The 71,909-nt window shown below is 48.1% G+C and overlaps 2 protein-coding genes across 9 annotated transcripts in view; both read right to left on the reverse strand.

The window, feature by feature from the left end:
- Nucleotides 1-10,714: 10,714 nt before the first annotated feature.
- c1qtnf12 (C1q and TNF related 12) lies at nucleotides 10,715-60,377 on the reverse strand. 6 transcript variants are annotated; one of them, XR_004416570.1, is made up of 10 exons: nucleotides 59,651-60,377; nucleotides 47,993-48,133; nucleotides 44,200-44,316; nucleotides 41,443-41,554; nucleotides 38,217-38,386; nucleotides 34,207-34,315; nucleotides 30,180-30,270; nucleotides 29,483-29,561; nucleotides 26,381-26,723; nucleotides 10,715-10,728 (listed from the first exon to the last, which is right to left on the reverse strand). XR_004416570.1 is itself a non-coding variant. In XM_033048299.1 (9 exons), exons 1-9 carry the CDS (start codon nucleotides 59,777-59,779, stop codon nucleotides 26,625-26,627), a joined length of 1,041 nt encoding a protein of 346 aa, XP_032904190.1. In that variant the 5' UTR covers nucleotides 59,780-60,377; the 3' UTR covers nucleotides 25,519-26,624. The 6 variants fall into 6 exon arrangements, 5 of the variants coding, with proteins under 5 accessions (XP_032904190.1, XP_032904189.1, XP_032904192.1 ...); XM_033048299.1 differs by lacking the exon at nucleotides 10,715-10,728 and having other exon boundaries at nucleotides 25,519-26,723; nucleotides 44,206-44,316; XM_033048298.1 differs by lacking the exon at nucleotides 10,715-10,728 and having other exon boundaries at nucleotides 25,519-26,723.
- Nucleotides 60,378-70,718: 10,341 nt separating this feature from the next.
- lactbl1 (lactamase beta like 1) overlaps nucleotides 70,719-71,909 on the reverse strand; it is a 12,778-nt gene continuing 11,587 nt past the window's right edge. For all 3 annotated transcript variants that reach the window (XM_033048081.1, XM_033048083.1, XM_033048082.1), the window contains one exon: nucleotides 70,719-71,778. In XM_033048081.1, coding sequence (XP_032903972.1) covers nucleotides 70,803-71,778 — 976 coding nt within the window. In that variant the 3' untranslated portion in view covers nucleotides 70,719-70,802. The remainder of the gene's footprint in view (nucleotides 71,779-71,909) is intronic.

The raw sequence follows: 71,909 nt of genomic DNA on the forward strand, positions 1-71,909 counted from the left end.
TACCAATAAAAGACACAAGATGCTGGAGTAACTCAATGGACTATAGACAATAGGTGCAGGAGAAGGCCATTCGGCCCTTCGAGCCAGCACCGCCATTCAATGTGATCATGGCTGATCATCCACAATCAACTCAGCGGGCCAGGCAGCATCTCTGGAGAGCATGGACTGAAACAGATATCACAATGAAACTCCAGTGGTTGCCGATCTAATGGTTCTTTCTATTGTCCTGTGTACCAGAGGCACAATAGACAATAGACAATAGACAATAGGTGCAGGAGGAGGCCATTCGGCCCTTCGAGCCAGCACCGCCATTCAATGTGATCATGGCAGAGTCTGAAGAAGGGTTTCGGCCCGAAACGTCGCCTATTTCCTTCACACCATAGATGCTGCTGCACCCGCTGAGTTTCTCCAGCAATTTTGTGTGCCATCCCCAATCAGTACCCCGTTCCTGCCTTCTCCCCATATCCCCTGACTCCGTTATTTTTAAGAGCCCTTTCTAGCTCTCTCTTGAAAGCATCCAGAGAACCTGCCTCCACCGCCCTCTGAGGCAGAGAATTCCACAGACTCACCACTCTCTGTGAGAAAAAGTGTTTCCTCGTCTCCGTTCTAAATGGCTTACTCCTTATTCTGAAAACAGTGAGATACAATTGCTACATATAGATCGGAGAGGTTATTGCGATGCATTAAGACAGTCCCTGGTTTTTTATTGTGTATTGTGTGTTCTTTATCATTGTACCGCTGCTGGTAAATTCATTTCACTTGCACTTTATGTGCAACGTGACGAATAAAACGGTATTGTATTGCTAAGTACCCCACGTGTGTCAACAGCCCACTGAGGCCACCTGCAGTAGACGCCACATTTTGGTGCCGTGTTACGCGGCCCAGGCTACAGCTGGCCATAAATGCCCGTGGCAGCCATCACCGCATCCGGATCACCAGCGAACCACCCTTGCCTCCTCTCCAGGCCTCCAGCCTTCGTGTCTCCAGAGGCCGACATTGACGGCACGGAAGGTTAGATCCCCCCCCCCTCCTCCACCCGGTTCACATAGAACATAGAAACATAGAAAATAGGTGCAGGAGGAGGCCATTCGGCCCTTCGAGCCAGCACCGCCATTCATTGTGATCATGGCTGATCGTCCCCAGTCAATAACCCGTGCCTGCCTTCTCCCCATATCCCTTGATTCCACTAGCCCCTAGAGCTCTATCTAACTCTCTCTTAAATCCATCCAGTGACTTGGCCTCCACTGCCCTCTGTGGCAGGGAATTCCACAAATTCACAACTCTCTGGGTGAAAAAGTTTTTTCTCACCTCCGTCTTAAATGGCCTCCCTTCACAACGCTAGTTCTCAACACTAGGTTCCTCCCACACTCCAAAGACGTACAGGATTGTGTGGGTTAACTGGCTTTGGTAAAACTGTAGGTTGTCCTCAGTGTGTGTGTGTGTGGGGTGGTGTTCGTGTGCGGGGATCGCTGGTCGGCGTGGAATCGGAGAGCCGAAAGACCTGTTTCTCAAAACTAAACTAAACTTTGTCCAGGTATTTTTTTAAACGTGATGAAGGTTTCTGTTCACACCTGTCTGTCGACAGTGTGTTTCAGACAAAGTCTTGCTAAGGATGTTTAATTAATTCCTCTCTCATCACTCCACTATTCCCATCAACCTAAGACCTGGGTCAGAAAAATCAGTCCTTCCTTTTCACCCTGCTTAAGCCTCTCACTTCTCTTCTTCTTGCGAATGAAACACAAATAGACAATAGACAATAGGTGCAGGAGTAGGCCATTCGACCCTTCGAGCCAGCACCGCCGTTCAATGTGATCATGGCTGATCATCCCCAATCAGTACCCCGTTCCTGCCTTTTCCCCATATCGCCTGACTCCGCTATCTTTAAGAGCCCTATCTAGCTCTCTCTTGAAAGCATCCAGAGAACCCGCCTCCACCGCCCTCTGAGGCAGAGAATTCCACAGACTCACCACTCTCTGTGAGAAAAAGTGTTTCCTCGTCTCTGTTCTAAATGGTTTACTCCTTATTCTTAAACTATAAACCAAAAGAATAGTTAGGTCTCAAGCCGGGTGTTGAGCAACCAGGTTGTTGTCTCTGCGTCAATGTCTGCCAGGCCCTGACATAGCTCCATGTGGTGGGTGGTAGAGCGGGCACCCAGAGATGACATGGTTGGCTGTCTGTTGTTCTGCTCCGCATTCACAGGCTGGGCTCTGGAGGAGGGAGCCCCCATCTCCACACGCTGGCATCGAAACGCCCAACTCCAGGGCCAAGCCTGTTGAGCTTCACCCACGCTCCTCTGGGGAGGTCAGACCCTGCCTCTCACGATGTTACACCATTATATTCCCCCTCAACGCTCACTGTGATCAGTGTCCTATTGAAAGGTTAAATAACGCATTCTATCAGTTGTGATCATGCCTGCAACGGCCAGGGTCAAATTAAAATGGAAAAGGCACAAGGAACTGTAGTTGCTGGAACCTCTAGTAAAACACCGAGTGCTGGAGGAACTCAGCGGGTCAAGCGGCATCTGCGGAGGGAATGGACAGGAAACGTTTCAGGTCAAGTTCAAGTTCATGTCAAGTGAGTTTATTGTCATGTGTCCCTGATAGGACAATGAAATTCTTGCTTTGCTTCAGCACAACAGAACATAGTAGGCATTGACTACAAAACAGATCAGTGTGTCCATATACCGTAATATAAATATATACAGTATATGATAAAGTGCAAATTACAGATAATTGGTTATTAATAATCAATTATTAATTGATTAAGGTTCGGGATTGATTGGAAACATAGAAACATAGAAAATAGGTGCAGGAGTAGAGGCCATTCGGCCCTTCGAGCCTGCACCGCCATTCAATATGATCATGGCTAATCATCCAACTCAGTATACTGTACCTGCCTTCTCTCCATACCCCCTGATCCCTTTCGCCACAAGGGCCACATCTAACTCCCTCTTAAATATAGCCAATGAACTGGCCTCAACTACCTTCTGTGGCAGAGAATTCCAGAGATTCACCACTCTCTGTGTGAGGGGGGGAGAAACGTCACCCATTCCTTCTCTCCGGAGATGCTGCCTGTCCCCTGCTGAGTTACTCCAGCTTTTTGTGTCTATCTTCGGTTTAAACCAGCACCTGCGGTTCCGTTCCACACGAGTGATGGGTGGATACGGGGGAGGGGGAGGGGGTGACAGAGACTGGGCGTGTAAAGGAGACAAAGAGGTAAGGAGAGAAGACTGAAACGTTTTCAACAATGACTCTCTCGACGACTCCATGAAATTCAAACTCTGGCTTGTGTTGGATTTGAACTCGTCGGTGAACTAGTTGCATGCTGTCTTTCAGAGTACGACCAAAAATGCTTTTAACTCCCTTTCTTAACTTTATTGCTGTCCTGTAAAAAGCAAATAGTTTATTCATTCCACCACGTTTAATGCAATTTTACATTTCAGTCCAAATAGGGACATTAAAGAACAGCAAAGAGTTCTTTCAGAAGGAACTGCAGATGCTGGAAAATCGAAGGTAGACAAAAGTACTGGAGAAACTCAGCGGGTGCAGCAGCATCTATGGAGCGAAGGAAATAGGCAACGTTTCGGGCCGAAACCCAAAGGAAATAGGCAACGTTTCGGGTCGAAACCCAAAGGGTTTCGTCCCGAAACGTTGCCTATTTCCTTTGCTCCATAGATGCTGCTGCACCCGCTGAGTTTCTCCAGCACTTTTGCCTACCAGAAAATAGCAGTGTTAGCTGTGAGGAGGATGCTCGGAGGCTGCAAGGTGACTTGGATAGGTTGGGTGAGTGGATGCATTTGCACACCCAGCAACGTCAGCTGCAGCAGAGTTGGGGACAGTCTGGCCCCCCCACCACCCCAGCACCCCCCAGCGGCATCCCCATCCCCCACCGACCATGCACCCCCCCCCCCCCCCACCACCGACAAGGTCCTGTTTCTGAGCTGTATCTTTAACCTGAACTAAACAGAGAGTGGTGAGTCTGTGGAATGTTCTGCCTCAGAGGGCGGTGGAGGCAGGTTCTCTGGATGCTTTCAAGAGAGGGCTAGATAGGGCTCTTAAAAATAGCGGGGTCAGGGGATATGGGGAGAAGGCAGGAACGGGGTACTGATTGGGGATGATCAGCCATGATCACATTGCATGGCGGTGCTGGCTCGAAGGGCCGAATGGCCTACTCCTGCACCCATTGTCTATTGTCTATTGTCTAAACTAAATTGCAGATGTTGATTTACAAAAAAGAAAGACAAAGTGCTGGAGTAACTCAGCGGGTCAGGCTGCGTCTCTGGAGAATGTGGACAAGTGACGTTTCGGGTTGGGACCCTTCGTCAGAAGTATGGTAATCCTGCCCACATCGGTCGGGGACATCGAGTGAACGAGGCAGGTGGGCATGTCGCCATTTCTCAGGGGCGGCCAAAGGAATGAGTCTGAAGAAAGGTCTCAGCCTGAAACATGTCCTCTAGAGATGCTGCTGCCTGACCCGCCGAGTTACTCCAGCACTTTGTGCTAATTCACCTTTTGTCACCTCTCACATCAATCGTCTCTTAAGGCCGTTATGGACAGACGTGCAGTTTGGAATTTAGCCAACATATCGTTAACTGTGGCGGAGTGTTTTATTTGGCCCTGGGTTTTTACTGCGTCTGCATCATCAAACAGGACATTGTCTTTCAGTGTGGCACCGATATTGACAGCATAGCTGGCCGGGGTCAGGGTATTTGTGTGGGGGGGGGGGGGGGGGGGGGGGGGGGGTCAGGCAGACAGCTTCCCATCTCTATAATCCCAGCTGAGTGCGGACCTTCCTAATTGAGCTGCAACTATTTTTGCTGCAAGCATCAATCAGTGATTTGTCTGCACAGACATGTTGGCTGCCTGGGACAGTCTGGGATGACTATCAACGGGTGCATCAGACATCGGAGACAGTAGTCTACGCTGCACTTTCTCCGAATGGCAAAACAGCCTTCCATCCGTCGTCACCTGGGCAGCAGACTGGTGGGAGATTTCACGTTCGAAATTGCCAAAATATAATGACAAAGGCTCGAAATGTTCCCGAGTATCACGTTCCACGCTCGTTCACCGAGTGTGTAATTTTACAGGAGCCATCATCGCATAGTCTCGTCTGGAGGACCACTCTCTCCTTCCCACATCCTAAGAGCGCCAAGTGTCAGAACGTTGGAAGTAACTTGGAAACGGTCCCAGCGTTTTCACGAGGAACTTACTGCTCGTTTCTTGGGATTTACGATCGACAGAAACAGTAGATGCTGGAAAATTAATTCATAGCTTTAATAGGCAGCGCGGTGGTGCAGCAGGCAAGAGCTGCTGACTCACAGCGCCGGAGACCCGGGTTCAATCCTGACCTCGGCTGCTGTCTGTGTGGAGTCTGCACGTTCTTCCCGTGTGTTTCCTCCGGGTGCTCCGGTTTCCTCCCACGTCCCAAAGACGTGCGGGTTTGTAGGTCAATAGGCCATCTGTAAATTGCCCCCCCCCCCCTTAGTGTGTAGGGAGTGGATGGGAAAGTGGGATAACATGAAACCAGTGTGAGCGGGCGATCGCTGGTCAGTGGCGACTCATTGGGCCGAAGGGCCTGTTTCCACGTCGTATCTGTCAGTCAACCACTTATTTTGCTGGTCTGCACTCTGGCATGGTATTCCAGCCACTCTGGTTAAGCCATGGAGCAAAAGAGGTCCTTCTGCAGTTGTACAGAGCCCTAGTGAGACCACACCTGGAGTATTGTGTGCAGTTGTGGTCCCCTAATTCCCGGGATGGTGGGACTGTCATATGCTGAGAGAATGGAGCAGCTGGGCTTGTACACTCTGGAGTTTAGAAGGATGAGAGGGTATCTCATTGTAACATATAAGATTGTTAAGGGTTTGGACACACTAGAGGCAGGAAACATGTTCCCGATGTTGGGGGAGTCCAGAACCAGGGGCCACAGTTTAAGAATACGGAGTAAGCCATTTAGAACGGACACTTTTTCTCACAGAGAGTGGTGTGTCTGTGGAATTCTTTGCCTCAGAGGGCGGTGGAGGTAGGTTCTCTGGATGCTTTCAAGAGAGAGCTAGATAGGGCTCTTAAAGATAGCGGAGTCAGGGGATATGGGAAGAAGGCAGGAACGGGGTACTGATTGGGGATGATCAGCCATGATCACATTGAATGGCGGTGCTGGCTCGAAGGGCCGAATGGCCTACTCCTGCACCTGTTGTCTATTGTCTATTGAAACAACACATTTTGTGCTTCGATGCTCTTGTAGAGAGAGCGGAGCTGAGCAGACAGACCGACTAACGTTGAAGCTTCTCCCTGGACTGTGTTGGGGAGGTCAGGATTGAACCTGGGTCTCCGGCGCTGTGAGCCAGCAGCACTACCCGTTGCACCACTGTGCCGCCTATTAAAACCATTAATCAATCTTACAAAGATAGACACAAAAAGCTGGAGTAACTCAGCGGGACCGGCAGCATCCCTGGAGAGAAGGAATGGCTGACGTTTTTGGGTTGAGACCCTTCTTCGGACTTTTCCAATCAATTTTCCAGCATCCACTGTGTGTCCAAAATCCTGAGAACTAAACCGTGCGGGACTGAGCTCCTGGCCGGGTCACCCATGGAGGGCGACCCTACGGGGAGGTTCCCGGCGAGACCTCAGTGGTGGAACTTGCGGAGGATGGGGTCTCGCTGGTGGGGGGTGGAGATCACAGTGGCTGGGAAGGTTGCATCACAGCTTGGGTTCGAACAGCTCTTCCCAAGACCTCAAGAAACTGCAGAGTTGTGGACGCAGCCTAGTCCATCACACGACACAGACCAGACTCCCCACCATTGGCTCCATCTACACTTCACGCTGCCTCGGGAAAGCACCCGACATCACCCTCCGACTAAAGACATTTCTCCTCATCTCCTTCCCAAAAGCAGCCGACATCATCATAGTCTTCTTAATAATAATAATAAATTTATTTTATTTATTTTATTTTATGGGCGCCTTTCAAGAGTCTCAAGGACACCTTACAAAAATTGAGCATGTAGAGGAAAAACATGTAAGGGGAATGAAATAAATAGTAGAGACATGACTAGTACAAAAAGTAAAGACAGAATTCAATACCAAACACAGTATGAGGCAATTAATGCACAGATGAAAAGGGACGGGGACGTGGGGCTAAGGATAGGCAGAGGTGAAGAGATGGGTCTTGAGGCGGGACTGGAAGATGGTGAGGGACACGGAATTGCGGATCAGTTGGGGGAGGGAGTTCCAGAGCCTGGGAGCTGCCCTGGAGAAGGCTCTGTCCCCAAAACTGCGGAGGTTGGACTTGTGGATGGAGAGGAGACCGGCTGATGTGGATCTGAGGGACCGTGAGGGTTGGTAGGGGGAGAGGAGGTCAGTGAGATATGGGGGGGCCAGATGGTGGAGGGCTTTGTAGGTGAGGACCAGGATTTTGTAGGTGATCCGGTGGGAGATGGGAAGATGGGAAGATTCTTGCACCTCAGTCCTTCCTTCTTCTCAGATGGGCACAAAATGCAGAAGCTTGAAAGCGCGCCCCACCAGACTCAGGAACAGCTTCTTCCCCTCTGTTATCAGGCTTCTGTATGGTCCTTCCATGAGCTAGGCCCGATTCACCTCCCCCCCCCATTGAGGACATTGGACATTGTCTATGGAACTCCAATACTGAGCACTATATCCTGCACTCTGTATCTTCCCCTTTGCTCCACCCATTGTACTTGAGTTCGGTTTGATCATATTGATGTATCGGGTTATCTAATCTGATTGGAAAGCAGGTAAAACAAAGCTTGTCAAACCTGCACGTCTTTGGAGTGTGGGAGGAAACCGGAGAACCCGGAGAAAACCCACGCACGTCTGCACGTTCTCCCCGAGGGTTTTCTCCGAGAGCTTCGGTTTCCGACAGTGACATCACAGAAACGTGTCGTTCAAGGAACGGTGCACGGGCTCTGGAGGCGAAGAAGTTGAGGATGATGAGAGTTGCGGCCTATTGTCCAGCATTGAAGTGAGGGAGTGTGCAGGAAATAACTGCTGACTTACTCCAGCTTTTGGTGCCAGTCTGAGGTGAGGGAGGGAGGCCTTCACTTTAAGCGGGGCACTATGGGTAGGCAATGAAAGAAAGGTCATAAGGTCATAAGGGATAGGAGTAGAATTAGGCCATTTGGCCCATCAAGTCTACTCCGCCATTCAATCATGGCTGATCTATCTCTTCCTCCCAACCCCATTCTCCTGCCTTCTCCCCATAACCTCTGACACCCGTACTAATCAAGAATCTATCTATCTCTGCCTTAAAAATATCCACTGACTTGGCCTCTACAGCATTCTGTGGCAAAGAATTCTACTGATTCACTACCCTCCGACTAAATAAATTTCTCCTCATCTCCTTCCCAAAAGAACGTCCTTTAATTCCGAGGCTATGACCTCCAGTCCTCGACTCTCCCACTAGTGGAACCACCCTCTCCAAATCCACTCTATCCAGGCCTTTCACTATTCTGTATGTTTCAAGGTCTCATTCTTCTCAACTCCAGCCAGTGCGGGTCCCGTGCCGACAAACGCTCATCGTAGGTTAACCCGCTCATTCCTGGGAAGGCAGGGATAAATGGGCCTCATTTATGCAATTAGACACTAAATCCAAGAGCTACAGGCATAAGATATGCGAGGCCCCCCAAGAAGCATTAATAGTCGCAGTGAATAATTGCTTCATCGTTTATCATGTGTGGACGTGCACTGGAGGCGATAACATCTTAAACTAAGTGTTCAGTAATGAGTCACACTTGGCAGGTGACGAGAGGGGGAGTGAGGGGGGTGGGGGGCGTGGAGCGAGGGGGGAGGGGGGAGGAAGAGGAGCAGGGGCGGCAGTCTCTCTTATTTAAATCAACCCGTTGTAAGAGTCAAAAGACAGGGCCATGGAATGTTTAGGGAATTCGAGAATATTCAAGAAATGTAATTCTGGGAAAAGAAGTGGAGAGAGATTGAGTGGTCGTTTAGTAGGGTCAATATTAGACAGACAATAGACAATAGCTGCAGGAGTAGGCCATTCGGCCCTTCAAGCTAGCACTGCCATTCAATGTGATCATGGCTGATCATCCACAATCATTGTCCCAGAAGAAGGGTTTCGGCCCGAAACATCGCCTATTTCCTTCGCTCCATAGATGCTGCCTCAACCGCTGAGTTTCTTCAGCATTTTTGTCTACCTTCGATTTTCCAGCATCTGCAGTTCCTTCTTACCCAAATAGTTGTGATGTTTCATTGGAGCAGAATTAGGCCGTTCGGCCCATCCAGTCTACTCCACCATTCAATCTATCGCTCCCTCCTAACCCCATTCTCCTGTCTTGTCCCCGTAACTCCTGACACCCGAACTAATCAAGAATCTAGCTATCTCTGGCTTACAAATATCCCATGAAGGATATTTCGAGGACGTTCTCCTGAATTTCGGTCACTTCCAGAGTATTCCCTGGGAAGTTTACCAATCTTCTGTCCAAACACCGAGTGCTGGAGTAACTCGGCGGGTCAGGCGGACATCTCTGGAGGGATATCGGGACAGGCGATTTGAAACGTCAGCCATCCTTCCCCTCCACTGAGTGGCTGAGTAGACTGTGGTGCAGCGGCAGAGTTGTTGCGTAGGACATCAGGAGGATAGAATAGAATAGAATAGAATGCCTTTTATTGCCATTCAAACAGACAAGGTTTGAACGTAATTTCATTCCTGCTGTCATGACCTTACAAAAAAAAAATAAGACACACACTTAACACAATTTACACAAACATCCATCACAGTGGATCTCCAACAGCTCCTCACTCCTCAAAGTCCTATCTCTTCTCTTTGTTCTTCTCCCGCAGTCCAGCAGTCCAACTGCAGCGTCGAGGCGACTGGGGTAATCTAAGACGCAACGTGCTGGAGTAGCTCAGCGAGTCAGGCGGCACCTCTGGAGAACATGGATCGGTGATGTTTCGGCAGTGGAGGTTGGTTTGTGCGATGGTCTGTAAGCCATGACATGATATATGTGGCAGAGATTTGGCCACAGGCGGCTGTCTGTGGATTTATCCAACATGGAGGCATTATTCATTGGTTGACAAAAATGCTCACCCCCATGGCAAACCGAATCATTTATAATTGAAGTGTAGAAAGTAAAAACACTGGTGAAAAAACGAATAATTTGCAAGCGCGATGCTGGGCTACACAGCAGTTTAACAATAAAATGAAATATTGGGAACATTTTGTTCCTGAAGTACAAATACGCATTTGTGTTATTCTTAGAATCAGAGGTCTACAGTGCATTCAGAAAGTATTCAGACCCCTTCACTTTTTCCACATTTTGTTACGTTACAGCCTTATTCTAAAATGGATTAAATTCATGTTTTCATACTCAATCTACACACAATACATAATAATAAAAAAAGTGAAAACTGGTGTTTAGACATTTTTGTAAAGTAATTAAAAAGAAATAACAGATATATCACATTTACATAAGTATTCAGATCCTTTACTCAGTACTTTGTTGAGGCACCTTTGGCAGTGATTACAGCCTCAAGTCTTCTTGGGTATGACGCTACAAGCTTGGCACACCTGTATTTGGGTAATTCCTCCCATTCTTCTCTGCAGATCCTCTCAAGCTCTGTCAGGTTGGATGGGGAGCGTCGAGGCGCAGCTATTTTCATTCCCTCCAGAGATGTTCGATCGGGTTCGAGTCCGGGCTCTGGCTGGGCCACTCAAGGACATTCACAGACTTGTCACGAAGCCACTCCTGCGTTGTCTTGGCTGTGTGCTTAGGGTCGTTGTCCTGTTGGAAGGTGAACCTCCGCCCCAGTCTGAGGTCCAGAATGCTCTGGAGCAGGTTTTCATCAAGGATCTCTCTGTACTTTGTTGTTCAAGAAGGAACTGCAGATGCTGGAAGATCGAAGGTACACAAAATTGCTGGAGAAACTCAGCGGGTGCAGCAGCATCTATGGAGCGAAGGAAATAGGCAACGTTTCGGGACGAAACCCTTCCGGGTTTCGGCCCGAAACGTTACCTATTTCCTTTGAGTTTCGGCCCGAAACGTTGCCTATTTCCTTCGCTCCATAGATGCTGCTGCACCCGCTGGGTTTCTCCAGCTCTTTTGTCTACCCAGGGCTTTAAGACTATTCTACACACATTGGGGCCAATTTACAATCTTTACAATGCTGCTGCACCCGCTGAGTTTCTCCAGCAATTTTGTGTACCTTCTCTCTGTACTTTGCTCCGTTCATCTTTCCCTCGATCCAGACTAGTCTCCCAGTTCCTGCCGCTGAAAAACATCCCCACAGCATAAGGCTGCCACCACCATGCTTCACCGTAGGTATGGTATTGGCCAGGTGATGAGCGGTGCCTGGTTTCCTCCAGAGGTGACCTTTGGCATTCAGGCCAAAGAGTTCAATCTTAGTTTCATCAGACCAGAGAATCTTGTTTCTCATGGTCTGAGAGTCCTTTAGGTGCCTTTTGGCAAACTCCAAGCGGGCTGTCATGTGCCTTTTACTGAGGAGTGGCTTCCGTCTGGTCATTCTACCATAAAGGCCTGATTGGTGGAGTGCTGCAGATGTAGTTGTCCTTCTGGAAGGTTCTCCCATCTCCACAGAGGAAGTCTGGTGCTCTGTCAGAGTGACCATCACAACAAGGTGACAATCCACAGAGACAAACCTCACTGTAAATACAATGATATCTGCACCAACAAGCACCAACCTCACGTAAATGCAAGCAAAACTCCAAATCAAAGAACTAATCCCACCATTACATGCAACATATTCTCTACATTAAAACACCTCAATCACCATTAAATGCAGCAACACTTCCAATAGACAATAGACAATAGACAATAGGTGCAGGAGTAGGCCATTCATCCCTTCGAGCCAGCACCGCCATTCAATGTGATCATGGCTGATCATCCCCAATCAGTACCCCGTTCCTGCCTTCTCCCCATATCCCCTGACTCCGCTATTTTTAAGAGCCCTATCTAGCTCTCTCTTGAAAGCATCCAGAGAACCGGCCTCCACCGCCCTCTGAGGCAGAGAATTCCACAGACTCACAACTCTCTGTGGGAAAAAGTGTTTCCTCGTCTCCGTTCTAAATGGCTTACCCCTTATTCCTAAACTGTGGCCCCTGGTTCTGGACTCCCCCAACATCGGGAACATGTTTCCTGCCTCTAGCGTGTCCAAGCCCTTAACAATCTTATATGTTTCAATGAGATTCCCTCTCATTCTTCTAAACTCCAGAGTGTACAAGCCCAGCTGCTCCATTCTCTCAGCATATGACAGTCCCACCATCCCGGGAATTAACCTTGTAAACCTACGCTGCACTCCCTCAATCGCAAGGATGTCCTTCCTCAAATTAGGGGACCAAAACTGCACACAATACCTCAGGTATGGTCTCACTAGGGCTCTGTACAACTGCTGAAGGAGTGGTCGGTGCGGACTCGATGGGCCGAAGGGTCTGTTTCCAAGGAATGACTCGGCAATCTATCTTTGTCGCAGAAATTAATTGTCCACTCTGTCAAACAACTGTTCAACTCTCCCGATAATTATTCCGTACCATCTCCCTCTCATAGCAATCTGCCCCTGGCGATCTTGAATTGAGTTTATTGCCACATGTATCGAGGTACAGTGAAAAGCTTTTGTTGCGTGCTGTCCAGTTAGTGGAAAGACAATACGTGATTACAATCGAGCCATTCACAGTGTATAGATACATGATAAGGGAATAACGTTTAGTGCAAGGTACAATCAGCAAAGTCCGATCAAGGTAGACAAAAATGTTGGAGGAACTCAGCGGGTGAGGCAGCATCTATGGAGAGAAGGAATAGGCGACGTTTCGGGCCGAGACCCTTCTTCAGACTGATGTCTCTCCATAGATGCTTCCTCACCCGCTGAGTTCCTCCAGCATTTTTGCCTACCTTCGACTTTTCCAGCATCTGCAGTTCCTTCTTATACAAGGATGGTCCTAGGGTCAGCGATGAGGTAGATAGTAGGTCAGGACAGCTCTCTAGTTGTTGATAGGATGGTTCAGTTGCCTGATAGCAGCCGGGATGACCTTACCATGGTACCTTTTGTCAGCCCAACAGCCCAGACACGGGAGCGCATCTTCCTTGAATGATGTTAAAGGATATAGTGAACGCTGGCATCAGTTTCTTCAGTGAAATGGAGGGAATTAACTGCAGTCAGGTCACAGAGGGAAAAGACAGATGTGTTTTGTTGTAGAGCCACAATTCCTAGTCGCTTGAGCTTTGCGGAAAAACCCCCCTGTAACTTTCTCAGGAGGCACCAACCTGTCTATCAAGGGGAAGATTCGAAAGAAAATCCATTAAACTCACAGAGACGATCCTTCAGCATTCGAGTGTGCGTCTGCTGCTCTTCAATTAAAGGGCACGGAGTTGTTCTGTGCTGGCACTAAGGGCAGCATGGTAGCACAGAGGTGGAGTTACTGCCTCACAGCGCCAGAGACCCGGGTTCGATCCTGACTACGGGTGCTGTCTGTACGTTTAGTGTAGTTTAGTTCTTCATTATTGGCTTTTGACGATAACAAATTTATTTTCATTATTTAGAGATACAGCACGGAAACAGGCCCTTCGGCCCACCGAGTCCGCGCCGACCAGCGATCGCCGCACATTAACACTATCCTACACATACTAGGGGCAATTTTCTACGCATACACCAAGCCAATTAACCTACATACTGCACGTCTTTGGAGTGTGGGAGGAAACCGAAGATCTCGGAGAAAACCCACGCGTTCACGGGTGGAACGTACAAACTCCGTACGGACAGCACCCGTAGTCGGGATCGAACCCAGATCTCCGACGCTGCAAGCGCTGTAACGCAGCAACTCTACCGCTGCGCCACCGTGCCGTCCATACGTTCTCCCCGTGACCTGCGTGGGATTTCTCCGGTATCTCTGGTTTCCTCCCACATGTCCAAGAGGTACAGGTTTACAGGTTAATTGGCTTGGTGTAAATGTAAATTGCCGCTAGTGTGTGTAGAATCGTGCTAGTGTGCGGGGATCGCTGGTCGGCACGGGCTCGGTGGGCCGAAGTCCCAATTTCCGTGCTTTTTCTCTAAAGTAAACTAAACTAAACTAAAATGATGAAGTACCTGATACAAAGGAAACCGCAGGTCCACAGAGTGATGGCTGAGCTCTGAGATGAGGTGTGGATCATTTTAACAAAGAGCTGGCAGATGCACAACAGGCTTTTGTGTTGGGAACTTCAATGAAATAAAACAAAAATATTCATATGGGATCAATTTGATTTCTAGGTCAGGTTTTGGCGTGTTTTGGTTTCAGATTAAAATTCCCGAACACTGCCAGAAACTGTCTGGAAATAATATAATACCCTTGGGCATCATCATGCCGATGGCAGGTTCCCTTGCACATACTGGGGGCATTTTTTTACACATACACCAAGCCAATTGCTGTTTCTTCATCCTCAGTAACAATTAGTACGGGAGCACCTCAAGGCTGCGTGCTCAGCCCCCTGCTGTACTCACTCTATACTCATGACTGCGTAGCCGGTCATGGTGTGAACTCCATCATCAAGTTCGCCGACGACACCACGGTTGTGGGACGAATCACAGATGGGGCCGAGTCAGAGTGTAGAAGTGAGATAGACCGATTAACCAAATGGTGCCAGCACAACAACCTGGCTCTCAACATCAGCAAGACCAAGGAACTGATTGTGGACTTTAGTAGGGGATGGATGAGTACCCACAATCCTGTTTATATCCTGTTTATGGTGGAGAGGGTCAATAATAAATTCTTGGGCCTGCATATATCAGAAGATCTTTCCTGGACCCAGCACACCGATGCAATTGTAAAGAAGGCACATCAGCGACTCTACTTCCCGAGAAGATTACGGAGATTCGGCATGTCGAAGAGGATTCGCCTAAACTTCTACAGGTGCACGGTAGAGAGCATTCTGACTGGCTGCATCGTGGCCTGGTTCGGCAACTTGAACGTCCAGGAGCGAAAAAGACTACAAAAAGCTGTGACCACTGCCCAGCCGATCGCCGGCTCTGACCTCCCCACCGTCGAAGGGATCTATCGTAGTCGCTGCCTCAAAAAGGGGCAGCCAACTTCATCAAGGACCCACACCATCCTGGCCACACACTTATCTCACCACTGCCATCAGGAAGAAGGTACAGGAGCCTGAAGACTGCAACGTCCAGGTTCAGGAACAGCTTCTTCCCCACAGCCTTCAGGCTATTAAACACAACGAAAAAGCTATGAGCTCTGAACTGCAAAAGACTATATTATTATTTGTTATTTGCACTATATTTGTTATTTATTGAACTTTTTTGTTTTTTTCCCCCCGTTTTCTACAATGTTTACATATTGACATATTCTGTTGTGCTGCAACAAGTAAGGATTTCATTGTCCTGTCCGGTACATATGACAATGAAACTCTCTAGACTCTTGACTTAAACCATACGTGGACAAGCTGGAGTCTATAACTTTTAATCCCACTTGCTCAGGCACCGAACTTCTCCCCCACTTCCCATGTTTCTTTCATTTTCTTTGAACCGTTTCCTTGATTTCTGGAGAAGTGATTTAAAGAGTCTTTATAACTTCCCTTCAACTCCCAACCCTGCCATGAAACGTTGCGTGGGTGAGACAGCTCCTTAAGAAATTTATCCAGGAAATCCCACTTAAGGGCCATGACCATCACTGACCCGCGTACCTCGATAACTTTAAACCACATCCACCCATTTCCAAGATGTCACTCGCGCCAGCAACAACAGCACCAAAAATGACCAAAAAATGTAATTATTTTGGACAAGATACAGATACAAATCTCCTCCTCACTTTGATAGTGTGAATTGTCACTATTAGAGAAAACAGTTCCCTTCCTACAGGCAGAGGGTAGAGCCGCTCCCTCACAGCGCCTGAGACCCGGGTTCCATCCTGACCTCGGTTGCTGTCTGTGTGGAGTTTGCACGTTCTCCCCGTGACCTTCCCTCCGGGTGCTTCGGTCTCCATCCACATCCCAAAGACGTGCGGGTTTTGTCGGCCATTTGTCCCCTAGTGTGTCGGGAGTGGATGAGAAAGTGGGATAACATAGAACTAGTGTGTGCGGGTGATCGTAGGTCGATGTGGACTGGGTGGGCCCAGGTGCCTGTGCCTCTGCTGCGGCTCTAAACTAAAGTTCAATAAGTCTGAAGAAGGGTCTCGGCCCCAAATGTCACCCATTCCTTCTCTCCAGAGATGCTGCCTGTCCCGCTGAGTTACTCCAGCATTTTGTGTCTACCTTCGATTTAAACCAGTATCTGTTTAGTGTTTTCTGAGTCATTCGTAACTGTCACTGTATGTCATGTTGTTACTTAGCGGGTGGAGCACCAAGGCAAATTCCTTGTATGTGAATACTTGGCCAATAAACTTACTTACTTAAACCTGCACACGTCTTTGTAGTGTGGGAGGGAAGCGGGGCACCCGGAGAAAGCCCACGCGGTCACGGGGAGAATGTGCAAACTCCGTACAGACAAGCACCCCGCGGTCAGGATTGAACCCGGGCCTCTGGCGCTGTGAGGCAGCAACTCTACCGCTGCGCCACCGTGCCCGCCCCGACTTGGTCTCGGAACTGAACGTCTAATGAAATATTTTGCATTCACTGATACAACAATGCTTTAGGAATTCCGACATTTGAGTTTAATTTCATGTTTTAACTTGATTCAGGGGAATTGAAACTGCGAGGATATTCAGGCAGCAATAAAAGGCTGATGCCTTTGCAATACTTCACACCTCCTAAAACAGGCTTAGTCCTGTCTCGCATCAACCTAGTGCGGACGGCCATGAACCGATCATGTTACCAAATGTTTTTATTTGACAGCAAAAAAAAAAAAAATCTCCATACAGCCTTCTACCTGGTCTCGGTGAAAATATTTTTTTGGAGTCTGGAAGTTGCTGTCTGTGGGTTCACTCGAGGTTTCCGGGGAAAATTACACCCTCGGACTCACCCGCAGTCTCAGACACCTCGTCGAGCCTCACAGTAGGACCAGGACCAAAACCAACCCTCAAACTGGTTTGCAAACTTCAGATGTCTGTCAGTGAAACTGACAGACATCTGAAGCCCTTACGGTGCAGGCTCGAAGGGCCGAATGGCCTACTCCTGCACCTATGTTCTATGTTTTTTTTCTATGAAACCACTGGAACAGCATGCCAGATTATTCTCTGGTGCTGTGAGGCAGCAGCACTACCCGCTGCACCGCTGTGTCGTCCACATATACATGGTCTGTGTGTATTGTGTTGGAAGGAACTGCAGGTGCCCGGTTTGCACCGAAGATAGACACACAATGCTGGAGTAACTCAGCGGGGTCAGGCAGCATCTCCAGAGAGAAGGAATGGGCGACATTTCGGGTCGAGACCCTTCTTCAGCCCATGTGCAGTTTCTGAAGAAGGGTCTCGACCCGAAATGTCACCTGTTTCTTCTCTCCGGAGAAACTGCCTGATCCGTTGAGTTGCTCTGCCTCAGAGGGCGGTGGAGGCAGGTTCTCTGGATGCTTTCAAGAGAGAGCTAGATAGGGCTCTTGAATATAGTGGAGTCAGGGGATATGGGGAGAAGGCAGGAACGGGGTACTGATTGGGGATGATCAGCCATGATCATATTGAGCTGGCTCGAAGGGCCAAATGGCCTACTCCTGCACCTATTGTCTATTGTCTATTGCTCCAGCATTTTGTGTCTAGGTATATCTATGCGTATTGTGTTACAGGTCTGCTGCAAGTAGGAATTTAAATATTCCATTGACGGTACGTACTACAATGAAACACTCTTCACTCTGCCTTGACTAAGGACTGGATCGGAGAGAGAAAGACAATGAGACAATATCCGTGGCTCTGCTGTGCGTCTCCGAGACCACTTGTGTCAATTGAAAGCGAACGCAAAGGGTATCAGGTTCAGTCTGATCAACAATTGAATCATGATTGAAACACTCCTCCGTGGCTGATCCTCATAAAGTGTGAGCAGGAATATTTCATGGCACTAGGAACTGGGCCAAAAGTGGGATAAACATTCCTCATCGTCTCCTCTCCAAGTGGTCCATTTGTACCTGGTTAACTTGTTCAGTGTGGCTGTATTACAAGCAGTGAGACCACGGGGTCTTGTCCCGTTACCAGAGAATGGAGTCTCTCACGCTGGGGTAGAAGAGGCAGCCAAGATGCTTCACAAAACGTTCACATCGACTCTCACTAAAGCCCAGAACCGGAACAAAAAAACCCCCCAACTTCATGCATTAAGCCACAAAATGCTGGAGTTATGCCCCTGTCCCACTTAGGAAACCTGAACGGAAACCTCTGGAGACTTTGGTGTCCGTGCGGTTCCCGGAGGTTGCAGGTGGTTGCCGGAGGTTGCAGGTAGTGGAAGCAGGTGGGGAGACTGACAAAAACCTCCGGGAACCGCACGGAAACCTCGGGCGGGGCGCAAAGTCTCCAGAGGTTTCCGTTCAGGTTTCCTAAGTGGGACAGGGGCATTAACTCACCGGGACAATTATAAAATTATAAAAAGGACTGGACAAGCTAGATGCAGGAAAAATGTTCCCAATGTCGGGCGAGTCCAGAACCAGCGGCCACCACAGTCTTAGAATAAAGGGGAGGCAATTTAAGACTGAGGTGAGAAAAAAAGTTTTCACCCAGAGAGTTGTGAATTTGTGGAATTCCCTGCCACAGAGGGCAGTGGAGGCCAAGTAACTGGATGGATTTAAGAGAGAGTTAGATAGAGCTCTAGGGGCTAGTGGAATCCAGGGATATGGGGAGAAGGCAGGCATGGGTTATTGATTGGGGGCGATCAGCCATGATCGCAATGAATGGCGGTGCTGGCTCGAAGGGCCGAATGGCCTCCTCCTGCACCTATTTTCTATGTTTCTATGTTTCTTTAACAGGCAGCAACTCTGGAGAGAAGGAATGGGTGACGTTTCGGGTCGACCCCCCCCCTTCAGACCCATTCCTTCCCTCCAGAGATGCTGCCTGTCCCGCCGAGTTACTCCAGCTTTTTGTGTCTCTCTTTGGTCTAAACCAGCGTCTGCAGTTCCTTCCTACACAAACCTCTTGCGTTTAGTTGCTGGCTGCCTCTAACATCCAAAACCACTCCCACATACTTCATGGAAGCTTAATAAAATATATATATATATATATATAGAGGCATCAGACTAGAGAAGCTGTTTACATCATGTACAGACACACAAAGTGCTGGAGTAACTGAGCGGGTCAGACAGCGTCTGTGGAGACCGTGGATGGCCGGCGCTTCAGGTTTATACGCCGACTGCCCGGTAGCTGGGTCGAAGGGTCGAGTTTTAAAGATGTTCTCGAAAGTGGAGATAATGTTCCCGACCGGGAGTGGTTTGGCAAAGGAATTTCGGAGAGTGGGAAGAGGAGGAAACAAGCAGGCCGGAATTAAAGGAAGGGTGGAGGATGAGACGGGACTAGAGAGGGGAAAATGTTCATGAGAGGCTTAAACAGATTTCAGTCCGATTCAATAAAGCTCGACGCGAATATCATAGAGACATAGAAAATAGGTGCAGGGGGCCATTCGGCCCTTTGAGCCGAAACGTGGTCTTCACGAGTCTTCCCGTGCTTACCTGCCATTAGCGAGTCTTCCCGAGTACCTGCCGTTAGCGCTACAAGCCGCTAAGTGACGTCCCCGAGCTCCGACGTACCCGCCACGTGCTTACCACGAGCTCGATATTTTTTTAAACTCGGGAGAGCTCTTGGAATGAACTCGCACCGTGGGACAGGGCTTTACGACTGTTGTGTTTAAGAAGGAACTGCAGATGCTGGAAAATCAAAAGAGCTGGAGAAACTCAGCGGGTGCAGCAGCATCTATGGAGCGAAGGAAATAGGCAACGTTTCGGGACGAAACCCTTCCGGGTTTCGGCCCGAAACGTTACCTATTTCCTTTGAGTTTCGGCCCGAAACGTTGCCTATTTCCTTTGAGTTTCGGCCCGAAACGTTGCCTATTTCCTTTGAGTTTCGGCCCGAAACGTTGCCTATTTCCTTCGCTCCACAGATGCTGCTGCACCCGCTGGGTTTCTCCAGCTCTTTTGTCTACCCAGGGCTTTAAGACTATTCTACACACATTGGGGCCGATTTACAATCTTTACTGAAGCCAATTAACCAATTGGCCCGCACGTCTTTTGAGTGTGGGAGCACCCGGGAAAAAACCCACGCTGTCACAGGGAGAAAACGTGCAAACTCCGTACAGACAGCACCCGTGGTCAGGACCGAATCCGGGTCTCTGGCTCTGCAAGACAGCAACTCTACCGCTGATCCACCTTGCCGCCCAAATTAGAAGGAGGTGAAAGAAAACAAAGACCATTCAATAATTGAAATATTTTATATACGTTCATGAATAAAGTAAATGATTTAAAGAGTTGCAAGATACATAAAAGTATACAAATTAATTTATATATATGCATGGGTGTGGGACATATATGTTTTGGCATGTGTGGGTGTATGTGAGAATAAATACTGTATATCAATACATTTGTTATCTTAGTTCTCCAAGCAAGGACATTATAAACACATACGTACACATACAACAGGACATGTTGGGATGAACATGTCATATTTCTGGGACATCAGGCAGACATGAACTATATCTTGGTACTTAATACAAAGAGCGGTCGGTAGAGGTGAGGAGTGGTCGGAGAACGTTAAAACCATTTTGATCATCCAGAATACATTTCCAAAATATAATTTTATGCAGCACAGTGGCGCATCTGGTAGAGCTGCTTCCTCCCAGCGCCAGGGACCCGGGTTCCATCCTGAACCTCAGGTGCTGTCTGTGTGGAGTTTACACATTCTCCCTGTGACCACGTGCGTTTCTTTCGGGTCATACACCAAGTCATACAGCACGGAAACAGGCCATTCGGCCCCACTCGTCTGAGATGCCCCATCTAAGCTGGTCTCGTTTGCCTGCATTGGTCCATATCCCTCTAAACCTTTCCTATTCACGTATTGCCCCGGTTTTCTTCCACATCCCAAAGTCGTGCGGGTTTGTCGGTTAATTGGCATATGGTATAATTCCCATAAGTGTATAGGGAGTGGATGGGAAAGTGAGATAACATAGAACTACTGTGTATGAACGGGTGATCGATGGTCGGCGTGGACCCGGTGAGCTGAAAGTGAAGGAAGGAACTGCAGGTGCTGGCTTACACCAAAGATAGACACAAAATGTTGGAGTAACTCAGTGGGTCAGGCAGCATCCCTGGAGAAAGGTAATAGGTGACGTCTCGGGTCAGAACTCTTCTTCAGACTGAAGGTTGGAGGTGGGGAGGGGGTAACTAGAGGTGTGAAAGGGGCTTTCATGCCTATCTTTCAGTCTGAAGAAGGGTTCCGACCCGAAACGTCACCTCTTCATTTTCTCCAGAGATGCTGCCTGACTTGCCGAGTTACTCCAACATTTTGTGTCTAACATCAGTGGGCTGAAGGGCCTATTTCTATGCTGTATCTTTCCATCATTAAATCAATCAATCAATCAATCATTTACCCACCACCTCGTTCCCAATAACTGAAAGTAATAATGTCCAAATACACAGAATTGCAAGTGGCATATTTCATAATTGGAATCATCCACAGTTTTATCTTGCATGTCGCATTAACTTATCTGAATTTTCAAACGTTTAGTATTTTGCATCACAGTCCGAGGCCTCTGCTTTCCCCCACACAGGGCCTTGTTTCTCTCCTGACTCCAACATCTCACTCCTTGCAGTTCAAACACCAGCACACATTCTGTCCTTATGGGGGGATGGCAGGAGAATGGGGTTGAGAGGGAAAGATAGATCAGCCATGATTGAATGGCGGAGTAGACTTAGACATAGATGCATAGAAAATAGGTGCAGGAGTAGGCCATTCGGCCGTTCGAGCCTGCACCGCTATTCAACATGATCATGGCTGATCATCCCAAATCAGTACCCTGTTCCTGCTTTCTCCCCATATACCCTTGACTCCGCTATCTCTAAGAGCCCTATCTAGCTCTCTCTTGAAAGCATCCAGAGAACCGGCCTCCACTGCCCTCTGAGGCAAAGAATTCCACAGCCTCACAACACTCTGTGAGAAAAAGTGTTTCCTCGTCTCCGTTCTAAATGGCTTATTCTGTTAGCCCTAAGAACTATCTCTTTGGTACATCCAGTGATTCACGATGGGCCGAATGGCCTAATTCTGCTCCTAGAACATATAAACACCCGGACAAAACCCACGCAGGTCACGGGGAGAACGAACAAACTCTGTACAGACAAGCACCCCTGGTCAGGATCGAACCCGGGTCTCTGGCGCTGTGAGGCAGCAACTCTACTGCTGCGCCTCTGTGCCCTAATGTGTGATGTCCACAGAATTTGGAACCTGGAAAATTAAAGTGGACATTTCCAGCAACTCTTCAGGGTTGTAAGATTTACTTTCTGCCCACAATACACAAGCGCATGCATCTGCTTTTTTTTTAAAACAGGAAAGTCCTGAGCTTGCTATTTTTTATTAAGCAGCAACTGGGACACGCTGGGCAAGTTGGGCCGAAGGGCCTGTTTCCACGCTGTGAATCACAACTGAAGTTCTCACAGTGGGGAGAGTTCGAGGACTTCTGCTTTATTCTTTTAAAGAGAGAGACAGGGTCTGGCAGCGGAGGCTGGGTGTAGGAGGGGGCAGGAGTCGTGAACCCATTGAGGGAGCTGGGAATATTGGAGGTAGGTTCGGAGTGCGGGAGGCAGAGAGAGCGTCTGGTGGTGGTGGTGGTGAAGTGTTTGTGTCAAACTGAGCTGTCGGGACACATGGTCCCGTGGAGCTTGTTAGAGTTTAATTTGACAGGATTTAACAAACACCAGCAAAGAAAAAACGCAGTCAACAGAAGCCCTTTTGACCAGGACTCAAAATAGCCGGGCTTCGAAAGTTTTATACTCACTGCATGTACATCGTCCAAGAATTGCAGTCTGCAAAAAAAGCTTCTCTTTAGTCTCACTAGTTGGACCAATCACCCCCTGCTCTGCAATTACTCTCCCTGCTCATATAATTATGGGGTCATAAAACTGCCAGAGGAGAAGTCAGAAATAGAGGGACAGAAGGAAATAGAGAGAGAAAGGAGGAGAAATAAGTTACAGTAAGAAAGATCAGAGCCAAGAACAGGCCCTTCGGCCCACAATGTCCGTGCCGAGCATGATGTTAAAGTCATTCCCTCTGCCTGCGTGTGATCCATAACCCTCCGTGCCTTGCATGTCCATGCAGATATCTAAAAGCCTCGTAAACACCACCGCCCCATCTGCCTCCACCACCACCCCTGGCAGCCCGTTCCAGGCGCCCACCACCCAGAACCTGCCCCTCGCATCTCCTTTAAACTTTGAGTGGGAAGGAACTGCAGATGCTGGTTTAAACCGAAGAGAAACGCAACATGCTGGAGTAACTCAGCGGGACAGGCAGCATCTCCGGAGAGAAGGAATCGGTGACGTTTCGGGTTCGAGACCCTTCTTCAGACTAGTCTCGGCCCGAAACGTCACCCATTCCTTCTCTCCAGAGATGCTGCCTGTCCCGCTGAGTTAGACAATAGACAATAGGTGCAGGAGCAGGCCATTCGGCCCCTTGACCCAGCACCGCCATTCAATGTGATCATGGCTGATCATCCCAAATCAGTACCCCTTTCCTGCCTTCTCCCCATATCCCCTGACTCCACTATTTTTAAGAGCCCTATCTAGCTCTTTCTTGAAACCATCCAGAGAACCGGCCTCCACCGCCCTCTGTGGCAGAGAATTCCACAGACTCACCACTCTCTGTGAGAAAAAGTGTTTCCTCGTCTCTGTTCTAAATGGCTTACTCCTTATTCTCAAACTGTGGCCCCTGGTTCTGGACTCCCCCAACATCGGGAACATGTTTCCTGCCTCTAGCGTGTCCAAGCCCTTAATAATCTTATATGTTTCACCAGCATAGTGTGCCTGTCCTTTAAACGTAACCCCCCTCAGCTTAAAACAATGCCCTCTGCCCTTTGTCACTCCCACCCTGGGGAGATGATTCTGACCCCCCCCCCCGCCCCATCCATGCCTCACCGACAGAGAAGTGGAAAACTAGAAGAGGTTTAAATACATCCGTGGGAGCTGCATTCCTCTCTTTCCATTTCCTGGTTCGGCAGCATTCAAGACAAGGAATGTTTTGCGATTCCCTGCCGCGAAAAAACAGAAAATAAAAAACGTGTTCAACGATGCTGGAACCTGGAGCTAGAAGCAGAGTTTCGGAGGAACTTGGCCGGTCAGTCAGCATCTGTGAAGGGACATGGGCAGTGTGTGTTTCGGGTCTTTGACCCTTCACTTGTGCTACCGATTATAGTCTGACGAGCTGGCTGCTCCGTGTTGCCGTTTATGATGTGGACTCAGCATGGACACAAGCCATTCGGCCCATCTGATCCATGCTGACCAAGTTGGCCTATTGGGCTGGACCCTTTTGCTTGCATTTGGTCCACAGCCCTCTAAATCCTTCCTATCCGTATATCTCTCTAAATATATATCTGTTAAACGTCAACATTGCATCCTTTCCTATAACCTCCTGTGGCATCTAATTCCAGATGCAGCCTCCCCTCTGAGTGAAAACATTGCCCCCAGAGGTCCCTCCTAAATCTCTCCCCTCTAGTCTTAAGCCTTTACCCTCTAGTTTTAGAAACCTCCATTGTGGGGGGAGGAGAAAGACTGAACCCTCGGTTTATCCCTCATGATCTTGTACACCTCAATGTGGTCACCCCTCAGCCTCCTAGGCCCCAACGGAAAAAAAGTCCCAGTCCTTGTCGTCCTGAGGCAGCTGCCAAGATCTAAAGGTGATAAAACATTAGTCAAGGCAGCAAAAGCCCAAATGATGGCCATCATGGGTTTAGAAGGACGAGGGGGGGAGGGGGGACCTCATTGAAACTTACTGAATAATGAAAGGCCTGGATAGAGTGGATGTGGAGAGGATGTTTCCACCAGTGGGAGAGTCTAGAACCAGAGGTCACAGCCTCGGAATTACAGGATGTTCTTTTAGGAAGGAGATGAGGAGGAATTTCTTTAGTGGTGACGCAGGAGGCCAAGTCAGTGGATATTTTTAAGGCAGAGATGCATAGATTCTTGATTGGTACGGGTGTCAGGGGTTATGGGGAGAAGGCAGGAGAATGGGATTGGGAGGGAGAGATAGATCAGCCGTGATTGAATGGCAGTGTAGAGTCGATGTGCCAAATGGCCTAATTCTGCTCCTATCATTTACGAGCTAAATTGCTAGGAATTTTTCTTTACCAATTTGTGATAATTGTGTTTGCAATCTTTTTTGTGGCTACTTAATATTGCAGCAAGGACATTGGAGGGCATTTTGAGTATTTCGCTGGGAAGAGATAACATTGCCAACTTGTAGAATGATAAGTTACAGTGGAATCCCCATTTGGGTGTCAGAAACTAACCTCAACATTCCCATCAGTCGAAATGTTTAAGAAGGAACTGCAGATGCTGGAACAATCGAAGGTGGCCAAAAATGCTGGAGAAACTCAGCGGGCGAGGCAGCATCTATGGAGCGAAGGAATGGGTGACGTTTCGGGTCTCGACCCGAAACGTCACCCATTCCTTCGCTCCATAGATGCTGCCTCGCCCGCTGAGTTTCTCCAGCATTTTTGGCCACCTTTGACATTCCCATCACATCTGCTTCTGAACAAGGGTTCAATGGTCTATAGTTAAAACATAAGATTAAAAATAAGGTATACATGGAACGGCAGATATCAAGGGTTTTGGTTCACAAATGTTTGAAATTATATCACAAAGTCACACATTTAAACTGATGGAAAAACATGTTCTATTTCCCCGATTGTGTTCGGTTGAGTTTATGGTCATGTGTACAGAGCTAACAACGAAAAGCTTTTTGGACACAATATTGCTGGAGTAACTCAGCGGGACAGGCAGCATCTCTGGATAGAAGGATTTCGGGTCGAGACCCTTCTTCAGATTCAGCAAAAAGCTTTTGTTGGGGGTCAGAACTCGCTCGCATCTCCACTTACAAATCCTGGAATTAAGTTTATATATAAGGTTGCATATCTTAAAATTATTTCTATATATATCGGAATTTGTAGTTAACCTAGATACTTCCTTTGAAAACTGCGACATGCCTCCAGAAATGATAGTGTTCGCACGCTGGGATATAGTGTACGGTTTTTTTTTCTGGACTCCCTAGAGGAAATATCCATCCATTTCGAGTTCCTCAGCACATCATTCAGTTTGACAGTCCGACTGATATTACTCCTGAGTCGAGTGTCCACTGAAGACATCTGAGAGTTGGCAGGGAGCTCCGTGTTTAAAGCTGAAAGGCGGCCCACACCACCGAGGCAACACTAACCTGGCTCTAATGTGCCGATATTTAATCAAAAAATTTGTTTCATCTTGTTCCGAGCAATGTCTAAAACCAGCCTTTCCGTAGTGTTGTCTTGATGGAAGTTCGATACAATCACTGCAGAATGTACCAGTCCAATGTTGAAGACTTTATCTTCGAGCCTGGCATTGTCTTAGTTTTGAAGTCAAACACTTCGAATGAAATACAGATCAGTTAAGAACCGATGAAAATTTGATGGCAAGGATACGACTCCTGATGCCAAGATCCCACCAGTCTTATTTCATCTCAGCTGTTATGGAATTCTACCTTCACAATTTTTTTCCCTCTTCTTAAGCTGGCAATATGGTTTGTTAGCAATCGTGCTACACACCAACCAGTAAACCCATGAAATCCGAGCCACTCTGGATAGACACTGATGCGCCAGCACTGTTGTCCACAAATATAGAGGTGTATTGATCAGCCTGGAAAACACAGAGGAAAATATACATTTAACTACAGCAGATGCAGCCCGATCCATCCCGCAATCCAACCTCCCTTCCATTGACACCATCTATACTTCACCTCGCCTCGGCAAGGCCAGCAGCATGATCAGGGACCAGTCTCAACCCGGCTACTGCCTCCACTCCCCCCTCTCCCATCAGGCAAGAGGTACAGAAGTGTGAAAACGCACACCTCCAGATTCAGGGGCAGTTTCTTCCCGGCTGTTATCAGGCAACTGAACCATCCTATCATCAACTACAGAGCAGTCCAGTCCTCCCAGGAGACCTTGGAACTATATTTAATCAGACTTTACTAGACCTTATCTTGCACTAAACCAGGGGTGGGGAACCTTTTCATGTTGGAAGACCGCATTAAGTTAGTTGTAATCCAATGAGGCCGCATCCAAGAAACATCTATTAGATATAGGATTATTTTGTTGAATCTTCTTTTACTCTTTGGTATTTTAAATACGTTCATTTTAAGATTAAAATAAAAATAATGGAAGACGAACAAAAACATATTAATAAAAATAAAAGAACTTGTTCTACAAAATTTGGATTCATTCAAAAGGCCGCACTTAATGGCCTAGAAGGCTGCATGTGGCCTTAGGTTCCCCACCCCTGCATTAAACATTATTCCCTTTATTCTGTATCTGTACATGGCGGACAGCCTGATTGTGGGCATGTGTAGTCTTTCTGCTGGCTGGAGAGCATGCAACAAAAAAGCTTTTCATTGTACCTTGGTACACTGGTTATCATACTTTAGCCAACACACTATGCACCAAAGTTCTTGAAACCCTTACCTTGGGTAACTGATTCTGTACATTCGCCCGATCTATTCCCCTCATGGCTTTGTACACCTCTATAAGATCACCCACTCAGCCTCCTGCGCCCCCAAGGAATAAAGTCCGAGCATCGCTGGGCAAAAGGAACAGGTGACTTTCTGGGTTGCAACCTTTCATCAGATCAGGTTTGCAGGTTGTGTGAAGGAAGGAGTCAGGCTGGGAGGCCGTTGACCACGTGGGCCACGGGCTGGGAGATGGAAGCTGACCCTTGCCTCTCCATCCAACACGGAGGGTTCGGGCCTCAGCGTGACAACACATTGCAGCTTCATTGGCGCATTCCCCACTTGGGGCGGCACGGTGGCGCAGCGGTAGAGTTGCCGCCTCACAGCGCCAGAGACCCCCCCGGTTCGATCCTGACCACGGGTGCTGTCTGTATGGAGTTTGTACGCTCTCCCCGCGACCACGTGGGTTTTCCCCGACATCTTCGGTTTCCTCCCGCACTCCGATTCTCTTGGTGTAAATGTAAAATTGTCCCTAGTGTGTGTGTGTGTCGGACGGTGTAAGTGTGCGGGGATCGCTAGTCGGTGCGGACCCGCTGGGCCGAAGGGCCTGTTTCCGTGCTGTATGTGCAAACTATAAGCATGAAAGCTCCACATCTGCTGAAGGATCCAGGGGCAGGTCACGGGTGCATTTGGTTTTGTTGGCACCTCGGGAGTTTTTTTGTTCTTCTGCTGGGTTTCAGATCTCTCTCGTTGCTTTGTCAGCATCACATATCTGGGGCAGGTCTACCTGGATTAAACCAGTTACAGATGCTCTCCGCACTCTGCACTGCCAGTTCCTCTCTGGGCCCAGATACAAACAAACAAGCTTCTATCTTAGTTTCTTTTGTTGCCGACACTTTTATTCAATTAAACTTCTGGCTTCCCACTTTGATGCCTCTCACACAGCATCTGCTGAAACTGCAGTCTCAATAGACAATAGACAATAGACAATAGACAATAGGTGTAGGAGTCGGCCATTCGAGCCAGCACCGCCGTTCAATGTGATCATCCACAGTCTGATACAGCGAGGCATTAAAAGGACATTTTTTAACCAGTGTTATTTGAACAGATCAGGCTGTGTGAGAAGGAACTGCAGATGCTGGTTTACACTGAAGATAGACACAAAAAGCCGGAGTAACTCAGCGGGTCAGGCAGCATCTCTGGAGAGAAGGAATGGGTGACGTTTCGGGTCGAGACCCTTCTTCAGATTCGGGATCTCGACCTGAAACGTCACCCATTCCTTCTCTCCAGAGATGCTGCCTGTCCCGCTGAGTTACTCCAATAATTATAATGCAGCACCTGATCACAAGATGCCGGTAGGTACGCCTGTAATAATCCACGTGATGCTATCAGCTGTATATCAATCTGGTTTTTAACATTTTAGAGATGCTGCTACACTCTACAGTCACAAACAAAGGCACTGATCGAAACCCATACACAGTGTAATGAAATAAATGCTAACGGCAATAGACCCACATAGAATCAAACTTATGAAGTCAGTCTATTGCTTTAAATTCCATTCATGTAACTTATACAATCATAGAACGTTGTACAGCACAGGAACAGGCCATTCAGCCCACGATATCCGTGCCTTAAATAATACCACGATAAATTAATCTCACCTGCCTGATCCATATCCCTCCATTCCCTGCAGAACCTTGTGCCTCTTGAACGCCACGATCGTATATCAGCCTCCACCACCAACCCTGGCAGCGTGTTCCAGGCACCCACCACCCTCTGTGTAAAAGCACTTGCCCCGCACATCTCCTTTGAACTTTGCCCCTCTCGCCCCTCTCACGGCATTGCCTCTAATTTTAGACATTTCCACCCTTGGGGGGAAAAAGGTCCGGACTGTCTCGCCTCTCTCTGCCGCTCATAACGTTGTCTTTGAATGGATCAAAGGTGACACACTGACCTGTAGCTGAAGCAGTCCATGCACATAGACAGTGAATATCTTGCTGTTGCTCTCCAGACCAGCGATGACCTCAAGCGACCTGGAAGACAAACAAAGCGCAGAACGTCACCTCAAGGTACCCACGGCAGACTGAAGTAGACAGGGCTCGCAACAATTCAAAATTAACCAAGTATTGCGTTTGAAAATCGAATATTTCGTGTACTGAGGTACAGTGAAAAGCTTTTGTTGCGTGCTAACCAGTCAGTGGAAAGACAATACATGATGACAAACGAGCCGTCCACAGTGTACAGATACATGATAAAGGGAATAATGTCAATAGCGTCTAGTGCAAGATAAAGCCAGTAAAGTCCGATCAAAGATAGTCCGAGGGTCTCCAATGAGGTAGATAGTAGTTCAGGACCGCTCGCTAGTTGTGGGTAGGATGGTTCAGTTGCCTGATAACAGCTGGGAAGAAACTGTCCCTGAATCTGGAGGTGAATGGATTCAGTGAATGTGTAAGAACATTGGAGTAGTGTTCCTACACATATCCTCCAGTGTGTGTAGGATAGTGCTAGCGTACGGTGATTGACTCGGTGGTCCGGATGGCCTCTGTCTGTGCTGTGATCTGCGTGGACCGATGCCTCCTCTTGCATTGAGACTGCAGACGACCTAACAACAATACAAGCTGAGCGCGTTCAGAAATAACACGGGCACTCACGTGTTCCGTTGGCAGAGCGACTCGATGCAGATGAGAACGCGCACGTTATCTCTGGGTCGCAGCGGTCCTTTGCTCTTCATCTCACTGTGATCTACAGCCGGCAGAGAAAAAAAAACCCATCAGCTGATAAAAGACCGTTTTGAATTGTCTGCATTTAGTTCAGTTTAGTTTAGTTTATTGCCACGTGTACCGAGGTACAGTGAAAAGCTTTTGTTGCGTGCTAACCAGTCAGTGGAAAGACAACACACGATTACAATCGAGCCGTTCACAGTGTACAGATACGTGATAAGGGAATAACCAGTTAACCATATAAAAATTACAGCACGGAAACAGGCCATCTCGGCCCTACTAGTCCGTGCCGAACACTGACTCTCACCTAGTCCCATCTACCTGCACTCAGACCATAACCCTCCATTCCTTTCCCGTCCATATACCTATCCAATTTATTTTTAAATGTTAAAATCGAACCTGCCTCCACCACTTCCACTGGAAGCTCATTCCACACAGCTACCACTCTCTGAGTGAAGAAGTTCCCCCTCATGTTACCCCTAAACTTCTGTCCCTTAATTCTCAAATCATGTCCTCTTGTTTGAATCTTCCCTACTCTCAATGGAAAATGCTTATCCACGTCAACTCTGTCTATCCCTCTCATAATTTTAAAGACCTCTAATCAAGTCCCCCTTTAACCTTCTGCGCTCCAAAGAATAAAGACCTTTAACGTTTAGTGCAAGGTTAAAGCCAGCAAAGTCTAATCCAGGATAGTCTGCGGGTCACCAATGAGGTGGATGGTAGTTCAACACTGCTCTCTGGTTACACTAGGATGGTTCAGTTGCCTGATAGCATTGTGCTACTGCTGTTAAAATTCAGACAAGCATCTCAATTTCTCCCCCTTTGAGAGGGGTTTGAAGAACATTTTTTCACTAGTCACGTTGTAAACAAAGTCCCGGCTCGGTCTGAACGCTTGTCGAGAGACTGCGAGTCTGCGGCAATTATTCCCCATTAATATTGTCTGGAGGATTCTACAGTGCCGCGCGGCTCCACCAATGTAGACTACTCGTCTGCTCCCAGATCTCTATCAAAATGCCTCAGCTCTGAAACACAATAGAAGCTGGCCTTGTCTTTGACGAGAGGAATGTGCCTGCTTCCCATTCCTGGGAGACAGTCACCTACAGTCTGAAAGGAACTTACTTCTGTCTGCAGCGAGTGTAGACAGACACAAGAAGCCGGAGTATCTGACCAGGCATCGTCACTGGAGAAAAGGAACAGGTGATCTTTCGGGCCGGGACCCTTCTTCAACTTCAAGGCCTCAACTACCTCCTCTACCAGCTCGTTCCATGCACCCACCCTTGGCGTGAAACGTTATCCCTCAGGTTCCATTGAAATCTTTTCCTCCCCCCCCCCTCACCTTAAACTTTAAAGATTGTTAAGGGCTTGGACACGCTAGAGGCAGGAAACATGTCCCCGATGTTGGGGCAGTCCAGAACCAGGGGCCACAGTTTAAGAATAAGGGGTAAGCCATTTAGAACGGAGACGAGGAAACATTTTTTCTCACAGAGAGTGGTGAGTCTGTGGAATTCTCTGCCTCAGAGGGCGGTGGAGGCAGGTTCTCTGGATGCTTTCAAGAGAGGGCTAGATAGGGCTCTTAAAAATAGCAGGGGGGGTATGGGGAAAAGGCAGGAACGGGGTACTGATTGGGGATGATCAGCCATGATCACATTGAATGGCGGTGCTGGCTCGAAGGGCCAAATGGCCTACTCCTGCACCTATTGTCTATTGTCTATATCTGATGTAGACAGGCTACTGAGCTTTGAATGGTGGGACCCAGTGTAGTTTCACCCCACTCCCTTCCATCTCCAAACTAAACCATGACTTTCAATGTAATGCTCATTTGGTTCAGATTACTCCTGTGTTGTATTGGGACCGAACATTCCAATCCCAGCATTCTTGGCTTCTCATCAGGATTACATTTTTAAAATATATTTCACAGAAAAATTGGCAGGATGTCAGCCAATGTCATTCCATTTTCCTGGTCTTTCTGCACAACACTCATACAAGCAATAAATATTTTTTTAAATAGCCAGTCTGAAGAAGGGTCTCAACTCGAAGCGTCCCCTGTCCACGTTCTCCAGAGATGATGACTGACCCGCTGAGTTACTCCAGCACTTTGTACTTTAATGCTCACAATTCCAGCGCCTGCAGTTCCGAGTGTCTAAATATCCGACATACTATCTTGCCCAAAGCAATTTGCAATCAGACGACTTGCGGTCATGTTTGGTTTAGAGATACAGCATGGAATCAGGCCCATCGGCCCACCGAGTCCACACCGACCATCCACCTCCCGTTCACACTAGTTCCATGTCATCCCACTTTCTCATTCACTCCCTACACACTAGGGACAAACCAGTACGTCCTTGGGATGTGGGAGGAAACCCACATGGTCACAGGGTGAACGTGCCAACTCCACAAGGACAGCATCTGAGGCCATGATTGATCCCGGGTCTCTGGCTCTGGCAGGTTTGGTAGCAGCACCATCCAAGACCGCAAGGAATCGCAGAGAGTCGTGGACCATCACGCAAACCAGCCTCCCTTCCATCGACTCCATCTACACTTCAGGCAGCCTCAGCAAGGCCACAGGCATAGTCAAGGACCAGCCTCACCCCGGGCACTCCCTCTTCTCCCCTCTCCCCTCAGGTACGAGGTACAAGAGTTTGAAAACACATATTCAGGGACAGTTTCTTCCCAGCTGTTATCAGGCAACTGAATCGTCCTCTCAACAGCTAGAGTGCGGTCCTGACCAAAGATCCTATAGCGGAGCAAGATAGACCACTCCTTCTAAATGCAATGGGCTGACGTGTAGTACGCAACAGAGCGGAACGTGGGCCTTTTTTCCATCCATTTCAGTAACCGGACCCAACCCGACTCGCAGTGTAATCAATGTTGCTGGGGAACAATTTGTGTTAATAAATTATAATTCTGAAAATCAGGAGAATATTTTTACCAAAGAACTTTTATTTTTACGAGGATGTTTCCGTAAACCGACTTCCGTCTCCGCAATAGTATCTTTGCTCCGCTACGGGATCTTTGGTGCGGAGACGGAAGCCGGTTACGGAAACGGGGCCGAAAATTACCCGTGAATCTGCCCATGACCGTACTATGTCTTTTTCGTCGAGTGGTCTATCTTGCTCGCTGTAGGATCTTTGGTCCTGACCTCCCATCTACCCCATTAGAAACCTTTGAACTACCTATAATCGGACTTCATCGTACACTAAATGTTATATCTTTGCATTAACTGTTGCACCCTTTATTCCTTTGTCTGTGTACAGATTTTATTTTATTCATGCCCAATATTTTTTTTATGACTGGATAACACACAAACAAAAGCTTTTCACTGCATATTGGTTCACGTGGCAATTGTAAACAAACAAGCTACAAGCTGAAACAGCCCCGCCACAGTGCTGCCCAAAAGTTGGAGTCAATCTTTGACACTAAATGCTGGAGTAACTCAGCGGGTCAGGCAGCATCTCTGGAGAGAAGGAATGGGTGGCCTTGCGGGCCGAGACCCTTCTTCAGACTGAGAGTCAGGGGAGAAGGGAACCGAGAGATATCGAAGGTACATACAAGAAATGAATTAGAGAGATGCAAAAAAAAAAGCACCGATGATCAAGAACAGGTGGAGCCCACAATGGTCCATTGTTGGCTGTGGGGGAGGTGATAACGAGGGATACAAACAATGAAACTCAGCAGGACGACCGAAACGGGTACGACCACTAGGATAGTTGTTACCCCCTGACTCTCAGTCTGAAGATGGGACCCGACCCAAAACGTCACCTATTCCTTTTCTCCAGAGATGCTGCCGGACCCGCTGAGTTCCTCCAGCACTTTTGTGCCTATCTTTGGTGTAAACCAGCATCTGCAGTTCCTTCCTACACATTTGGAGTCAATGTTGTTTCTCAAGCACAGTTTAAGGCTCGTTCATTCGGCAACCAGCATCCATTGTAGACCGGCAGAGCGTGGCGATGGTACTTACCAATGTGGACGTTGGCAGAAAACTGGTAGATGCCCGTTACCGGGGCGGTAAAGCGCCCAGTTACCAGATCCATCCCAGATCCTCTCAGGAATGCCCCCTTGGCAAGTGGCTGCAGGACAAACAAACCAGTTGGGAATTGTAAAGAGTTAGTGTTATTGTCACGTGTTTCGAGGTACCGCGGAAAGCTTTTTATTTTGTTGTTGCGTGCTGTGCGGTCAGCGGAAAGACGACACGTGATTACAATCAGCCCGTCTACTGGTGTACAGAGACAGGAGTTTGCCACCAGGAGGTTTCCAGCTTTACTGTTGACATTGCAGATAAGCAAGCACATCTTTCGCAGAGCGATAGAGACATGGAGGCATGGAGACAGGCCCTTCGGCCCAACCCGTCCATGCTGACCAAGATGTCCCAACCCCCCAAGGAGATCTGGTACAAGTACAGAAAATATAGAGAGGTATACTTATGGTAGACAGAACATTTCACCCAAGCTCGACACTATCTTATAGAAACGTACAACATTCTTAAGGGGTTGGACAGGCTAGATGCAGGAAGATTGTTCCCGATGTTGGGGAAGGCCAGGACAAGGGGTCACAGTTTAAGGATAAGGGGGAAATCTTTTAGGACCGAGATGAGGAAAACATTTTTCACACAGAGAGTGGTGAATCTCTGGAACTCTCTGCCACAGAAGGTAGTTGAAGCCAGTTCATTGGCTATATTTAAGAGGGAGTTAGATGTGGCCCTTGTGGCTAAAGGGATCAGGGGGTATGGAGAGAAGGCAGGTACAGGATACTGAGTTGGATGATCAGCCATGATCATATTGAATGGCGGTGCAGGCTCGAAGGGCCGAATGGCCTACTCCTGCACCTATCTTCTATGTTTCTATGTTTCTAAATGCTGGAGTAACTCAGCGGGTGAGGCAGCATCTCTGGAGAGAAGGAATGGGCGAGGGAGGGGCTACAACAGCGAAAAACAAGGCTGGCATTTCAGAAACGGCCGAGTGAGAAGAGAACAATGTTTTGGGAGTATTGGCGTGCAGTTCTGGTCGCCCCCATTACAGGAAGCATGTGGGGGCTTTGGAGAGGGTGCAGAGGTGGTTTACCTGAATGCCGCCTGGATTATAGGGTATTACCTACAAGGAAAGGTTGGAAAAACTGGGTGTTTAAGAAGGAACTGCAGATGCTGGAAAATCGAAGGTACACAAAAAAGCTGGAGAAACTCAGCGGGTGCAGCAGCATCTATGGAGCGAAGGAAATAGGCAACGTTTCGGCCCGAAACCCTTCCGGGTTTCGGCCCGAAACGTTACCTATTTCCTTTGAGTTTCGGCCCGAAACGTTGCCTATTTCCTTCGCTCCATAGATGCTGCTGCGCCCGCTGAGTTTCTCCAGCTTTTTTGTGTACCTTGGACAGACTGGGATTGTTTTCTCCGTAGCATCGGAGGCTGACTTAACGATCTAACCTTGCAGTGGGAAGCATTCTTAGCCCTCGTCATTATTGACCATTCTACGCAAGCTGCCTGTGATTCTGCTATTCTTGTTTGGTCAACCTTGCCTTGGCTTTATAAACACCCGGTTGGAGTGTGGGATGTAAATTATACACTGCTTTACAAAAACCATATTACATTACATGTGCACAATATCGGTAGGGTGTAATTTTATCGACGTGGTAATTGACTTGGCACTCTGCTACGCCACTTACTAACGAGGAGAGATCCGTCACGTCAGCCACAGTGCACAATGGTGGACAGGTTCGTACCAGACTTTTACCAGATCTCATTACCTTGACCATCGCGGTGCTATTAATTTAATCACCCTTCCACAATAAGATGCAATCCGACCCTGCAAGACCCTGTGATTATCATACCATTGCATTTCATAATCTGTTCATTAACAGCTTCTAAACATGAAACCATTTCATATTCCTCATATCTTTACAAGGCTTATCACAAAAGTTCCCTGCCTGACGCGGTGCCCCCTCCAAGTGACAACAAGCCTGCCGTGCCGCCAACTTGATTTTGCAAACGCAGCTAAAGTCTTTCAGGGGGTAGAGGTATCATTAAGGGCATTCATCGCCATGGGAACCGCTCACACGACTGCATTAATCCCCTCGTTCCATCACCCCTCCTCTATTCTCCGAAATCTCTCTTTTCCTTGCTTAATCTCGGCAGTAAATCGACCTGCTTGCAAATTCTGTTTCAATTCTCTCCGCCGCATAGTTGCGGTAATGTGAACCGCAATAACCGTGGGGATGGGTGACCCGGGGTGATGGCTCCAGGGCCTACAGGCCGGCAGCAGGAGGTTGCCCCGGGATACAAGATGGCCGACGAGGAGAGCAGAGGAGACGATGGCCCGTGGGCCAAGCGGGTCATGAGCCACTCCGGTAGAACCAACACGCGGCAATCGATAAAATCACGCCACACGTGACGTCGCCGGCATTATCAAATACAAAATGAATTTCACTGTGTAATGTTTAATTGCATATGTGACAGTCTGAAGAAGTGTTTCGACCCGAAACGTCACCCATTCCTTCTCTCCCAAGATGCTGCCTGTCCCGCTGAGTTACTCCAGCTTTTTGTGTCTTATCTATGTGACAATAAATAAGCATTTATTAATATGGTCAAAATATGCAATGGGATTAAACTTTGTGGTACATGTTTGACCTTCATAATGGTGTTACTTAAAGCTACCAGCACCGTTCATCTTGAACTGTGATGGAACGGAGATAGATCTTGTATTGGTGGGGTGGTGCAAGATGAGTCAGTCACATTACTTGATCAAAGCTTGGTCTACGAGGTACATAATCATGAGAGGAATAGTTGCACAGGGTGGATACACAGAGTCTTTTGCCCAGAGTAGGGGAATAAAGAATCAGAGGATATAGGTTTAGGGTGAAGGGGTTAAGATTTAATAGGAACTTGAGGGGCAACTTTTTCACACAGTGGATGGTGGGTGTATGGAACGAGCTGCCAGAGGAGGTAGTTGAGGCAGGGACTATCGCAACGTTTAAGGAACATTTGGACAGGTACATGGATAGGACAGGTTTAGAGGGATATGGGCCAAACGCAGGCAGGTGGGACTAGTGTAGATGGGACATGTTGGTCGGTGTGGGCAAGTTGGGCCGAAGGGCCTGTTTCCACGCTATATCACTCTATGACCTCTCGTGAATTTATACACCTGTAATTATATCAGCCCTCAGCCTCCTGCACGCCAAGAAATAATGTCCTAATTCACTCAACCTCTCCCTGTCGCTCAGCCCTCAAATTCACAGGCCACATCCCCTCGGGAGATTTGGAAAATTGAGGAACAAGCTAAAGAAGGAAATCACGGAGGGCAAAAAGTGGACAGGAGATAGCTCTGGAAGATAGTTTTCAGGATAATTAAATCCAAGCGATTTTATAAATACATTAAAGGGGGAAAAAAAGACATTGAGAGATACGTTAAGAGAACGTGCAAACTCCACACAGGCAGCACCCGAGGCCAGGAGCGAACTCAATACACTGGATAGACTTGGTTTATACTCTCTAGAATTTAGGAGATTGAGAGGGGATCTTATAGAAACTTATAAAATTCTTAAGGGGTTGGACAGGCTAGATGCAGGAAGATTGCTCCCGATGTTGGGGAAGTCCAGGACAAGGGGTCACAGCTTAAGGATAAGGGGGAAATCCTTTAAAACCGAGATGAGAAGAACTTTTTTCACACAGAGAGTGGTGAATCTCTGGAACTCTCTGCCACAGAGGGTAGTCGAGGCCAGTTCATTGGCTATATTTAAGAGGGAGTTAGATGAGGAAGCTGAGAGGCTCTCACCTACCGCAAACCTCCTACCAATCGCCTAGCGAGAATGGGGCGCTAACATAGAAACATAGAAATTAGGTGCAGGAGTAGGCCATTCGGCCCTTCGAGCCTGCACCGCCATTCAATATGATCATGGCTGATCATCCAACTCAGTATCCCGTACCTGCCTTCTCTCCATACCCTCTGATCCCGTTAGCCACAAGGGCCTCTCAGCTTCCTTACCGCCTGGAAGTTCTGCAGTTCCCGCAGAGTCCTTTTGTCCACGGTGACCACCCCTCTCAGCTTGCAGTGGAACGCCTCGTCGACCCGTCTGTAAGGATGGACGTCGGCATCCGAGAGAGAGGGCGGCGTGCGCACTTCGCCGGGAACTGCCGCTCGTCTCTCTGTTGCTTCTGAGAAGGGCAAGGGAGAGGATCTCAGCTTTGCCCGGGCAGCTTCAATAGAACCGGTCTAAGCATCTTATCATTTCCTTCGCTCCACAGATGCTGCTGCACCCGCTGAGTTTTCCAGCACTTTTGTCTACCTTCGATTTCCCAGCATCTGCAGTTCCATCTTAAACACTCTACTGAACCCTCTACAGGTGTACGGTAGAGAGCACACCAACATGGTCATTCACAATCTCTGCCAATGTCAAGGCTTCCCTTCCCTTCCCCCACTTCATATTAGAGATCGCACCCTGGAGTTTAGAAGGATGAGAGGATATCTCATTGAAACATATATATGATTGTTAACCATATAACCATATAACCATATAACAATTACAGCACGGAAACAGGCCATCTCGACCCTTCTAGTCCGTGCCGAACACATAATCTCCCCTAGTCCCATATACCTGCGCTCAGACCATAACCCTCCATTCCTTTCCCATCCATATAACTATCCAATTTATTTTTAAATGATAAAAACGAAACTGCCTCCACCACCTTCACTGGAAGCTCATTCCACACAGCTACCACTCTCTGAGTAAAGAAGTTCCCCCTCATGTTACCCCTAAACTTCAGTCCCTTAATTCTCAAGTCATGTCCCCTTGTTTGAATTAAGGGCTTGGACACTAGTGTAGAGGCAGGAAACATGTTCCCGATGTTGGGGGAGTCCAGAACCAGGGGCCACAGGTCACGGGGAGAACGTACAAACTCCGTAACGTCAGCACCCATAATTGGGATTGAACCCGGGGCTCCGGTGCTGCATTCGCTGTAAGGCAGCATGCTGCAGTGTGACTCTATGACTCAAACATCTATATACCTTTTCTCATCTCACCCCATAATGTGTTTTTGTAAAATAATCGTGGCTTGGTTAGGGATAGCTAAGTAATAGACTTCTTGGATGTTTGCGGGATGCATCTCTCCTGGCCTCTCCCCTTCTCCTCTGTTGAGACTAGTTTGCTGCGGTTACCTATGTGTCATCTCCCTGGTCCAAAGAGTACTGAAGTGCCACACCTTCAATAGTTCCTGTCAAACACTCTCATTGCTCCTGGCAAACAAGGCATTTGCGTCCAGGGGCTTTCCCCGTCCCCGTCCCATTAATTAATCGATTGCTGGAAAAATACAGCGTGGAAACAGGCCCTTCGTCCCACCGAGCCCACACCGACCATCGATCACCCTAGTTCTATGTTATCCCACTTACTCATCCTCTCCCTACAGACTAGGGTGAACTTACAGAGAGAGGGCCAATTAACCTACCTGTACAGACCCGCTTGTTTTTGGGATGTGGGAGGAAACCGGAGCACCCGGAGGAAACCCACGAGGTCACAGGGAGAACGAGCAAACAGGCAGCACCCGAGGTCGGGATCGAACCCAGGTCTCTGGCGCTGTGAGGCAGCAGCTCTACCACTGTGCCCGCCGTTTGAAAACGGGTGCCAGAGGTTGGAAGGGAGAGATAGATCAGCCACGATTGAATGGCGGAGTAGATGGGCCGAATGGCCTAATTTTTCTCCTATATCTTGTGATTTTATGAAAACTCAAGGAGTGGTTGTGGCAACATCTTGGACTTGAGGATGACGTGCATGCCAGGCCAGCGTCGGTAGATGCTGCTTGCTGCCGACTCTCGACCCACACTGACTGCGGGCAGAGTCTTGATCAGCACGGTGGGAAGGCCAGGAATGAAGCCTGCGGTTTCTCCGCTGGTGGGGAGAGTGAGTCACTCCCACTGGCAGGGCAGAGCAGACAACACAATATGCTGCAACTTGTCAATGTGTGTGTGGATTCCTCTCATAACTGCAATGGAAAACACGGCAAAGGTGCCTCAGCTCCTCACAGGTGATGCCACAATTACCCACAGCCGCACCCAGCTCGTCCCGAAACACAAAGTGCTGGAGGAACTCAGAGGGCCGGGCACCACCTGGGGGGGGGGAGGGGGGGAATAGGCAGGCGACGTTTTGGGTCAGGGCCTTTCGTTAAATAGATATGGGGAGTACATGCAAACTCCAAGCCGACAGCACCAGGGGAATACAGAGCATGGAACAGGACAGCACAGGACCAGGCCCTTCGGCCCACAATGTCTGTGCCGAACATGATGCCTAAACCAACCGACAGCGCGGCACAGTGGCACAGCCTTACACCGCCAGAGACACAAGTCTGTACGGAGTTTGCACCTTCTCCCTGTGACCACTTGGGTTTTTACCGACATCCCAAATACGTGCGGGTTTGTAGGTTAATTGGCCATCCCAACATTGCCCCCTAATGTGTAGGGAGTGGATGGGAAAGTGGGATAACATATAACTGGTGTCAACAGGTGATCGATGGTCAGCGTGGACTCGATGGGCCGAATGGCCTGTTTCCGTGCAGTATCTCTAAACTACACTGAGCCTCTGATAATCAGTTGCAGAACAGAAGGAGCCAGAGTCCACGTGCAGGAAGGAACTGCAGATGCTGGTTTACACCGAAGGAGGGTCCCAATCCGAAACGTCACCCATTCCTTCTTTCCAGAGATGCTGCCTGACCCGCTGAGTTACTCCAGCATTTTGTGTCCATCTTGGAGGCAGCATTCACCTTGTCTACACTGTCGGCAAGAACAATAGCCCTCCGTGGTTCCCCGCACACAGTGGGTGGTGTTGTGGTGGGCCCCACCCCCACAAGCCACCCACCATGCACCCTCACCCCCACAAGCCCCCACCCCCACCACAAGCCCCCCCACCCACTAGCCCCCAACCCCACAAGCCCCCATCCCCAATAAGCCCCCACCCCCCACAAGTCCCCCCGCCCCCACCACAAGCCCCCCCACCCACTAGCCCCCACCCCCACCACTACCCCCCACCCCCACCACAAGCCCCCACCCCCACCACAAGCCCCCACCCACACTCCCACCCCCATTAGCCCCCAATCCCACCCCCACAAGCCCCCACCCCACCACAAGCCCCACCCCCACTCCCACCCCCATTAGCCCCCAATCCCACCCCCATAAGCCCCCACCCCCACCACAAGCCCCCACCCCCCCCACGCTCGCACCTTACCTCGTACCATTGCTTTAAATTCACGCAGCAGAAGCTCCGGTGTCACCTCGGCTCCCGGGGGTCCGGGCGGCCCCGGGGGTCCCGCTGGGCCGGGGGGGCCCGACAGGCTGGGCTGGGGGAGAGAAACACAGCGAGATGTTGCACAGGATGGACACAGGATGGACTCAACATAACTCAAGACAATTGAACACCAAAGGGCCTGTCCCACTTAGGCAATTGTCAGGCGACAGCCGGCGACTTTCAGGCCAACAAAACGGCGACTGGACCCCCCCCCTGGACCCCCCCCCCTTATGACACAAAATTTGAAATAGAATCATCACTTTAATAACGAAAAAAACCGAAGTCAGCACCAGCGACAACCTACGTTAACCTGGCGACAACCTACGTTACCCTGGCGACAAGCTACGTTACCCTGGCGACAAGCTACGTTAACCTGGCGACAAGCTACGTTACCCTGGCGACAAGCTACGTTACCCTGGCGACAAGCTACGTTAACCTGGCGACAAGCTACGTTAACCTGGCGACAAGCTACGTTACCCTGGCGACAAGCTACGTTAACCTGGCGACAACCTACGTTAACCTGGCGGCATCTACCACAGCGCCTATGCCAGGAGAAGTCAAGCTACGCTCATTGGCGTCAAAGCCACTATTCGCCGACCGTCTCCGAAAATGTTTCAACGTGTAGTAAATCCAGCGGCGACCAGAAAGACGCTACGACTCTTTGAGCGACTGAGGAGGGGCGGAAGGTTGCAACCTTCACGTGGTCCGCCCTGCTTCGACTAATGCAATCAACTCGACGTGCACAAACGGAAGATCAAATAGAACAAGTTGTCCAACAACTTTAGGCTGTGCACGCCACACGGAAGAAGCGACTGAGGAGACGACTCACGACCATACGGGCGACACCCCGCCCAAAAAAGTCGCCTAAGTGGAACAGGTGCATTAGCCTTGCCCAATCTTGTCCATTCCCCCCCGCTGATGCCGCCTGACCGGCTGAGTTCCTCCAGCACTTTGTGTTTCGCTCCAGTGTTGGCCATGTCTGTCTGTTTGTGTTTTGCTCACTGGGCCTCAGGTAGAAAACTGGGCTTGTACCCCGGCTAATTTTATCCTCCAGTGAACTGCAGCACAAATCAAGGATGTGCGCAAACCCCGCAGAACATCCAGCCGTTTGCCGACGGACATATGATGTTGAAAATTGTCCCCGCGTGAATCTATGTTTAAGAAGGAATTGCAGATGCTGGAAAATGGAAGGCAGACAAAAAATGCTGGAGAAACTCAGCGGGTGAGGCGGCATCTATGGAGCGAAGGAAATAGGCAACGTTTTTTATCTACCCACATGAATCTAAATTGGTTTTATCCGTCTTCATTTCTCATGTTGCAAAGAATTGTGGACGCAGCCCAGTCCATCACGTAAGCAAACCTCCTTTCATTGACTCCATCTCCACCTTTAGACTTCAGAGGTACAGCATGGCAACGGGTCTATTGGCCCACGGAGTCTCCGCCGACACTAACCTACACACTAGGGGCAATTTACCATTTTACCAAAGCCAATTAACCTACATACAAAGTTAGACAAAAATGCTGGAGAAACTCAGTGGGTGAGGCAGCATCTATGGAGCGAAGGAAATAGGCAACGTTTCGTCTGAAGAAGGGTCTCGGCCCGAAACGTTGCCTCTTTCCTTCGCTCCATTGATGCTGCCGCACCCGCTGAGTTTCTCCAGCATTTTTGTCTACCTTCGATTTTCCAGCATCTGCAGTTCCCTTCTTGAACATTTAACCTACAAACCTGGATAGACACAAAAAGCTGGAGTAGCACAGCGGGTCAGACGGCATCTCTGGAGAGAAGGAATGGGCGACCCACCCCGACCCGAAACGTCGCCCATTCCTTCTCTCCAGAGATGCTGTCTGACCAACTGAGTCACTGCAGCTATTTGTGTCTACAGTATCTCCGGTTTAAACCAGCATCTGCAGTTCCTTCCCACACAATAACCGACACAATTTAACCGACACAAACCTGTACGTCTTTGTGCCCCTTTTACCGCTGCTGTATATTTTTTTTTAATTCAAAAAATGTATTCAATTATTAAAAAATAATATTACACGACAATAAAACAAACCAGAACCCACCACCATGATACAATACAAACAAATATCCTTAATAAACTATTGTGGGCGGAGCACCAAGGCAAATTCCTTGTATGTGAATACTTGGCCAACAAACTTACTTAGTTACTTATTGTACAACTATGTTACAATCCTTATCGAGGACGCAATCAACACCCTGCGGAGCCCAGCGGTCCCGGAACTCCCCCGGGGGTGCCCGTGGGTATTCCCGTTCTAACCCCACCCGGGCACGGAGGTAACCCCGGGAAAGGGGCAGGCAGGCAGGCAGGCAGCCGGATTGGGTAAAGCCCTCCACCGCCTGGCGCTGTGACTCGCGGGTGGCTAACATGGCCGCTGATGTATCATTGGGGGTGTGAGCAGTAGCGGACTGGGTCTAAAAATATTGGTTGCCAGGAGACAAAGGGGGCCCACTTCATCAGGGGCCCACTTGTTATAGGGGGCCCACTTGCCATCGGGCAAGCTGACACCCTGGCCAGTCCGCCACTGGTTGTGAGCGTTGGACAAGAGGTGTTACGTCGGGAGTCACGGGCTCATGGCCACTGGCTGCCCACCACACCTTACGCAAGGACAGAGTCACAGAGGGGAGAGTTGGAAATGAAACCGAGCGTTTACAAAGAATCCGACCAAAAATACCAATACTTTCTTGCGATTGGACCGGCACTTCTTGCTTTTCTTGGCTCCATCCAGTTGTACAAATTTAATCCAGGAAGAATGTGGATCCACCGGACGATGTTCCCGACTCTCCAGCAGCTGGGAATAAGCACAAGGATTATCCCTCCGGTGTCTCTCTGTTACTACCCTCAGAGTCTAGACCCTCTGGCTGTCAGGTGGTTAAACATCACAACCTCCAAAGATCAGACACAAAATGCTGGAGTAACTCAGTGGGACAGGCAGCATCTCTGGAGGGAAGGAATGGGTGACGTTTCGGGTCGAGACCCTTCTTCAGACTGAGAGTCGAGGGGGGGGGGAGATCTAGAGATATAGACAATAGTCCATTGACATTAGCAACATTAGCGACCTTCGTTTATAATGCCTTTTTAAGAAAGCAAAAAATATCTCCAGGTACCTCAGTGGGAAAATGCCAAACAGTAACAAAATAATTTGGACAGTTGATCAAAGGATACATAGATACATTGACAATAGGTGCAGGAGGAGGCCATTCAGCCCTTCGAGCCAGCACCACCATTCACTGTGATCATCCACAATCAGTACCCCATTCCTGCCTTCTCCCCTGACTCCACTATCTTTCAGAGCTCTATCTAACTCTCTCTTGAACGCATCCAGAGAATTGGCCTCCACTGCCTTCTGAGGCAGAGGATTCCACAGATTCACAACCCTCTGGGCGGAGAGAGTTTTTCCTCGTCTCCGTTCCAGACATCGGCTTACCCCTAATTCTTCAGGGCACGGTGAGAAAACGAGAGATCAGAGGGGACGAAGGCCAAGGGAAATGTAGAAATGGATCATTGTTGACTGAGGGGGAAGGGGACAACGAGGCACACAACCAGTAGGATGCAATCAGTAGGACAGTGAAACTAGTGGGAGAACGAGGGTGGGAGAGAAGAGGAGAGCGTGCTCGAAAAAACCCTCCAAATAAGTGGTTAAGAAGGAACTGCAAATGCTGGAAAATCGAAGGTGGACAAAAATGCTGGAGAAACTCAGCGGGTGCAGCAGCATCTATGGAGCGAAGGAAATAGGCAACGTTTCATGACGAAACTCAAAGGAAATAGGTAACGTTTCGGGCCGAAACCCTTCCGGGTTTCGGCCCGAAACGTTGCCTATTTCCTTCGCTCCATAGATGCTGCTGCGCCCGCTGAGTTTCTCCAGCACTTTTGCCTACCTTCAATAGACTTTGAGCCAGTTGCCTATTTCCTCCGCTCCATAGATGCTGCTGCACCCCCATGAGTTTCCCCAGCATTTTTGTCAACCTCCAAATAACGTCTGAAACTACATAGGCTTGGGGGGCATTGATTTTGTCATTTGGCACTAATATTGTGTGTGCTTATGTATACACACACACACACTGATTTTTGTTTTTCTCATTTATTATATTGTTTACAGCGTACTATCTTTACATATTCTGTTGTGCTGCTGCAAGTAAGAATGTCATTGTTCTATCGAAGTCGATCTATTGACTGGGGGCCCATGACAATAAAACACTCTTGACCCCCCCGGCCCCCGACCTCCGAACCCCGTCATACATCCCAGGATGCTTGGCTGTTCGCCAAAGGCGCTGTGATCTAACGGTCTCAAACTGTAAGCCATCGAACCCTTGTGTCTCTGGTGTGTGTCTCTGTGTGTCTTTCCACACGTTTCCGGCCAGGAGTCATCGGAAGTGTTATTCCCCCTTTCCCACTAGTCTTCTGATGATCTGTAATACCAAATGCCATACGGTCAGAGAGTCACACTGTGTGGAAACAGGCCCTTCTGCCCGACTTGCCCATACTAACCAACATGTCCCATCGACGCTAGTCCCACCTGCCTACATCCGTCTAAACCTGTCCTATCCATGTACCTGTCTAATTGTTTCTTAAACGTCACGATTATACCTGCCTCCTCTGGCAGCTCGTTCCATACACCCACCACCCTTTGTGCAAAAATGTTACCCCTCAGATTCTTAATAAATCTTTCCCCCCTTCACCTTAAACCCAAGTCCTCTGGTTCTTGATTCCCCCCACTCTGGGCAAGAGATTCTGTGCGTCTGCCCGATCTTTTCCTCTCATGACTTTATACACCCCTGTAAGATCACCCCTCATCCTCCTGCGCTACAGGGAATAGAGTCCCAGCCTACTCAACCTCTGCCTATAGCTCAGACTCTCGAGTCCTGGCAACATCCTTGTGAATCTTCTCTGCCCCCTTTCCAATTGACAACATCTTTCCTATAAGATGGTGCCCAGAACTGATCACATTTTTCCTAAATGTTGCCTCACCAATGTCTTACATAACTGCACCATGACCTCCCAGCTTCTCTACTCAATACTCTGACTGATGAAGACACTGATGAAGGCAATTGCCAGACCTTGTCCCGTCCCCATCTCTCTTCCAGCTTTCTCCCCCACCCCCACAATCGATCTGAGGAAGGGTCCCGACCAAAAACATCTCCAGTCCGTCTTCTCCAGAGGTGCTGCCTGCCCCGTTGAGTTACTCCAGCACTTTGCTTATTTTGAATTGTCACTTGGGGCAGTTTACAGAAGGCCTCAGAACCTACAATGTCTTTGGGGTGTGGGAGGATGCCCACCCGGTCACTATCTGAAGGGCGGGACAGTGGCACAGCTGGTAGAGCTCACAGTGCCAGAGATCCCGGCTCCATCTTGGTATACGTCGCATGTTCTCCCTGTGACCACGTGGGCTTCCTCCGGGTGCTCCAGTTTCCTCCCACTTCCCAAAGACGTGCGGCTTTGTCGGTTAATCGGCCCGCTGTAAATCGCCGCTTCGTGTGTAGGGAGTGGATGATAACGTTGGATAACACAGAACTAGTGTCAACGTCTAATCACTTATATTGTCTATTTTTACAAAACAGTATCTGTTGTCCAATGTGCCTCCATTAAAACAATCCCATCTGCCGCACATGATCCCTATCCCCCTGTTCCATACATATCCATGTGCCTATCCAAAAGCCTTTGAAACATCACTATCATACCTGTTCCACCACCACCCCTGGCACTTTGGTCAGGCACCCACCACCCTCTGTATCTACCTATCTCTAGATACATATATGTTTAAGAAAGAACTGCAGATGCTGGAAAAATCGAAGGTAGACAAAAAATGCTGGAGAAACTCAGCGGGTGAGGCAGCATCTATGGAGCGAAGGAACAGGCGACGTTTCGGGTTACCAAGCCAATTAGCCCACAAACCTGTGCGCCTTTGGAGTGCGGAGATCCCGGAGAAAACCCACGCGGGGTACGGGGGGAACGTACAAACTCCATACAGAGAGCACCCATGGTCAGGATCGAACCCGGGTCCAAGGCGCTGTAAGGCAGCAACTCTACCGCTGCGCCACCGTGCCGCCCTATCCATATCTCTCCCGGTTTCAGTTTCCCTTTTAGTTTATTGTCACATGCACCGAGGTACAGTAAAAATATTGTTGTTGCGGGCAAACAAGCCAGCCAGCAGAAAGATGATGCATGATTACAATCGAGCCATTCACAGTGCACAGACACATGATATAAGGGAATAAGGTTTAGTGCAAGGTGAGGAAAATTGCCCTGAGTGTGTGTGAGGGTGGATGAGTAAGTGGGATAACACAGAACAGGTGCGAGCGGGTGATCGATGGTAGTCTTGGACTGGGGTTGGCCCGAGGGAGCTGTTTCCATGCCCTGTCTCTAAACACCAAACCGCACTGGTCTCCCGGGCTCTGTGGAGGCCCCAGTCAGCGAGGTTGGACTGTGGTGGCCTCCAACTCTCTGGGCAAAGCGGGGGTTGGACTCACATGGATGGTCTCACCCTGCAGCGAGGGCGCCACCTGTTGGCTGGCCAAGGACTGGCACTGGCGACGGAAGTCATGAAGTTGTCCATGTCCTGCTCTTCCACCCGCGGCGGGCCTGGGTGAGGGTGTCTGGAGGAAAGGCCCCTTGAGGTGGGGAAAAAGGGATAAAAAATAAGGAATAAGTTGATTTGTTGTCATAAATATTGGTCCGCCGGCTAATTGGTTTGGCGTCATTGTGAATTGCTCATAGTGTGTGTCGGATAGTGTGAGTGTGCGGGGATCGCTGATCGGCACGGACTCAGTGGGCCGAAGGGCCTGTTTCCGCGCTGTATCTCTAAACTAAACTAAAACTAACTCAAATGTCAGACACCAGGAACTGCAGATCTTTTGGGAAGGCCATGAAGGACCCTGAAGATTTGTATTTAAGAAGGAACTGCAGATGCTGGAAAATCGAAGGTTTAGACAAAAGTGCTGGAGAAACCTTTTCTGAAGAAGGGTTTCGGCCCGAAAACGTTGCCTATTTCCTTCGCTCCACAGATGCTGCTGCACCCGCTGAGTTTCTCCAGCACTTTTGTCTACCTCTGAAGATTTGTACATAGATCAACAATAACATTTCTTTAAACGGGGGAAATTGCTTGGATGTTTAGTTGGGTTTAGAGATACAGAATGGAAACAGGCCATTCGGCCCACCGAGTCCACACCAACCATTGATGGCCCGTTCACACTAGTTCTATGTTATCTCGCTTTCTCATCCACTCTTTGCACAATTTACAGTAGGCAGCAGAACCTACAATGTCTTTGGGATGTGGGAGGATACCCACCCGGTCACTATGTGAAGGGCAGCACAGTGGCACAGCTGGTAGAGCTCACAGTGCCAGAGACCCCTGGCTCCATCTTGGTATACATCGCATGTTCTCCCTGTGACCACGTGTGCTCCAGTTTCCTCCCACTTCTCAAAGACGTGCGGGTTTGTCTATTAATCGGCCCGCTGTAAATTGCCGCTTCTGGTGCAGGGAGTGGATGACAACGTTGGATAACACAGAACTAGTGGCAATATCTAATCGACGGTCAGCATGGACTCAATGGGCCGAAGGGCCTGTTTCCACAACAAACTAAACTACAATTATCAAGCTGCCACAACACAACATTCTCAGAGCTCATCTGAAGGAACTAATTTTGGAACGGGCTGGGCTGGGCTATAATCTTACAAACAAAACATGACTAAAACCAGTTCATGTGTGAGGTGACCACTTGCATTGACCTGGTGTTGATTTATTGACTTAACTTCCCAACACTGTGATGTGTTAAGTTACAAAGTAAACGGCTCTGGATTAAAGATGCTGGAATGGTAGCTTTTAACAAGAGGTTTGTTACTGATCATCATGGTCCAATTCTTGCCTGTAGACCTGATGGCTACAGACAACATCAAAAACCCTGACCTGAGAGGTCATTGCTCGAAACAAATAAAAATAACATGTATTTGGAACAGTGACTATGTTTTTAAAAGCACTCGACTGGTAATGAATGAAAATGTCAAGAGTTAAAAACCATGTTTACTATTAAGAATTAATTTTGATTTTGTATTAAATTAGTGGTGAGAGGATGTAGAATTCATCAAAGAATATTAAACATTTATCAATGTATCATTGGTTGGTACGGGTGTCAGGGGCTATGGGGAGAAGGCAGGAGAATGGGGTTGAGAGAGAAAGATAGATCAGCTATCTTCTTCTTGTGTATGGCGTGCACAGCCTAAAGTTGGAGGACAACTTGTTCTATTTGATCTTATTTGATTGTGCACACCGGGTTGATTGCATTTGTTGAAACAGGGCGGACCACGTGATGGTTGCAATCTACGATTGAATGGTGGAGTAGACTTGATGGGCCGAATGGTTCCTATCACTTATGAACTTATGAAAGTCTTTATAACATGCAATGCTTCACACAATCCATCAAAATATAAAAAAATAAAAATGCCTAATTCAATAAAACATTTCTTTCTTTAAATAATTGGTTTCATTTGATAGGAATGCCGAAATGATAGAAAAGTGACATCAAAAGAACAAAAACAAAACACTTCTGCCTTTTGTTACTATGAGTGGATTCAGATTGATAATGGGGCTGTCCCACAGTACGAGCTAATTCAAGACTTCTCCCGAGTTTCTCCTGATTCGAACTCGGAGATTTACAGTAATGGCCACTCGTCGGTACTCGGGGCTCTCGTGGACATTTTTCAACATCTTGAAAAATCTTCATGAGTCTTCACGAGCTTACCGCGTTTCCCGAGTACCTGCCGTTAGCGTTACGAGCCGCTAAGAGACGTCACCGAGCTCCGACGTACCCGCTACGTGCATTCTACGTGCTTACCACGAGTTTGATTTTTATTTAATCTCGGGAGAGCTCTTGAATTAGCTCGTACAGTGGGACAGCCCCATAAGTGTTTGTAAATTTGCAAATTGGGAGGAAATTCAGCATGTCTTGATAAACATCTAATCCTGCCAAATCTTGGCTATGAAGTGGTTTGGAAAAGTTGTGAAAGACGCTCAAAGAATTGCAAATCTTTCTTTTAATCACAAGCAGCTCGTCAAACAAAACCCACGAGGGGGGGTTTTAAGGAAGTGAAGAAAAACATCTCCTGATCAAAGGGGTAGATTTCCCCGCCCTGGCCTGAATAAACATTGTACATCACCTACTCAGCATGCTCACAAGACCACCCTCAGCAACAAAACCTGCTGATTAGATTGCCAACACTATTCCCCAAGGATGACATCTGAAAATAAAATGGCCGCCTTGCCACGCACACAGGCCATCAGTGGCAGAAATCACTTCAAAAACTGCCCTCCAACTAGGACCTCAACGAATGGCACGGTGGCGCAGCGGTAGAGTTGCTGCCTTACAGCGCCAGAGACACTGGCTCGACCCTGACACCGGGCACTGTCTGTACGGAGTTTGTACGTTCTCACCGTGACCATGTGGGTTGTCTCCGGGTGCTCCGGGTTCCTCCCACACTCCAAAGTTGTACAGGTTTGTAGGCTAATCGGTTTGGTATAATTGTAAATTGTCCCTAGTGTGTAGGATAGTGCGCGGGATCGCTGGTCACTGCGGACTCGGTGGGCAGGAGGGCATGTTTCCGCACTGTATCGCTAAACTAACACTAAACTAAACTAGGTTTTCTCTGCTTAGTGAATCTCCTTCAATAAAACACTAAGTGCTGGAGGACTCAGCGGGTCAGACAGCATCTGGGGAGGGAATGAGCAGATGAGGCTAGTTTCACGTTGAGACCATTCTTCAGAGGCTGTTGTCACCATAAGGTTTAGTTTAGTTTAGAGATGACTCTAGTCAGCATCCTGACTATGGGTGCTGTCTGTAAGGAGTTTGCACGTTTGCCCCGTGACCTGTGTGGGTTTTCTCCGAGATCTTCGGTTTTCCTCCCGCACTCCAAAGTTGTACAGGTTTGTAGGTTAATTGGCTTGGTGTAAATGTAAAAGTGTTTCCAGTGTGTGTAGGGTAGTGTTAATGTGCGGGGATCGCTGGTCAGTGCGGACTCGGTGGGCCGAAGGGCCTGTTTCCACACTGTATCTCTAAACTAAACTAAACTAAAAATAAATACATCACTCGGAGAGTGCTTGTATAGAATTATCTGATTAGGATAGAGATTTGAATAGGAAAAGTTTAGAGGGATATGGGCGGGCATGTGGGACTAGCATAGATGGAGCTTCATGGTCGGCATGGGCAAGTTGGGCCGAAGGGTCTGTTTCCGTGCTGTAGTACTCCGCGACTCTATGACTTGGTTGGACAGCGCACACAAACAAAAGCCTTCCACTGTAATTGGGTCCAGGTGAATAAAATAAATGCATGAATACACTTGCAGAAGTCCCAAAGTCCCAGGGCTGATCAGCCTGGTACTAATTGCTCTCTGATCTTGGACTCATCGGGGGCGTCCGGAGCTGGGGAGAGAGCTGCCAGTTTCCCAGCAGTTACTCTGTGTAATCTGCCTACTGTGGCCGGCACAAGGGACCTGGCACCAGCTCAGCAGCTCCATTCATTGTAGCAACAGACACAGCTGCATGCCACAGATCAGTTTCGGTCCATTTAAAAACATATATTTAATTGAGTAAAATTAAATGCATAGTATTCTTTTTCTATGGTCGTTAAGTGTTTTAAGATTTGTTTATTTTCTAAATAATTTTTTTTTTTTTAATTGTGTGATTAGTTTTTAATACTTTCTGAATGTTTGACGATGTCAGAGACATTCCAATCCTTTGACAGCTGGTTTAACCTGGGGCTGCAGCTTAACCAGCTGTCGAAGTATTCAACATTTCGCCCATAGATTGGAGCTGATTTTGTGGGAGAGGTTCTCACTAGAAGCTGGTAGAGCTGCTGCCTCACCGGTCCCAGAGCATAGGTTTCATCCTGACCTGTGGTGCTGAGATTGTTCTGTGAAGGGTATGCTTCACAGAACAATCACACACACACACAAAACCGTACAAAGGAGGCAACAAAAGCTCGGTACACGTGACAATAAACTAAACTGAAACTGTAGAATGTGGAATCTTAAGCAAAACACAAAGTGCTAGAGGAACTCAGCGGGTCAGGCAGCATCTGTAGAGGGAATGGACAGACAATGTCTCGGGTTGGGACCCTTCTTCAGACTGGATAATGTTCCGGGGCAGGACCCCCTCTTCAAATATCTTTCAGATTGTTTGGTAGTTAATTTCCAAACGACATTCTCATCAGCGGACAAATACAGGGATCTGAGTGAAAGAAAACTCACCTTACTTGTCCTGGCCAGGTTAAAACATAGCCTGTCCATGGACCAACAACACCCTGCTTTGATATCAGTTATCAGTCTTGACACGCACCTTCAACAAAAGCCCAGCTTCCTTCCACGACATCTAATGTTCAAGACTTCCAAAGATCGGGTAATCTTGAACATTTACTTTTGGTACAATTTGCATGATACACTAGCGTTAATATACAGACATTACAAAGGTAGTTGTGGCAAATAGATTTACACTACATACACTCCGTCTCGTGAGAACAAGGAGGGGAAGAGACAGTGACTTTAAGACTTTTGCCTCCATCACAGTGAGGAGGTGCCTGGTGAATGAACTCATTGTGGTGGATGTTAATTTGTGCTTATTGTGTGTTTTGGTTTTTATTATTATATGTACGTCTGCAGGCAACGAAATTTCATTCAGACCGAAAGATCTGAATGACAAATAAAGGAATCTAATCTAATCTAATCCTTGAAGATTGAGCTGCCAGAGGAGGTAATTGAGGCAGGTACTATAACTGCATTTAAAAGACTTATTGGGCAGGTACATGACTAGGACAGGTGTAGTAGGTAAATGGGCCAAATGGGACGAGCTTAGATGTGGCACCTTGGTCAGCATGGATGAGTTGGGCCAAAGGGCCCGTCTGGTGCTGCAAGACCTTGACTAAATTTATAAATCCACAAATGAAGCAACACGAGGAATACTCCGCAGGTTAGGCAGCATCTGCAATGAAATGGAGATGGGACTTGCTGATGGCCATTCATTAGAGCACTGAGTAGTTTAGATATTGTTGGTCGGGGCCGACTCGGTGGGCCGAAGGGCCTGAAATCTCTAGAACGAATCACTAAAACTAAAAACGGCACCTATTCTATGTTCTATGTCGGGACTGAGTTCCAGCAATCCACAAAATTAAACCATGGAATAATCTTCACCCTACCATAGTTACCCAACCAGGTGCAACTAAATTTAAGGTAGCTCTTTCTTCCCAATAACCCTTTCTGGCTTAAGTCCTCCCTCCACCACCTCCAGTTTAAATTCCATTTGGAACATTTTGGAGGACCAAGAACCCAAGAACCAAGAAAAACAACATGGCTTTCACCAGACATGACATGGGTCTCCAACCCCAGCTCGCTGGCAGTCTCGGAGCCAAACGATAGAGACATATCTTGTGTACACCTCACTGTAATCTCCCTTGTTACAGGCGTTCAGTGCAAGCGATCCATGTCACCGTGCAGGCAGGCAAACAGCAAGGTGTGAAACCTCCCGCACATGTTCCTTCCTGCACTGTAAAGGTACAGCAGGCATTCCAATTATGTTGGCCTTGTGGTGGGGGTTTGGAGTCTGTCACCACAGAAACTGAACGACAGCGCCGGAGGCAGTCGAGGCATTGCTGACAGACTTATTGCAATATCGCAGTCCGTGTATCCGTGTCATTCAGTGAGGCTGCAATTAAACGGGCTGCTAATTCATCGCGTCATGGGCAGATGTCTACACTGACAGCCTGTGAGCAAACTCTGCCCATCGCCCGTGTGCCAATTAGGTATTAGGCTGCAGAGAAACGGAACATGTAAACAGATAACATAGAAACAAGGATACTCGCTGGTTTTTTTGTGCCAATTCTCTCTGTAAAACAGACGCAAAAAGCTGCAGTTAACTCAGTGGGTCAGTCTGCAGAAGGGTCTCAACCCGAAACATCACCTATTGCTTCTCTCCACAGATGCTGCCTGTCCCACTGAGTTACTCCAGCTTTTTGTGTCTATCTTCGGTTTAAACCAGCATCTGCAGTTCCTTCCTACATACTATATCTCCATGTGTTAGAATTAGAATGGAATGGTGTTAGATTGTGATCTGGCTTGTACTTTGTATTTTAGTAATGATGGCTTATGCTCTGGTGGCGGCACGGTGGCGCAGCGGTAGAGTTGCTGCCTCACAGCGCCAGAGACCCGGGTTCGATCCTGACTACGGGTGCTGTCTGTAGGGAGTTTGCACGTTCTCCCTGTGACCGCGTGGGCTTTCTCCTGGGTCCCCTGGGTTTCCTCCCACACTCCAAAGTCGTACAGATTTGTAGGTTAATTGGCTTCTGTAATTTGTCCCTCGTGGGTGTGGGATGGTGTTAATGTACGGGGATCGCCGGTCCGCCTGGACTCCAAGTGCCTGTTTCCGCGCTGTATCTCTAAACTAAACCGAAAATAACCAAATAACACAGGAGCCTGCAGATGCTGCAGTTAGAGGTGCCCAGGAAGGGGCAGAACCATGGGCACCACACTCTAGTTGGCACGACCTGCCCACGCCAGGCTTCGTCCACCAAGCAGGATGTACGTACCAGCCAGATTTATCACCCAACGTGTTCAGAGGTTTATCTCAGACCTATCTCATGCCCTCTTTGCAAGTGGCAAGTTATTTTGAGGGCTAGCAGCCTCAGATCCCTTCACATGGGGATGAAAGGATATTTTCCAAGATCTTTATCTCCCTTGTAGTGTGACTTGGCTTTCAAATTAATCGGAATCTTGACCAGATGGAGTTCACTGATTGAAGGACGATCCCACCAACTACAGGCTGGGTTGCTCCCAGTGGCTTCCGACAGAGGTGGAGCAGCCTTCCCCTAACACCAGACTGTAGCCTGGACAGATGAAGGTCCATCTCCCACACACACCACCCCCCGCCATCACTGGTGGAGTTCCTTCTCCCCCCTGAGAGGAATAGATCGGGTAGAAGCACAGAGTCTCTTGCCCAGAGCCGGGGAAGAATCGAGGGCCAGAGGATATTGGCTTAAGGTGAAAGGGAAAAAGGGTGGCGGGTATATGGGACGAGCTGCTGGAGAAGGTAGTCGAGGCTGGGACTACCCCGACGTTTAAGAAACAGTTGGACAGGTACATGGATAGGACAGGTTTCGAGGATAACAGCCAAATGCAGGCAGGTAGGAATAGTGTAGATGGGGCATGATGGTCGGAGTGGGCACGTTGGGCCAAAGGGCCTGTTTCCATTGCACCCTCTATAATCCTGACCCAGAGTTGATGTCCTCATTGTTTCTAATCTCCATTTAGATATCATCTTTGCAAGCACATTTCTGAACTCGTTTTACCACCTGTAATGATCTATGTATCAGACCCTCTGTTCCCACTAAAGCATTTCCACATCTGACCACAGGTCCCTCCTTATTCATCCTCAGAAACAGGTCATCTCTCATTTCTACATATTAAATGTAATCAGATCAGATAATACTATATATGAATACAATCGTGTCAAACTCAAGTACAACAGGTAGAGCAAAGGGGAAGATACAGAGTGTAGAATATAGTTCTCAGCTTTGTAGACAAGGTCCAATGTCCTCAATGGGGTAGAGGTGAATCGGGCAGTACTCTAGCTTATGGAAAGGCCGTTCAGAAGCCTGATAGCAGAGGGGAAGAATCTGTTCTTGAGGGTGGTGGTGCGCGCTTTCAAGCTTCCGTACATTCTGCCAGACGGAGGGGGGGGGGGGGAACGACCGGGGTGGGGCACGTCGTTTATTATGTTGGCGGCTTTTCCGAGGCAGCGTGAAGTGTAGATGGAGTCAATGGTGGGGAGTCTGGTCTGTGTGATGGACTGGGCTAAATCTGCAACTCTCTACAATTTGTTGAGGACCTGGGCAGGGCTGTTCCCAGGCCAAGCCGTGACGCAACCCGATGGTGAAGCTGTCTCTGATGTATCTGGAGAAGCCCACACCGTATTGTGGGGGTGGCAACGCGATTTAAAAGCAACAAAAGTGACAAAGCTCTCCTGACTTTAATTATAGATCACGTCTGTGAGGAGATACTGACTACAGTTTGAACAATCCAAATAGTGACTGATCGGAGCTCATACGTTTCAGAGCAGAATTAGGCCATTCGGTCCATCACCTCTATTCTGCCATTCAATCATGGCTGATCTATCCCTCCCTCTCAACCCCAGTCTCCTGCCTTCTCCCCATAACCCCCGACACACGTACTCATCAAGAATCTATCAATCTCCACCTTAAAAATATCCATTGGCTTGGCCTCCAATCAATTCCACAGATTCATCACCCTCTGACTAGAGAAATCCCTCCTCATCTCCTCGCTAAAGGTACAAAGGCACCTTGAAGCTATGTCCATTAGTTTTTAATAGTTCCACCCTGAGAAAATGGTTCTGACTGTCTACCCTATCTACACCTCTTACCATTTTATACTCTTCTACCAGGTCTCCTGTCCACCTCCAGAATGCCAGAGACAACAATCCAAATGTGTCCAACATCTGACATGTGTTTAGAATAGAATAGTTTCTTTATTGTCATTGTAACATGAACCATGTACAACGAAATTGTAAAATGTCAGCCAGGATTATGGATTATGTGCCCTCTGACAAACTCTTAGGGAGTTAGATGTGGCCCTTGTGGCTAAGGGGATCAGGGGGTATGGAGAGAAGGCAGGTACAGGATACTGAGTTGGATGACTCCTGCACCTATTTTCTATGTTTCTATGTGCCGGCAGTTTTAAGAGTTGGTCTTGGCATCATGTTCAGCACAGATATTGTGGGCCGAACGGCCTTTACTTGTGCTATACTGTTCCATGTTCCATATTCAGGCTGTTATTGGACATTGAAAATAGTCAGAATTTATGAATCGAGCCACAAGGAATTGCATAAAGCTGGAATCTTGCACAGAACACAAACCACTGGAATAACTCAGCAGGTCCGAATTCTGTGGAATTCTCTGCCTCAGAGGATGGTGGAGGCAGGTTCTCTGGATACTTTCAAGAGAGCTAGATAGGGCTCTTAAAAATAGCGGAGTCAGGGGATATGGGGAGAAGGCAGGAACGGGGTACTGATTGGGGATGATCAGCCATGATCACATTGAACGGCGATGCTGGCTCGAAGGGCCGAATGGCCTACTCCTGCACCTATTGTCTATTGTCATATTGTCAGGCAGCAACTCAGGAAGTTATGGAAAGGTGACGTTTCAGGTCGGGACCATCCTTCAGACACGGTGCATTCATTTATGATGGTCTCGGCCTTACTTAAATTATTATTTTTCAAATAAACTCATTTTAAAACGTCAACTTTGCTTTGACAGCAGAAACGTACGATCCCGACTTTCCTCATTCCTGCTGGATTCTGAGGATAACTCGGACAGAAGAACTCCCTGAACACGGGATGGATATTATTCATGGAAACTCCTGATTTAATGAAACAGCTTGAAACAGAATCACGCCAGTGAAGGACATGGGAACGCAAGTACATTGACATTCACAGTGCCAGTGGGCAGCTCTCTGTCATCCGTGCCAACTAAACCCTGCCAACAGATTGTTGAACCTCCAACACGACCGGATAGCCGTGGAGAAAAGGATAGCGAGACTTCTATTAAACGCTATCAACCTCATTTTTCCTTATCAGGCAGTATTAATTTGATTTGCCTTATTTTAGAATGCCAGTTTTCTTCACAGTGTCTTGCCTGACCATGGGAACTGGCAGTAGCACCCAAGGTCCATGTTGTGTGCGGGAGGAACTGCAGATGCTGGTGCAGTGGGGAAGTCAAATCTTATTACTTTTGCTGTCAGTTATCATACTTGTTCTCACCTTCACAAGGTCAATTCTGACTATTTCCTTCTCTCTTCAGGTCAGGGGACAGGCTAGCCATTAAATCCATTTAACTTTGACTCTCACAACCATCTTCCCACCCTACCTCCTGTAAGGATTCAATTCCATTCTGCCAGTTAGACTGATTGTAAGATGCAGCACGGAAACAGGCCCTTCGGCCACCAGAGTCCACGCCAACTGTTAATCATCTGTTCACACTCGTTCTACATTATCCCAGTTACATATCCATTCCTTATACACAAGGGGCAACTCTGCGTTGCACCACTGTGCTTTCATATCTGTCATACATGCTCGGATATTAAAACTCTCCACTCAGTCTGAAATTAAGAATTAAAAAGAGAATTTTCCATGCTCTTTGAATAAACTATTCAATGAGTATCTCTCCTTCATACTATCTTCATATCAGTTTTATAATTAATTTTATTTCAATCATCCTTTCGAGTGGATCACAGTGGAGGCCAAGTCACTGGATGGATTTAAGAGAGAGTTAGATAGAGCTCTAGGGGCTAGTGGAGTCAAGGGATATGGGGAGAAGGCAGGCACAGGTTATTGATTGGGGACGATCAGCCATGATCACAATGAATGGTGGTGCTGGTTCGAAGGGCCAAATGGCCTCCTCCTGCACCTATTTTCTATGTTTCTATGACATTGGTTTAAGGTGAGAGGGGAAAGATTTAATAGAAGCCCGAGGGGCAACATTTTCACAGCGGGTGGTGGGAAGGAGCTGACTCAGGAGGTGGTCGCAGCATGTACTATCACAGCATTTAAAAGACATTTAGACAGGTGAACTGATAGGAAAGGTTCAGATGAACATGGGCCAAATGTGGGTAACTGGGATTATCTTAGATGGAGCATCTTGGACACTTCATGCGGCATGACTCTGTGACTTCACTGTTGGACATTGATCACATCTGAAGGTGGCCTCTGTCAGAGCTTTCAAGAAAACAAGGGGATTTTGATAGTGATTTCTTGACCCACGGTAACACGGTGTGTGTGTGTGTGTGTGATTGCGAGTGTGTGATTGTGAGTGTGTGTGAGTGAGAGAGTGTGTGTGTGAGAAAGAGTGTGTGAATGTGAGAGTGTGCATATATACGTGAGTGTGTGTCTGAGAGTGTGTGTGTGTTTGTGTGTGAATTGTGAGAGTGCGGATATGTGAGTGTGTGTGTGTGTGTGTGTGAGGGTGTGTGTGAGGTGTGTGTGTGTGTGTGTGTGTGTGTGTGTGTGTGTGTGTGTGTGTGTGTGTGTGTGTGTGCGTGTGTGTGTGTGTGTGTGTGTGAGTGTGTGCGGCTTCACTAACCTCCTCACTGTTGCTCAGCGTGGTGTTGAAGGGCTCAGTGTGCTGACTGATCCTGGAGTTTTTCTTGGCGGTGACCGGCCAGTGAAGCCCCAGCACGGTGGCGAGGATGGCCACAGTCCACGCTGTCATGGTCGGCGCGGCGGCGGTGGGCAGCGGCGGGGGGCTCCACACAAACTCACGACCCAAAGCGCCGTCACACGAGGGGGGAGCAGAGGCATCGGGTGCCGACCCGACCCGCAGAAAGCACCGCTGCTTCAGCTCAGCTCAGCTCAGCGGCTCCCAGGCGGCAAGGCAACGCTGCATTGAAGGGGAATGTTGCCGTTTAATGGGGGCAGATACAGGTGGGGAGAGTGGGGCTGGGGGGTAGAGAGGGGACAGAACTCCGCTCACAGTCTCTCCCCGATCACATCGCCGCTCCTGTCCCACCGGCTCCACGCTCCTCTCCTCTCTCCCTCTCCTCTCTCCCCGCTCTCTCTCTATCTATCTTTCTCTCCCTCCCCTTTCTATCTCTTCCCTCCCCTCCCCTCTCTCACTCCCCCCTCTCCCTCTCTCTCTCCCTCCCCTCACCTCCCGGGCGCGGTCTCTTTAATCCTCTCTGCACTTTCCAGTCCTGCTTGAAGGAGGAGGGGAGGGAGGGGGCGGGTGGGTTTAAAGCAATAATCTGCCCAACATTAATCCGCTTTCCGAAGGGAATTGGGCACCAGATTGGCATGGAGTTGTGTACCAGAGGGTGTTGGGCTCACGGTGGCTGCTGGGACAGAGAGAGGGGGGGAGGGAGGGGATGGGGGAGAGGTGGGAGAGGGGAGGGTGAGGGGGGGGATGAGAAAGGGCGATAAGGAGAGGGGGGAGGGAGTGAGAGGGGGAGAGAGAGGGGGAAAGAGGAGGGGAGAGGGAGGGAGAGAGGGGGTGGGGAGAGGGGATAGGGGAGAGGGGGGATGAGAAAGGGCGATAGGGAGAGGGGGGAGGGAGTGAGAGGGAGAGAGAGAGAGGGGGGGTGAGAGGGAGAGGGGGGTGAGAGGGAGAGAGGGGATGGGGAGAGGGCAGAGGGGTAACAATTTCTCACATGGCTCTGATGTCCCTGTCTGATGGTTGGAGAGAGATGAGCTGGCCCCAGTGTGTGTGGGTAGGTGGGTGGGTGCAGCGTTTGTGCTCGGGCCGCTGGCAGCAGCAGCAGCAGCGCCTCTACTCCCCACACTGATTCCCTTTAACGAGTGGTCGCGGGGACGAGGTGAAGGCTCCCTCTCCAAGCCGCTCTCTCCCATCCACCACCGCCTTTCATCGCCTCTCCCGGGCCACTCTTCCCCTCCAGGAGCGTGGGATTTGCTTATCTCGCCCGATCATCAATGATACGCCTTATCATTCCTCGCTCTACCCAGCCCCGGAGATTATTATCAAGTTTACACAACTTTTTTAAAGACAACATACACACCAGAGAGTGAAAGATTTCATAAACTTGTCTTATTTTTACGCAAATTATGGTCATTAAACCGACTTTGAGATTAGATTTTTTTCCTCGTCCGCCGGCTGCAGAATATAAAATAGCTAATATGTTTAAAAATGTACCTTGCATTTAAATTAATCCCAGTTAAATATGTTGCACAAAATGTAACAAAATCCTTCATAAAAGTTGTCAACGTTTTAACAAATGTTTCACATTGTAACACGCAGCGTTACAAATAGCTCCACACATTTAGAACTATGAAGATTTTAAAATAATTTGGCTATTAAAATTGATTGATTTTAAGTTTTGATTATTAAAAATATTTAGTTATTAACATGAATCGGTTTTACATTTTGGTTATTAAAACATTATTTTGTTATCAAAATTACTTTTTAAAATTCTGGTTATCACATTATTTGGTTGTTAACGTTTAAAAAATTTGGTTATTAACAATTATTTTGCTGTGAACATTAATAGGTTTTAGATGTTGGTTATTACAAAGTAATTTGGTTAAAAAAATACGTTATTACCAAAGTAATTTGGTTTGAAATTTAATTTATTTTGTAACATTATTTAGTTATTGAAATATCAGGTTGTGTAAAATCATTTGGATTTTAAAAATATTTGGTGAGATTAATTCAAATTTAATTTATTTTGTAACATTATTTAGTTATTAAAAATATCAGGTTGTGTAAAATCATTTGGATTTTAAAAATTATTTGGTGAGATTTATTAAAATTTAGCAGTTGGATTGAGGCAGCAGGGAGCCTGGACAAGGTGGGAGCAGGCCATGGACTGAAAAGTCACATGGACTGAGCTCTGGCAGGCTGAACCACAGCGCATCAAGTTCCTGGTCCAGGCAGTGTATGATGTCCTGCCCAGCCCATCGAACCTCTTCATCTGGGGCAAAGCGGAATCTCCAGATTGCCCGCAATGCTCAGGCAAGGGGACGTTGGAACACATCCTGAGCTGTTGCCCAAAGTCTCTTAGGCAAGGCCGGTACACATGGCGTCACGACCAGGTTCTCAAACCCATTGCAGAAGCCATCAGCATGGGAATCAGCAGCTGCAGATGAGAACGCCCCACCACCTCGATGATCACCTTCGTGAAGGCCGGAGTGCAGCTGCCAAGAACCACAGCAGCCAGGAATCAGTCAGGAATCCTGGCAACTGCGCAGGACTGGCAGCGTTCCGTAGACCTGGTGAACCAGCTGAAGTTTCCACAGCACATTGCCACGACCACCCTGAGGCCAGATATCCTCCTGGTCTCAGAGGCGACCAAAAACATCGTCTTGTTGGAACTGACTGTGCCGTGGGAGGACCGTCTGGAGGAGGCCCACGAGAGGAAGATGGCCAAATATGAAGAGCTGGTCGTACACTGCCGTAAGCAGGGCTGGAAGGCAAGGTGTATGCCCATCGAGGTTGGCTGCAGAGGTTTTGCAGGGCAATCGCTCTACAAAGCCTTGAATGCACTGGGCATCAACGGAGTGGAAAGGAGAAAGGCCATCAAGAACACCACAGGGGCAGCAGAGAAGGCATCAAGATGGCTCTGGATCAGGAGAGGAGGTCCATGGGGAGGAGCGAATGCCACCTGAACACAAGTCGTGGTCTGATCAACCACGGCTGGGTCGCCTGGGTGAGGGTGTCTGATGTTGAAAGACCCGAAACACCCAATGACCCAAGGTTACATCACTGATGATGCGTTCAGGAGCATCTATCGATGTATTTGTATCAATTAAAATTAAAAAAAAAAATTTTTTACATTATTTAGTTATTAAAAATATAGGTTATGTAAAATCATTTGGATTTTTAAATTATTTGGTGAGATTTATTAAAATTATTTAAAAATCAACGTGGGGCGTACGCCCCACAGGGGGGCAATTTGATTTTTAAGGGGGGCAATTGAGCCAATCCACAAATATTTCAATATTCTAATATATAAATTTTCTCTCTTTATTAACTGTGAATACTCTTTTATTATCATATATATCATTATTATTATTTTAATACCACTTAATTGGCGTTTTAAGCTTCTTCAGCTGAAACGGAGTTCACTTTTTAAATGATAAGAATTATATATCACCACATGGGGGGGGGGCATCAGGATTTTAGAGGTGATTAGGTGGGGCATGGCCAAAAAAAGGTTGGGAACCACTGTTCTACAGAGATTCATTCAGGTTCTTCACGGTGTTTGATAAACGTGGAACCTATTTAAAAGGCATCGATTTCATACTTAAAAGGCATACTTTCATATTGCATTTTAATATAATAAAAATATGAAAAGCATGAGTTGGAATCTGGGCGCTGCCTTTTATGAAAGGCCAAGTGCGGTGGAAGCTGAAGTATTTATAATATTGTGAAGTGTTGCAAAAACTGACACCGTGAAAGGGGAATTCAGCAAACAACAGGAACTAGTCCCTTAATACACATGTGGCATTCCAGCCTAGTGTTGGCTACAGGAAATTGGGAGCAGCGGCAATGAGAACCCACGCGTGTGTGTGTGTGTATGTGTGTGCAGCCACATGTGTCTGCTGCACGAAACCAGCTCTGTCGGGAATGCAAACTCAATTAGTGCGCGAAGCAAGCAAGTGTCACTGGCGAATTTAAAGATAGCGGAGTCAGGGGGATATGGGGAGAAGGCAGGAACGGGGCGCTGATTGTGGATGTTTAAGAAGGAACTGCAGATGCTGGAACATCGAAGGTAGACAAAAGATGCTGGAGAAACACAGCGGGTGCAGCAGCATCTCTGGAGCGAAGGAAATAGGCAACGTTTTGGGCCGAAACCCGAAGGGTTTCGTCCCGAAACGTTGCCTATTTCCTATAGTGGAGATTGTTCAACTCTTTGCATGGAGCGAAGGAAACGTTGCCTATTTCCTTCGCTCCATAGATGCTGCTGCACCCGCTGAGTTTCTCCAGCATTTTTGTCTACCTGCTGATTGTGGATGATCAGCCTTTTGATCACATTGAATGGCGGCACAGGCTCGAAGGGCCGAATGGCCTGCTCCTGCACCTATTGTCTATAAACCGGAGCACCTGGAGAAAACCCAACAGGTCACAGGGAGAACGAGCAAGCTCCACACAGACAGCACCCAAGGGGTCTCTGGCGTGTGTGGTCGCAGCTGTGCTTCTGTGTTAGTTTAAATGCATTAACTTACAGCGCCACTAACAGCAGGCTGGTAACGCAGAAACCCAGAACCTTTCCAAAATCAGTAGAGTTTAAATGGAATGCCTTTAAATTCTCGAGTGTCTTTGATTAGAATGGCCCTTCTCCCACTATCCGGGCAGAAAAAGATGAAATAAATGTGCAAGAATTATACTTTACAGAAAAGTCTGTTTTATACACACCTAGTCTTTCAACGGCGTCCGTTTCAACAAAGCATAAATCAACACTCTGAGTTTCACTGCCTGTAAAACCCAGCCATGAATTCTAGTGAGATTCGTAAAACGTCTTGTAAAAAATCTTTGATGATAGTTGGGGGAGGCGGTGGGGGCAGAATAAATATTTCCAAGTTCCTTCTCATGAAATAATTTTGGCACATTTCTAATTTCAGTTGGGTTTTTTGTCACGTGTACCGAGGTACAGTGAAAAGCCGACCAAGATACTACATCTAAACTAGTCCCATTTGCCCATAGCTCTCTCAACCATACCTGTACACATATCTTTTATATGCTGTTATATCATATCACCTGCCTCAACTACCTCCTCAGGCAACGCGTTCCATGTACACCAATCTCTGGAGGAAACATTTGCCCCTCAGGTTCCTATTAAATCTCCCCACCGACCCCCCCCCCCCCCCCCCCCCCCCCCCCCTTGTGGGTGGCGCAGTAGTAGAGTTGCTGCTTTACATCGCCAGAGACCCGAGTTCAATCCTGACTACGGGTGCTGTCTGTACGGAGTTCGAACGTTTTCCCCAGAGAATGTATACTCTGGAATTTAGAAGGATGAGAGGGGTTCTTATTGAAACATATAAGATTATTAAGGGTTTGGACACGCTAGAGGCAGGGAACATGTACCCGATGTTGGGGGAGCCCAGAACCAGGGGCCACAGTTTAAGAATTTAAGTAGGCCCGTTTAAGTAGGCCATTTAGAACGGAGACGAGGAAACACTTTTTCACACAGAGAGTGGAGAGTCTGTGGAATTCTCTGCCTCAGAGGGCGGTGGAGGCAGGTTCTCTGGATACTTTCAAGAGAGAGCTAGATAGGGCTCTTGAAGATAGTTGAGTCAGGGGATATGGAGAGAAGGCACTGATTGTGGATGATCGGCCATGATCACCCAGCTCTGACCGCCCCCCCCCCAGCCCTCTGATTTTCCATTTTGCTCTCTTTCTCTCCTTACCTGTCACGCTTTTGTCTCTCTTTATTACTCGCCCTTTACACTTCTCCGCCCATCTGTACATCAAACCCTCCTCACCCATGTATAGGAAGGAACTGCAGATGCTGGTTCACACCAAAGATAAACACAAAATGCTGGAGTAACTCAGCAGGACAGGCAGCATCTCTGGAGAGGAATGGGTGATGTTTCAGGTGATCTGAAGAAGGGTCTTGACCCGAAACATCACCTATTTCTCCTCACCTGTATCCACCTATCACTTGCCAAGCTTTACCCCGCCCCCGCCCCCACCTCTCCATTCAAGCTTTCTCTCCACCCCCCCCAATCCATTCCCTCCACAGATGCTGCCTGACCCGCTGAGTTCCTCCCGCACCTTGTGTTTTCCTAAGTGTGTTTATATAGAGGCGCGAGTCTAAGAATGATCCCACTGATTTAATGCCTGATTTAATGAGGATTTTATTAAAATAACACTCGCTTTTTTTCCCACCCAAGATGATGAGCTGGGGAACTGTGTTGCCACCCAAGCATGAAAGCATCAACAGCAAGAATGTAGAGTCTATCCTAACATAATTAATGCATTTTTTTTGCTGAAAAGTATTTAAATGCCAGGAATGATTGAGTGCAGGTTATTTTTAAGAATATCCTGGATTGAGGGTTTAAAGAAGAGATTAAAATGAATCCAGCACAGATTGCTAATACTTTGTTACATTAGTACAATGGCAATCTGAAGGACATCTCTAATCTTAACATTTGATTTTCATTGCATAAGACGCTAAACATAGAAAATAGGTGCAGGAGGAGGCCATTCAATGGTGAACTAGTATGTGCAATGTACATTCAATTGTGCACTTGCACACTCACTTGTACGTACGTTCAATGTTGTTTGTGGAAAAACACAAAGTGCTGGAGGAACCCAGTGGGTCAGGCAGCATCTGTGGAGGGGAAGGACAGGTGATGTTTCTGGTTGGGACCCTTCTTCAGAGATTGTAGGGGGGGGAGTTGGAAAAGATAGGTGGGGGGGGGGGGGATAAAACCTGGCAAGTGATAGATAAAGGAGGGGGTGGGGGGGGTGTAAGAGGGAACTGCATGTGCTGGTTTAAACCGAAGATAGACACAAAATGCTGGAGTAACTCTGCGGGACGGGCAGCATCTGAAGAGGGGTCTCGGCCCGAAACGTCACCCATTCACTCTCTCCAGAGACGCTGCCTGTCCCGCTGAGTTACTCTGGCATTTTGTGCCTCTCATTTGTGTAGCGTACCCAAGATATGCAAAGAGTCACAGGGGACTCCATTTTACACGCTAAGTTGCATTATGTGTGGCACAAGCTAAAGGTGAAACGGAGACAAAAGAGTCAGATCAGGAGGGAGGAGGTGAGATGTGAGGCTGAAGGGAGGGATATCGGTGGAATGAGATGGAGAGGGAGGAGAGTGAGGAATGGGAACAGGGGGTAGGAGATGAGTGTAGGGAGGAGGGGAAGGGAGCAGGGTGAGTGGGTTGGGTTAGAATTGATGGGAGGGATGTGTGGGGCATGTTGGGGTTGGATGGGGCCATGACTTGAAACTGGAGAGTTCAGTGTTCACCTTGTGCGGTTTAAACGGGTATCCTTTACACTTGGCTTAATTCACAATAGACAATAGATGCAGGAGTAGGCCATTCGGCCCTTCGAGCCTGTACCGCATTCAATGTGATCATGGCTGATCATCCCCAATCAGTACCCCGTTCCTGCCTTCTCCCCATATCCCCTGACTCCGCTATTTTTAAGAGCCCTATCTAGCTCTCTCTTGAAAGCATCCAGAAAACCGGCCTCCACCGCCCTCTGAGGCAGAGAATTCCACAGACTCACCACTCTCTGTGAGAAAAAGTGTTTCCTCGTCTCCGTTCTAAATGGCTTAATCCTTATTCTTAAACTGTGTGGCCCCTGGTTCTGGACTCCCCCAACATCGGGAACATGTTTCCTGCCTCTAGCGTGTCCAAGCCCTTAACAATCTTATATGTTTCAATGAGATTTCCTCTCATCCTTCTAAACTCCACAGAGTGTACAAGCCCAGCCGCTCCATTCTCTCAGCATATGACAGTCCCGCCATCCCGGGAATTAACCTTGTAAACCTACACTGCACTTCCTCAATAGCAAGACTCACACATCTCGAAGACGTTGCAGGCTTTAGGTCGATTGGCCCTGTGTAAATTGTCTCTGAAGTGCAGGGAGTGGGATAACATAGAACCAGTGTGAACGGGTGATCGATCGATGGTCGGCACAGACCTGTTGGGCTGAAGGGCCTGTTTCCCAGCTGGATCTTTCAATCCATTCTAAAGCTGGAGGGCTTGCGTTCTGGGGTCAGGCGTGGAGAAGGTGTGAGGCTCCCATTGGAGGTGGGGGGGGGGGGGGGGGGGCAGAGCTGGGTGTTGGGGGTGTTGGTCTGAGGAAGGTGATAAAGTGTAGAGGGGACCATCACCCTTACCCGGCCTGGAGGGGCCGCCGACAACCAAGGGCGATCCAACTAATGGTGAGGGAGGGATGAGTGCTTTTTGTAACTTTTGTGACGGCTCTTTTGTGCAATTTTTATGCAGATACAAAGAGTTTCACAGCGTCTTGAAGATAGACGCAAAAAGCTGGAGTAACTCATCGGGACAGGCAGCATCTCTGCACAGAAGGAACAGTCTGAGGAAGGTCCTTGACCCAAAACATCTCTCCAGAGATGCTGCCTGTCCCGCTGAGTTACTCCAGCATTTTGTGCCTATCTTGGGTTTAAACCAGCATCTGCAGTTCCTTCCTTACACATTTTGCTGCACTAGGTGCATGGCAGTAAAATATCACCACCATCATCATCATCTAAGATAAAGATTGAATCAAACACAGACAGACACAAGCAAAGATAACAGAGCATCTTTGAATCTCTACTATCTCTTTTTGTTACTCTAGTATCTTTGGCCACAAGGTGGAAAGGGGGATTTTTAAACAAACACTGCCATCTATTGGCTGAAGAATATATAGGTGTACAGGCCACACACTTCATCATGTAGATCTCTAAATTACTACATTACATGGAAGAAAGAATATACCCAGCCTGAAGGGCCTTGATCTGAAACGTCACCCATTCCTTCTCTCCAGAGCTTTTTGCACCCATCTTCTATACAAATTATTTATTCGTTTCTATTAACCAGATCTTGAAATTCAAGAAAATATGGGGAAGAACCATTACAGAATAGGCACAAGGAATTGCAGGCGCTCGTTTAAAACAAAAACAAAACAAAGTGCTGGAGTAACTCAGTGGGTCAGGCAACATCTCTGGAGGTCGTAGATAGTTAGTGTTCACGGACAGGACTGTTCTTCAGACTCATTGGAGTAACATAGAAACATAGAAAATAGGTGCAGGAGGAGGCCATTTAGCCCTTCGAGCCAGCACCGCCATTCATTGTGATCATGGCTGATCGTCCCCAATCAGTACCCCGTGCCAGCCTTCTCCCCATATCCCTTGATTCCACCAGCCCCTAGAGCTCTATCTAACTCTCTCTTAAATCCATCCGGTGATTTGGCCTCCACTGCCCTCTGTGTCAGGGAATTCCAAAAAATTCACAACTCACTGCGTGAAAAAGTTCTTTCTCACCTCAGTCTTAAATGGCCTCCCCTTTATTCTAAGACTGTGGCCCCCGGTTCTGGTTCAAGCCCAGCCGCTCCATTCTCTCAGCATACGACAGTCCCGCCATCCCGGGAATTAACCTTGTAAACCTACACTGCACTCCCTCACTAGCAAGAGGTCTCAGTATACTACTGCGATACACTTGTATTGTATCGGAGATGCTGACCAAAGATGGATCTAAGTGCTAATGTATAAGCGATATGTAGCGATACTTATAAACATAAATAAAAATGAATTTGACTTTACACCACAGTACATGTGACAATACAGTAGAGTTTCAAAATACATGCAGCTCCCAGGACATTCCGAGCAGCTAAACAAGGGGTTGGGGCTCGACCCGAAACGTCACCCATTCCTTCGCTCCATAGATGCTGCCTCACCCGCTGAATTCCTCCAGCATTTTTGTCCACCTTTGACATTCCCATCACATCTGCTTCTGAACAAGGATTCAATGGTCTATAGTTAAAGCATACGATTAAAGTAAGGTATACATGGCAGGTCTTATGCAGTTTATATCAAGGGTTTTGGTTCACAAATGTTTGAAATTCTATCACAGTCACACATTTAAACCGATGGAAAAACATGTTCTATTTCCCCGATTGTGTTCACTTGAGGTTATGGTCATATGTACCGAGGTTACAACGAAAAGCATTTTAGACACAAAAAGCTGGAGTAACTCAGCGGGACAGGCAGAAAAATGGATGGGTGACGTTTTGGGTCGAGGCCCTTCTTCAGACTGAGGATCAGCGGGGGGTGGGGAAATTAGAGATATTGAAGGTTAAGGTGTGAAAATGACAGATCGAAAAAAGCAGATGCTGAACAAGGAAATGTAGAATGGTTCATTATGGAACTCTTTGAATCACTTCCCTCTGGAAGGCGACTCCGGATTGTCAAAGCTGCCACAGCCAGACATAAAAACAGTTTTTATCCACGAGTAGTTGCTCTACTCAACCGCCAAAATTCTGTAGCCTCCCTTTGATCTGGTATTTTGTTAGTTCGCATGCTTGATCAATGGTGTTTTATCATTAATGTTTTATTATTATTAATGCTTAGTGTTTTCTGAGTCATTCGTAACTGTCACTGTATGTCATGTTGTTACTTGTGGGCGGAGCACCAAGGCAAATTCCTTGTATGTGAATACTTGGCCAATAAACTTATTTACTTACTTATTGGCTGAGGGGAAGGTGACAACGAGGCATATAAACAGTAAAATTAATCAGTGAAACAAGTCGGAGAACTAGGCATCTGCAGTCCCTTCCAACACGTTTGAATAACAATGAATAGGTTTATTGGCCAAGTATTCACATACAAGGAATTTGCCTTGGTGCTCCGCTCACAAGTGACATGACATACAGTGACAATTAAGAACGACACATAAAACATTAAACATTAATAATAAAACATTATCGATTAAACGTGCGAATTAAATAAAATACCAGAGCAATGATAATGAGAAAGACTGATACTGTAGAAAAGGAATAGATGATGTTTCAGGAAGGGAAGACTCTTCTGAAGAAGGGTCTCGACCTGAAAAGTTACCTATTCCATTTTTCCCCCAGAGATGGTGTCTGACCCGCTGAGTTACCCCAACTTGTTGTGTCTATCTCCGGTTAAAACCAGCGTCTGCAGTTCCTTCCCACACAAGTTTGACACTGTGTCTCGAGTTGGCGGCTGTTCATTCTGTAAATAAGGTGACTATACTTTTCCAAAGTGCCTGTTGTTCTACAACTCTGCTGAAATGTCTCAGAACCTCGGCCTGCGGCTGATTCGGAGGATATTATACGTGTTCAGACCCGGAGCGTCGAATCCAGTGGACAGGCCTTTACTGTCGAAGGGGAAGAAGTTAAACAGTTGCCCATCTTGAGCTTCCAGTGACACAGAGGCAGCGTTGAACTTCAGGACACAGGGGTATTCCTTCTCAAATACAATCTGAAAGACTCTCTCCTGTAGATAGCACAGCTTGATAGTCCTATACATCTCGGGTATCAGAGTCTCAATGTGCGGGCCGAACTGTTGCATGACCAACACTCCACTCTTTTCTTTCGTTATTTGGTAGAAGGTCAAGTTGGAGAAGGTGTAGTAACCCAGGTAGGGCAGGGAGGTGGGGGGTGGATGCAGTAGCCTGTGGCCCTGGCGGAAGGCAGACTCCATGGCAGGGATGAGGTGACCGTATACGGCCGCGGTTAGGTCCACCTCCCGGGGGCGAGACCCCGCCATTAAGACGACGAAGCCCACCTTGAGGCGAGGGACCAGGGAGAAGGTGGCTGAGTAGCCGTCCAGGTCTCCGTCCTTCTTCATCACATCGTAGCCCATCTGCTCCGTGATCTCCCACGGGGTCCCCGTCTTACTGGCGAAGTAATCCTCGGAGCAGCGGAGCAGCGGGGTCAGCATCACCTTCAGGGTCTCGGGCTGCAGGATGCCCTTGTTGCGGGCGGCCCCCAGCAGCGCCATGCACAGCTTGGCCAGGTCGGCGGCCGTGGAGTACATCTGGCCCGAGGGCCGGTACCAGCCCAGGTCGTAGAGTTGAGCCGGTTTACCGCTGCTGTAGACGCCGACCGACAGCTGGGCACGCACCGACGCGGTGAACTCAAACCCCGTCTGCTCCATGCCTATCTTGGCCAATATATTCTCTGTCACCCACTGCTGGAAGTCTAACCCAGCCACAGTATTGGCCAGAACATGGGCCAGCAGGGAGAAGGCCAAATTACTGTAATGGCATCTAAAGGAGACAGAGCTGAATCAATAGACAATAGACAATAGGTGCAGGAGTAGGCCATTCGGCCCTTCCAGCCAGCACCGTCATTCAATGTGATCATGCCTGATCATCCCCAATCAGTACCCCGTTCCTGC

Source organism: Amblyraja radiata, chromosome 31 (assembly GCF_010909765.2).
Source record: "Amblyraja radiata isolate CabotCenter1 chromosome 31, sAmbRad1.1.pri, whole genome shotgun sequence".
NCBI classification, from domain to species: Eukaryota; Metazoa; Chordata; class Chondrichthyes; order Rajiformes; family Rajidae; genus Amblyraja; species Amblyraja radiata.

Coding starts and splice junctions, on each gene's coding strand:
- c1qtnf12 (XM_033048298.1), bottom strand. CDS start 59,779: ATGACAGCGTGGACTGTGGCCATCCTCGCCACCGTGCTGGGGCTTCAC. Junction 44,317..47,992: donor TGCAGGGTGAGACCATCCAT/GTGAGTCCAACC, acceptor GCTTATTCCCAG/CTGCTGGAGAGTCGGGAACA. Junction 34,316..38,216: donor AACTGCAGAACTTCCAGGCG/GTAAGGAAGCTG, acceptor TTTGTCCTGCAG/CCACTTGCCAAGGGGGCATT.